Genomic DNA, 72,089 nt, shown 5'->3' with positions numbered 1-72,089 from the left:
CGCTGCACTGCTCTGCCCGCCAGGCGCCGACGGTCGCCGTACAACTTCGCGGCGGTCGCCGTCTTACTCCAGATTTCTAAACTTTTCGTCTTGGCTCCCTTTTTCGGCTCAATTATACACATTTCTCACAAAACACATCAAAATACCAAAATAGACAAAATATACAAATAATGGACGTGTAGAGTGACTTTGACATAAAAAATGGACCAAATAATGGCCTTGAAACAGTGCAAAATTCGAGCGTATCTGTGCCGTTGATGCGGTGAGTACCTTGTTCGCCGCTGTGCTCTTGCCGACATCATGGCCCTGCTCGATAGCAAGAGTACTGCCGTGCCGAAGAGCACGCCTACGTGCCGAAAATAATCCGAAAAAAGAAATTTTTTTTTTCAGATTTCCAAAAATATAGCCTTTTTTAACGTTTGTTGACTTTTTTTTAAAAATTTTTATCCCTACATCATCTATAAATACCCACATTCATCATCCATTCGATGACATTAAAAATACATGGGTCTTGCCGATGTAATTCTTAGAATAAAAATTCTAAGAACATCCAATGGAATCATCTTAACCCAATCTCATTATGTTGAAAATATATTGAAGAAATTCAATGCCTATGATTGCGCGCCAGTTATGACTCCAATTGAACTCGATCTTCAATTGAGCAAAAACAAAGGCGAATCCGTTGCACAAGAAGAATATGCACGAGTCATTGGGTGCATTATGTACCTGACTAATTGCACTCGTCCAGACATTGCTTGTGCCGTGAACAAGTTGAGTCGTTACACGAGTAATCCAAGCAAACAACATTGGAGAGCTCTTGTAAGGGTTTTGGGATATCTAAAACATACTCAAAATCATGGGCTATACTTTTCGAGATACCCCCCGGTACTTGAAGGGTACTGTGATGCGAATTGGATATCCGACAATAAAGACTCACATTCAACAAGTGGATACGTCTTTACTATTGGGGTGGTGCTGTCTCGTGGAAATCCACAAAACAGACATGTATGGCCCGTTCAACCATGGAATCAGAATTCATAGCTTTAGATAAAGTTGCAGAAGAAGTCGAATGGCTAAAGAACTTCCTTTAAGATATTCCAGGTTGGTCTAAGCCAGTGCCACCAGTGTTGATTCACTGTGATAGCCAAGCTGCTATCGGAAGGGCAAACAATGGCTTCTATAACGGTAAGTCTCGACACATTCGTCGACGACATAATACCGTGAGACATTTGATCATAGCAGGTATGATTACAATTGACTATGTGAAGTCAATAGATAACCTAGCGAATCCGCTAACCAAAGGGTTAAACCGTGATCAAATGAATAAGTTGCTAGAGGGAATGAGTTTGAAATCCACAAACTATAGAATTGTCATAGTGGTAACCCAACCATGATGATTGGAGATCCCAAGAACTTGGTTCAATGGGAAAACTAAGCTATGAGAGTGATGGGGTTAGGAGCCCCTTGCACAGCGGAAGACTTGTACAAAACAAATAAATCAGACACGGATCTATATTGGCCGATTATGCGATTAATCAATTCACATGTTAAACAGATAATTGTATGCTAGAACGCAAATAATTCATGCTCTAAGAAAGTAAATCCTAAAACATGAATTCTACGGTTTAGGGTTACCGATTTGATTCTCCAAAGAATCGTCGATTGCTCGCGCCTTCTCCACGTGATGATCTTCGATACTAGACCACGGATCTTGTCTCTGGTTCCCGAACTGTATCTCGATATCAGGGTGGGCTGATCTTATCAAAATACTAAGACTCGAATAAAGAAGACAGAAGAAATCCTTCTCCAATTAGGAGAGAAATTCGAACTCCTCTAGGTAGTGGGAGACGAAAAATATGAGTAAAATAATGAATCAATTATTTCTATCACCTTCTTTCTCCTATTTATATTAAGTTCCTTTTGGGCCCAGACAGGGATCTATGGAAGGTTTTGGATATGGGCTCCCCCAATTAGCTTTTTACTAATTAAATTGAACCCACAATTTAATACAACCTTATATTGGAATATTACGAGCAGCCACTACAGAAGTAATATTGAACTCTCCCCATCCAAATCCGGAATTACAAGTAATCCGGGTTTCCACTTTGTTTATTATTTATTTCCCGCGCTTAAGATATAAATGTCCATTAATTAATTAATGTCTGCTATGGACTTAATTAATTAATATCTTATTAATTCCAAGAGTGGACTTAGCAAGAAACATTTATTTATTATTTATAGAGTAATAAAACTCCAACTGGCCAGTTTTCTGAAAAATAAAACCTTGTTCGAGCTCATCTTGAGGACATTATCAAATGAGACTCACCTCGCGCACGTTTCAACATAATAGCAATCCTAGCACTGCTAGATATTAATCACCACTACCCAATATATCAGGATTATTGGGTTACGAAAAACCCGCACCATTTGATAAGTCAAAGTAGTGCATAATCAATACCGTATGCTCAATGCTAACTTATGTAGATTAAGAAATAGAATTTTATCAAGACCTAGTGATGCACTTTTTATTAGCACTAAATAAACCTGCAAGTATACAGAGTATATATAGTATAGCTAAAGGTTAGTACGGGATATTGAACACGGGGAAGACGAACACAAAGTGTCTATCCTCTACTAACACTCAAATACTATCTGGAAAAACGATTGGGTTTTGAAAAATTTTGAAAAACTAAAAACAATAGAAAGCACAGATCAACTAAAAGCAGATAAATCAAGCGGAAGACAATAGAGATAAGGGAATCCCAGGGATGTGTGTTCACAGTTATGGTTATACAAAATTCCAACTACAATACCCTAGCACAGTTTTTACTTTGAAAGGATGAGTCACCTAGCTTATGCTCATGCGATACAAATGTTGATTACAAGATTAGGGTTGTCAATCCTAACACGTAACTCCAAAAAGATCCTAAGACCCTTGAAAAGTCCTCACTCTCAATTAACAGTGCCGTTTTAAGGGAAGCTAACTGTAGTGTCTACTAAGTGAATCTAACTCGCTAGAACTCTGTCACAGTTATGAAGCAAGTTATATTAAATCATACACGATTGTGTCACTCAATCATGCAGCATCAAAGCTACTTAGGGAAGAAACAAAGTAAAAACAAAACGGATATTAAATAGAAAAAGGAATTTGTATAACCAAAGTCGTTACTAACACATCCCTAGAATCCTATGAGTTTAGTTACACATAATGAAATAAGCTAAACACATAGATTGAAGGGAAAACAATTTGAACATAAAAATAAAGCAAATAAAACCCGTAGGTTGAATCCTTGTCGTTCTTGATGTTCTTGAAATCCTTCTCCAACTCCTTGCACAAGTGAAGTACTCTAGCTTTTGATCTCTGTGAATTATTTTGCAAGTAGAAGCTCCCTAATTTGATGAAGCTTGAGGTTTTATTTATAGGGGAAAGCCAATCCTTGTTGTAGAAGGAAAAGATCTTCAAAATATGGTAAATCTTGGAGCAAATCTAGAGCATCTCGGATTCGCCACCTTTCTCCGGCGGGCTGCCGCACCTTGGCCGGCGGTCATCGCGTTGGAGTCAAAGAGTCTGTTCCCTCAGCGGCGGACCGCCGCAAATCTTCCGGCGGTCGCCGGACGAGACTTGTCTTCCAAGCACATTTTTCCGAGGCGGACCGCTGCATTGATCTGCCCATCGGGCGCCGGCGGTCGCCGCACACATCCGCGGCGGTCGCCGGTCGCCGTCTGACTCCAGATTCCCAAACTTGGCGTTTTGGCTCCCTTTTTCGGCTCATTTATGCACATTTCTCACAAACCACGTCAAAATACCAAAATAGACAAAATATGCAAATAATGGACGTGTAGAGTGACTTTGACATAAAAAACGGACCAAATAATGGCCTTAAAACAGTGTAAAATCCGAGTGTATCACTTACCTTTCACATCATTCCCTAACCGGCATGGTCGGGGCTATAGCACTCCTCGTAATATCCTCCTTGCTGCTCATCCTAGTAACCATATGGATTCTCCATGCCTGCAGGAAAATCTATTAAAAGAAAATAAAAATAAAAATAAAAATAAAAATAAAAAGAAAGCGATTAAAATCCAAAGTAGTAAAATTGTCCGTTTGAAGATATCACTCCAAAGTGAATTGTCCTCACCGGCAACGGCGCCAAAAACTTGATGCACTTTTTATTAGCACTAAATAAACCTGCAAGTATACAGAGTACATAGAGTATAGCTAAAGGTCAGTACCGGGATATCGAACACGGGAAAGGCAAACACAAAGTGTCTATCCTCTACTAGAACTCAATTACTATCTGGAAAAACAGAAGGTTTTTGAAAACTTTTGGAAACAGATAACAATAAAAAGCAATTAACAATTAAATGCGAATAAAACACGGAGACAATCGATAGAGATAAGGGAATCCCAGGGATGTGCGTTCACAGTTATGGTTATACAAAGTCCAAACTACAATACCCTAGCACAATTATTACTTTGATAGGACGAGTCACCTAGCTTATGCTCATGCGATGCAGACGTTGATTACAAAATTAGGGTTGTAATCCTAACACGTAACTCCATAAAGCTCCTAAGACCCTTGAAAAGTCCTCACTCTAAATTAACAGTGCCGTTTTACAGGAAGCTAACTGTAGCGTCTACTAAGTGAATCTAACTCCCTAGAACTCTCTCACAGTTATGAAGCAAGCTATATTAAATAATACAAGATTGTGTCACTCAATCATGCAGCATCAAAACTACTTTGGGAAGAAACAAAGTAAAAACGAAACGGATATTAAATAGAAAAAGGAATTGTATAACCAAAGTCGTTACTAACACATCCCTAGAATCCTATGAGTTTAGTTACACATAATGAAATAAGCTAAACACATAGATTGAAGGGAAAATAATTTGAACATAAAAATAAAGCAAATAAAACCCGTAGGTTGAATCCTTGTCGTTCTTGATGTTCTTGAAATCCTTCTCCAATTCCTTGCACAAGTGAAGTACTCTAGCTTTTGATCTCTGTGAATTATTTTGCAAGTAGAAGCTCCCTAATTTGATGAAGCTTGAGGTCTTATTTATAGGGGAAAGCCAATCCTTGTTGTAGAAGGAAAAGATCTTCAAAATATGGTAAATCTTGGAGCAATTCTAGGGCATCTCGGATTCGCCGCCTTTCTCCGGCGGGCCGCCGCACCTTGGCCGGCGATCGCTGCGTTGAAGTCCAGAGAGTCTGTTTCTTCGGCGGCGGACCGCCGCATGACTTCCGGCGGTCGCCGGGCGAGACTTCTCTTCCAAGTGTAATGTTCCGAGGTGGACCGCTGCACTGCTCTGCCCGCCAGGCGCCGACGGTCGCCGTACAACTTCGCGGCGGTCGCCGTCTTACTCCAGATTTCTAAACTTTTCGTCTTGGCTCTCTTTTTCGGTTCCTTGTCTTAAAAAGACTTCGATTCCTTCTTACATAACTATCACATTCATCAGATGAATGCTTTGATTCGTTATTGGAGATTAAACTCCCACTACTGATCATAACCCTTTGCTCGTCTCCTTATGGTGTAAACCATTGAGACTTGCTAGTCTTTCTATGTTGCACTTCTATAAGTATTCTGAATTTATTGAAAAATCAAATGATTCTAACTCATAGTGCATCAAATAGACTTTCTCAACTCTCAAGCTATTTAACGAAATATTAAAATCTTGATAGTCTAGATCAGTTCGAACAATTTCTAAGTATTTTCTTGGCTTTAAGGCTAAGAGCCATAAATACTTTATCATTCAATGATTAAGAAGTTGATGTGTTGTTGAATACTCAACCTTGTCGCACTTATATTATTTTAATACTATGATGCCTTAAGCATCAACCATAAAACAATAGTTGAGCATTAATAGCTCCCATTGCAACAAAAACCTAACTGGATCAAGATCACTTACTTAGAAGTTGCATTGTCATGTAAGTCATTGTCCTTCTATAAAATAGGTCAATCCAACTCACAAAGCATCTTTTCTCGCTTTAAACAAACTTCGTTGACAATGCAGGCTCTCCCATTTCCATATCTAGTCTTTTGTTCAAATGAACTAGGACTTAAGAAAAATGCAGCCTTTATGAATTCATCATCTATCATGTTACTTTCCTCTAGTAGTAACACAACGACTATTATTCCGAAGATTTTCTACTTTTCAGTTAAACCTTCTTATAGTCATATCTTGTTACTTTAGGCGATGACTTGTGTCAGAAACTATTTGAGTGATCAAAAGATCCTCAAAACATTCTGTCACTCTAGGATATTCCAATCGAATCATCTTGACAGATTCTATTGATATCCATCTTTCATCTTCATTAACCAAGACTTGTCGAGCTACTTAAAGGGAAATAGCTTGACCTTATTCCTCAAAGAGCTTGTCAAGTACATGCATAATGCATTCTCGAACATTCTTCGTGGAATTATGTCGAGGAAATGGAGGACATGAATCATTGAGTATAAACTCCAAGCTTTCAGCGATGAGAATTTTATCCGTTTTCGTTTCCGGTCTACATAATTTAGGCATTCGAGTTTTCTTTCTTTAAGGATCGCAGACAAATATTAAATGACATAATGAAGATTTGGCAAATAAACTTATTATCACATACTCATGCTCAATACATAATCACAAATGACCACAAAACAATTATGTATCTTACAACAACAAAATTAATATATTGTATCCTCCTCTAGAGGTTAATACGCATTAAAATTTTGACAATTTTACTGGTCACAATACCGACGCATCAATTGCTTCCTCCTTTGGAGGTTGATACGCCTAATGCTGCCTAAGCACGACCATCAGATTTAGCATTACAGAATTTTATTTCTACAACACACTCCCATAACAATGTTCATGTGCTGACAACAAAACCAAGCTATCTCATAAATTCTGATTGAACCCTGAAACTCGCAGTTCCTTAGGATTATTGTCCCCACTCTGCAGGTGGCAATAATATTGGGAACCACTTTCTAGTTCATTCTATTTATTATGTGAGAAGTCCGCCCTTATGAACTTGCTGTTTTCGTAGGATTATTGTCCCTACTCTGTAGGTGGCGATAATATTAGAAAATCAGCTTCACAAAATTTGGCAGTCCAACCGATGGAGACCATATACAACGCACTTGTTGTAATCACCACTTAGATATTTTGTATGGTTTTTGCATAATTTATCACATAAGCAGATAAAGCAGATAATCCACTTAAAATAAATAAACACTAAATAAACAGATAAATTCATTTAATGCATGGCATTTAAGCACACATGATAATTAACGACAATTATTTAATCTAGTCAAGGGAGAATCAATTAAATAATTAAGTTTTATCTTGGATCATAATTATCCAATTACTGATAGGATTTATCAAGATAGAGTTAACTATCTAAATCCATTTAGGAATATTCAAGATTTTATTTCGATAAAATCAAATCCTACAATTCAAGATAACGTTGATCTAGGATTATCATTATTTAAATCGTACTAGGATATTACTAGATAGAAACACTTCCATTATAATCCATAAGATAAAAATAAAATCCAATCAATCAAGATTTATACAAATCTTAATTCTGTTTAGAATAGACATCCAGAATATAGCAAACATTACTTAGGATTTCTTCGATAAATAAATTTATCTAAATCCAATTAAATAAGGATTTTTTTACATATCATCTTTATCCTAATCTATCAGGGTATAAATCCAAAAGATAAGGATAAATTGGATTAATACTTATTTTAATCCATCTAAGATTTGTCTTAATAGAATTAAATCTATTCAAATCTATAGGATAAAATAAATTAATATAAATGTTTATCCTAATTCATCTAGGATTTATCTTGGAATAAATCCATAGAATAAGATAATATTATATTATGATTATTCAAATCTATCCAAGATTCATCTAGGAACAAATCCATATAAACTATAAGATAAGAATAAAATATTATATTATCACTATCCAAATCCATCTAGAATTTATCTATGAATAAATTCATATAAACTCATAGGATAAGAATAAAATAATATTATTATTATCTAAATCCAACTAGGATATGTCTAGGGATAAATCCACATTAATCCATAGGATATAAATAAAATTAGATTGTCATTATCCAAATTTAACTAGGATTCATCTGGGAATTAAATCCCTACAAATCCATAAAATAAGGATAAAATCCGCGATTAATCCATGATTTAATACAAAATCAAATCTTTTATAATATATAAAATCCACAACAGATATATTCAAATCTTATTTCCAAATTAATCTTGAATTATTTCCGAAATTGAATCCAAGGATTTGGAAATCCTAATCAAAATTTGGAAAGTGAAGTCGTGAGACGAGACAAAACGACATCACGCATAGGGAAACCCTAATCTTGCGTCGTCGTACTTCCACTGAACCGCAACCGCTGCTGGGCTCCAACTCGTCTTGCGAGCTCACCGAGCCTGACGTCACCGACGCTGCTGCGTCGACGTCGCTCCTCCGGAGCTGCTGTCGCTGCTGCTCCGTCTCCGGCGCTGCTGCGTCGTCCTTGCCACGGCTGCTGGCTCTACCTCGGTGTAGTCGCTGCATCAGCGACGTTCTCACCGCAACAAGCCCAGCCGAATTCTCGACCATGAACAACCATCAAAGACAGCCGCCGCCATCGCGAATTCCCGACACTCCGACGTCGCGATAAAGAATACATGGAGACCGATTTGATTATAACATTTAATCATTACATCATGAATTCTTACGGCAATTAAATAAGCAAATTCTCATGTAATCATTACAACTTATAAAGATAAAATTATGGGAATTAGTTTGCAAAGCCACACGCAAAGAATTCAAATAAAAGGTAATATATCTATCACCACATTCACGCAAATGAGAATTGATTACATAACAGAGAATTGATTATAGATTCCCAAAATTTGATCAAATTGGGCAGATCGTGCATCTTCCTATCGACGTCGAGACTTGCACATTCGGCGACGTGCATCTCCGGCGCAAGCGCCGGCTGCACGTCCTTACCGACCGTGCTCTCGTCGTTGATGATTCACGACTCATGCATTCAAGCAATTCACATAACATGAAATTAATCCACATAATCAGAGCCAAAAAATTGGCTCTGATACCAATTGATGGGGTTAGGAGCCCCTTGCACAGCGGAAGACTTGTACAAAACAAATGAATCAGACACAGATCTATTTGGCCGATTATGCGATTAATCAATTCACATGTTAAACAGATAATTGCATGCTAGAACGCAAATAATTCATGCTCTAAGAAAGTAAATCCTAAAACATGAATTCTACGGCTTTCAGTAGATAGCATAAAGACACGTCTTGCTGTTAGATCCGTTCAGTGCTATACCACACCAATGTCATCTTATTTCAGTAAGGCTTAGAAATATGCGGACTGGCATTGCAACCTTTAACGATAGGTAGCCAAAGCCTATCTAGGTTGTGAAATTCTTCTTTTTCTTATGCAAAGCATTTCATAGATCTGACCGTGTTACCTTAAAGTGGACGACGCCCACAACCGGTCTATTAAGCAAAAGAATTAGACTTTGTTTGCTTCTTATACATTTAAATGTTTATAAAACATCTTATAAATGCACAAGCAAACACAATGTAATAATAATAGTGATTCTATTCGTGCGGAATTGCTCGAATAATACTGAATCGGGTTAAAAGTGGATTGTAGAGTTTTACGTATACAAGCAAGATTCTATTCGCGTGAAACTGCTCGAAACATGCTTTTCAGTATACCAAACCTAACAGAGAGTTCGTGTGAAACACTTATCTACAATCTATTCCCTAGAGAGCAATAGAGTGTTGAAAACTTGCCTTGTGGTGAGGATAAGTCTATGACTTTTAATGACTCCTAAGGATCTCAAGGAGATTGAGTTTTCAAAGAGACCGAGTAGGGCAAGATACTCAAATATGAATCACCTATGTAAGTGTGAAGGGTGAGCTTGTGTTTGCATGCATATGCATTTGACAATTTCCACTCATGTGGGGGATTGTTGGAATCATGGATTAAATGTGCCCGATCAATGGACTTTAACCAAATAATAAATGTGACGAGACAATTAATTCTTCGAAATTAAATGCTATAGCGTCGGTCTATGTTCTGCGTAGATGATCTTGGTCTTTGGGTGGTCTTTGGCGCCAAGGTATTACTTTTTGGACCAACGACCTGATCAAGCTGGAGAACTGCCCTGATTAGGCTGGCAGAGTCCAGGTGAGCTGCTCAAGCTGGCGAAGTCTAGCGATGTCATCAAGCTGGAGCTGGCATAGACCAGTTCACTAATCAAGCTGATTGCAAACTTGATCAAGTTGATACTCACTTCAGGATGTACATGTCCAGATATATATGGGATTTAAAAATCTGTAACGTTTTGTAACCCCTGACGGTTACACACTCTCCATGATGACAACCATCAAGGATGGTTGACCCCTACAGGTGGATTGTGCCTATAAATAGGCTAGTCATTCTAGTATTGATGACACACACAATACAAGAGAATAAAAACTAGAACTCACAAGCATCGTAAGCTCTCTCCTTTCTCTGCATTGTTTTTCTGTCGAAAGCTCTGCCATCTCATCCATCCAGTTCGCTGGAGCCATGTTGATTGCGGTGTTGCTTCATCAGAGACGTTAGCCGTTTTATCTCTTAGAACAGCACGACAATCCGAGAGCACTACCAGGGCGTATCTCGTCTTGCGGAAAGAGGCTTCCTCGACTCGGCTATTTCCTTCTTTACGGTTTATCTGTTTCGTTTACTACAGTTGTAAATTTTGTTTCAGTTTGTCCATTTTAAATTCTTATGTGGATTGTATTACGTCCGACTAGTATTATCTCATGTAATCACAGAATACTTGCAAGTATACAGGGTAGATCTAATATAGCTAAAGGTCAGTACCCGGATATCGAACACGGGGAATATAATTGCAACTGACTATTATGTACTAAGCGTCAAATACTATCTAGAGAAACAAGAGAAATTTGGATTTTTGAAAATAAAAACAATTTAAAGCAAGTAAACAACTAAATGCAATTAAATCACAAAGATAAAATATGAGAGATAAGAGAATTCGAGGGATGTGCGTTCACAATTATGATTATACAAATTCCAACTACAATACCCTAGCACAGTTTATACTTTGAAAGGACGAGTCACCTAGCTTATGCTCATGCGATGCAAACGTTGATTACTAACATTAGGGTTGCCAATCCTAATATGTAACTCTATAAAGCTCCTAAGACCCTTAAAAAGTCCTCACTCTCAATTAACAGTGCCGTTTAAAAGGAAGCTAATTGTAGTATCTACTAAGTGGACCTAACTCGCTAGAACTCTTTCACAGTTATGAAGCAAGTTATATTAGATCAGCACAGAATGTGTCACTCAAACGTGAAGCGTCAAGAATAACTTAGGGAAGAAACAAAGTAAAAACAAAACAGATATTAAATAGAAAAAAGGAATTGTATCAACGAATAAAGGTTACTAACACATCCAAAGAATCCTATGAATTTAGTTAGACATAATTGAATAAGCTAAAAACATAGATTGAAGTGTAGACAAAATAAACATAAGTGCTAAAGCAAATAAAACCCAAAGGTTGAATCCTTGTAGCTCTTTGATGATCTCTTGCTTCTTGCTCCAACCCCTTGCACAATGAAGAACTCTCAAATTTATGCTATGGAATTAATTAACATGAAGAAGATGAAAGATTAGGGTTGGAGAAGGAGCTATGAAAGCTCCCCTTTTTGGGGGCTATGGAAGGGTGAATTCTATGAATTAGGTTATGGGGTATATATAGGCTTGAGAAGGATTTAAATTTGGTAAAAAATGTCCTCCAAGCAATAGGAAAGATGGAATTTTCGTTTCTCATAGTAGAAGGAAAATATTTGGCTTCACAAGGTAATGTCTTCTTTCATTCTTTGAATTTCCGCCTAGACTGCATTTGACAGCTTTGCGCGACTTTGATATAACGGCCATAACTCTCTCCACAGAACTCATATTGAGGTGAACTTGGTACCAACATGAAGCTCTTTCAAAGACGAAGAGAATGACATGTAGAACGCCCTAATCGGACTTCAGGATCTGAGTTTGAACACAGCTGTCGTGCACCGCATTTCTGTGGCGGGCCACCGCACCTTGGCAGGCGGTCGCCGCGCGTCAATCAGAAGCTTCCATTTATGAATATTCTATGAGACAAAATTTAGCTCCCACTTTTAAAAGTAGAAAATTGTAAGTCTCAATATTCTTTAGGCTATTAAAATAAATTAAACAGTGCTTCGAGTTAAATTCATCCTAGTTTAATAAAGCGAGCTATGAAGCTCTTATTAAATACTTAGAATTTAATCATTCCTTAAGAAAAGCTCCCACTATTTTAATTATCACTTTCACAACAAAATAAATAAAACATCAACTATTTAAATAGTTAACTCTTGCCTTGGAACATTAAAATAAATTTAATGTGCACACTATATTTACTATACAAGAATTTCTAGTATTTATAGTAAATACTTATCTTGTCACTAGTTGAATTAATTTACTTATTTTGTAATCAATTATTGTGATTATCTTTCTTACACCTTTATTTGAAAAAACGCGATCATAAGATCATTTTATTTTGTATTGAATCCATGTCGAACATAAATGTTCTATTGACTCATTGACAAAATAATGGTTCAAAAGACTTAAGGATTAAAGAAACTTAAGAACCAACATTAACTAGAAGTAAACTTCTTAATAATTGAATTAACAAATTTAACCACAAGTAAACATTTTGATATTGAACCATGTCTCATTTGATCTCATAAATATTTGGATAATCAAAACTTCATTTATCTAATAATGCAAGCATTATAAAATGATATTGATAATCCAAAATCACAATTGATAATCTAGGAATATAATTCCATATCAAAAATCTCATATGATATCAAAACCAAACAATATTCAAATATCAAAAACTCTCAAAATTCAACAACGTAAATATAAAAGCAAAATAAGCTTCTCTTGACTTGAATATGATCATCTCAAAAGTCCACCCCTTCTTTTCATATTTGTTTGAGCAGTCACAAGCTTGTTATGAAGCTCCAAAAATGAAAACTTTTTGTCGCTAACCAAAATTTCATCTCTGACTTCATTAAAGCTATCTGGAAGCCCATCAAGGATCATTATGTGCTGGGTTTCTGGGTCAACTTTCCTTCCCCCTCCCCCGACAAGTGAAGTTCATTGAAGTAGCCAAGCATGACTAGGGCATATACCCCCACGTCTTGGCCCTCTTCAAATACATCATGCCTTAAATGCTTCATAGCGATACCAGCTCTTGCCTTAGAAGACTTTTCTTCAAACCACGTGGGCTTGTTGATCAACGGCCTATTGGGTTTGTCAAACCTCTCAAGGGAATTACCAACACTGGCCATTAGAAAGCCCTTGAGATTACAATCCGTTGTATGCCATTGATCACGAAACTTCTTGTCCTCTCCTTGCAGATGATATGTGGGCGAACGATCCTTGCTTAGAATCAACCTCAAGTCATTGATCAAGCGATCAACATCAAGCTTGCTTTTCCATTCCTTAAACGATTCAGAGTCACGCTTCCTCGAACTAAGTATGGCATAATAAATATCCCAAGTATCAATCATCTTTCATTCAAGCTGAGAATAAACACCAATAATATAAACATGTAAAATTTTAAAGAATTGCAAATAACCACAAAACAATTCTGTGACGCCCCGGAATTTCGTTCCCTTCTTTCGAGATAAATCAGATTTATTAGCTTAATTAATTCCGTTTAGAAGATGTGTAATCGTACATTTCCTCGCTGTAATTCAACTTTGGAGTAATTTAAGTATTCTCGTTGGAGGAAATAAAGTGCAAGAAAATTTAGTTCAAGAATAAAAGTGGAGAAAATACTTTTATTAGAGAAATGTGAAAATGCTTGGAGTAATAGAAATGCATGGGATGTAATTGAGAATAAAGTATTTAAGTACATACATCTTTATTTGGTACAAGAATGAATAGTGACAACTACTGCTATCCTAATGGTCTCAAGACCTAAGACTTTGGCTCCAAGCTAGGAGTAAGAATGAGAATGCAGACATAGTGGGGATAAGATTCTCTCTTCTTCTTCCCCCCATCCTTCTCGATTTCTTCAGCCCATAAGACTCCAAAGTTCCAGCCTTGTACCTGCAAATTAGCACAAAAATGGGGTTAGAAGATGACTCACAAATAAAAAGAAAGGGAGACACAAGCTTAATTAGGAAAGGGAAGTAGTAGGCAAGGTAGTGGCTGCAGTATAGAGCCTGAGGTCAGCCATTTTTGGCACATTCTCAACTAGCATCAAAGAAGAACCAAGACAAGAGAGCTTAGTAGATTGATCCTCTACACAAGCCCAATATAGATATGAGCAAGATTCTTGTTTTCCCATCGATCAAGGCTGAGGAAACAGCCAAGAGAGACAACCATACATACACCAAAATAGTAAGGATAGCATGAACATCAAGCTCAAAAGTAGTGGAGCTGGCAGCCCCAAAATAGGAGCCTTTGTCTCCAAGTCTCAAGCACAAACATCCAAGAGCATAACCTTTGCATCATGTAGAGCAACAACCATGATAGGACAAGAACTTAGAAATTTCCATAGGATCCTCACATCAAGTATGGAACAGTAGCATAGATATTTAAAGGCTCATTTCAGAGAACAGAATCACCATAGTAGAGTATGAACACAGAATTTGGGAGCAACACAATAACACACCAGGCCAAGTAATCTCAGATATCCAGTAAACTAACACCCCTTCCCAAGATCATAACTTTACTCCACAAAATAACAAGGAAATCCTCAACATAATTACTACCATAGCTCAAAGAAATGGAATCAGAGGGGAAGGGGGAAGGAGACTTAGCTTTGGAGTGAGGAGTGATGGTAGAGCTGCCGGGCGATGAGCAAGCGTCGACGGAGTCTGCAAGCTTCCGCGGAGCAGCTGCAAGCCGCGGCTGAGAGAGGGAGAAGGAGGCGATGCCTCCTCTCTACTGCCGGGTTCGCCGAGGACGCCGGCGCTGGACGGAGAGCGCTCGTCGGAGAACGCTGAGGCGAGTTCGCCCGGCGACGCAAGTGAGGCGCGATCCTGCCGAGAGGAAAGGAGACGAGGTGCGAACTCGAGAGAGAAGGCGGAGCCGGTGTAGCTCCGGCGATGCGGAGAGGCGGTGATTCGCCGGAGAGACGATGATTTTTCCGGAGAAGGGAGTAGGAGGTGCAGCCTCTCATTCATTGAATTAGGGATTTTTGATTTGGAATGGGAAAGTGAGGTGATGGAATTCACGATGGACACCTTATTTTGTTGGGTTTTTGAATTAATTAAGTAAATGGGTCACTGCTTGGGCCTAAGGCAAATGAAGTTGCTGGACTAAATTTAGTTCTAAGGCTAAGTCCATTTAATTAAATTTTAAGTTGGGCCAAGAGGTTAATTGTTTTGGGCTGAGGATTATTTATGTTGGATCGGAATTAATTTAAGGACTTGAGATTGGAGCTCAATTAATTAGTTCCCGAATAATTTACTAAGTTCTCGAAGATAGAAAATAATGGAGTTGGAAAAGCGAGGGCCGATCGGCGTCGCCTCGCGACGCCATGGGCGGCCTTAAGAAAAATCCGAAGAAAAGAATTTTAGAAGAAACTTTCCAAGAATTTCTATTCTTGTAAATAAGGGCCGAGTATTTGTTTAGAGAAAATAGAATTTCTCCAAAGTTAATAAAGAGAATAAATAAACTCTGCAGAGTAGTGAAGCCGAGGTAGGATGAAGAAAAATCCTATAAGACGAGACTGAGATATAGGTGCTATCTAATAGGATGCATGCATTCTTTCTAAAGAAAAAATAGTTCAAGTATTAATTAGCGTGCTACGCTATTCATTTTCAAGGGATAAATTGCTCAAGGGCGAGTGGGCCAAAGCGAGTATTTGAGTTGAGACATAAGCATATCAGGTGGGCTTTCTTTTAATATCCAGCACTATAGTGTGGATATGAAGCAAATACTTTGAAGTTATGAAAAATCATCTTTCTCAAAATGAAGCAGTGATTATTTTCAAGTTGTTGTCATTCCATAAAATGTTTGTTTTGAGGCCTATCTGTTGGGTTTGTCGCCCGCGGGTTTTGGCGATGCCAGCCCGAGTTTAACAAATTCGGTCCTATTTCGGAATAATGTGCACGCGAGCCGTGAGCCATCATCTGTTGGCCGGCGATGCGTCCGCTGAAGGTGGCCACCTTCACGATACACAATTCTCAGATAAGGCGAGGATCCAAAAGAACTTAGATTGATCAATCGAACTTTTAGCTCACAAAAAGAATTTAGTATGCTCGGGCCTTTTAAGAAAAACCCCCGTGCGATACTGTGGATGGATGACAACTATATATTGTATGTTTTGTTTTCGGCATGTGTCCACTGAGTACTCCTGTACTCAGCCCTGCATGTATTTATAAATGTGCAGGTTGAACGTCAAGAGAATGGAGAAATGATCGGAGTCGATGCTACTAAATAATCCAGTGGATCTTTTCGCGATTCGTGTCTTCATACACGAAATCGTCTAGTATGGACTTATTCCGCTGTTCTTTGTGAAGTGAGACATCTTAGAATCTCACCTTCGAACTCTGATTTATTGATGTAATGTTTATTCTAGTTCTAAGACCATGTAATGGTACATTTGACTTCTATTCTATGATATGATCGACTTGGCCTTCGGGCATATTCACAAGTTCTTTCCCCTTTTCTTTCCCCGTTTCTTTAATCCCTCTCATTAGTCGCGATTTACCCGCTTTCGCTATCCTTAGCAAAGTGCGGTCATGACAAATTCATCCATTTTACATCCACAAAAATCAAGCACAAACGTTCTTCAATGAGGAAGCCGTGTCATATTCATACAAGAAATCCATAAGTTTTACTGGCCACAATGTCAACAGATAGTCCAGAGATCATAAGAATGGCATGGCTAACTAACACTGCTAAAGCGTATAACCATAAAATTAAGCACTAAGGATTCTTTACTTGTTCGTGAACTCCTCTAAAGAAAGGTCGGACCGGACAAGCACCTCCTCCTATAGCTCCGTCTAAGCATTATTAAAATATAATCCTTATAATTTCGCAGCAATGTTGCTCCGGTAAAGACTAGTCTCGATATCACTAAAAACTAATTTTACGATTTTAATAACCTTTATCTAGAGAAGTCTAAACTTACGAACTGGTAATGTTCCTCCCGTAAAGACAGGCCGGTCAGTACTTCGTACTAAGACCAATTTTATGGAGGCCATATACAAACATGTTGTAATTATCGCTTCATATTTTCGTGTTGGTGGTTTTAATAGTTTAATTATCACTTAAGCAGATAAGGCAGATATCCACATTCAAAGTACAATTAAACATGTACTAGTTATGCATGTAAAACAATTTATACATAGGTGATGTATGAGTTAAACTAGATTTTAACAAATAAAATCATAACTCCAATTAAATATCCATCAATCATCATTAAAAATATGTAACACACATATGAAAGGTTCACATAAACATATTGACGAAACTTGATCATTTAATTAAGCATCTAAAATAAATAGATAGAATTAAAACAACGTATCTCGATTATTAGAACTACCTTTTAATATACTTAGGATTTACTTAGATAGAATTAGTCCATCTTTATCCTAAAATTAATGTCTAAGTGTATATCGTAAAATATTAGCTAAGTCTTAATTTAAATGCCCACTTGGATATATAAATCCACATTTATCCAATTAAGACTAAATCCATTTGAAATACACCAATTAAATCCAAGAATTAAAATTCTCATAGCTTTCAAATAAAATCACATGACAAGAAGAATCTTATTACATCCTTACTTCATAATGATGTTTCTAGATGAAATAAAATTCACATTCATCAAAATTAAAGATAAAATTCAACTTAAATAAATAATTAAGGTTTTTAATTGCAAAATTAATGCTTTATGAATTTTTCATACCTTTAAATCACATTTGATGTTATCGAGATGAAACAAATTCACCTTCATAAAAATAAAGATAAAATTCAAATTTTAATCTAGGAATTGAATTCCAATTAAAATCCGATTAACTATTTCAAACTTTAATAATTTAGGATTTTTGTAGCATGTTAATGCCAAATGAATTTTTCACTTCACTAATTAATCCGATGTTATCTAGATGAAATAAAATTCACCTTACATCAAATTAAAGACAAAATTCAAACTAGGAATAAGATTTCAATTAAAATCCATCCAATTATTATACATGTAATTTTTCAAAATTTTAAGGTTTAACACAATTGAAAAACTCATGTCTTTTCCTTAGGTATATTTATAAGATATAATTCCATAACACACCAAATAAAATAAAGACTTTTTCAATTAAACCTTAAAATAAAACATGAAATCACATTAAGAGAATATTCTTTAGAAATTCCATCCGGTTGTGGAAAAGCCAAAAATTAGATCAAACAAAATATTGAATTTCCTTATGTTAATTATCATGATATTATCTAGATGGAAAGAATCCATAAAAAATCAACTAATTAACAAATTAAATCAATTATTGAGCTAATTGTTCCAATTGGCCATATTTAAAGAAGGTATCAAATTCTCTTTAAATTAGAATGTTGATTAAACAAATTAATCATTCCAATCTACCACAAGTTATAGAATTATTCTAGGTTTAGAATTTCAAACCACAATTGTAAATAACATGTGTGTTAAGAAACGAAAACGAAGAAGGAGACGACGCGACCAAAACCCTAATTAGGGTTTGGGCCGCCACCGGGCCTCGCAGCAGCCGCTGCTGCCGCGTCTAGCCTTCGCCGCCTCCCGCGACTGCCGGAGCTGCTCCCACTGCAGCGTCGCCGCCTGCTGACCGCTGCCGCCTCTGCCGCTCCTACTGGAGCAGCCGGCTCAGTCCTGCAACGAAGAATTCCGGCGTTTGCAGACGCTGCTGCCATTGCAGAGTCACTGACGCTTTGCAAGTGTCGCTGCTGCACAGAGAAGAAGCTGCTTTGATTGCAGCGCTGCTGTCCGACGAGGACAGCTCCTCCGCCGTCGCCCGAAGGCGACAAGCAGTTGGGTGTTGCTGCTGTCACACGACTCTGCAGCTGCTGCCCATCGTTCAACACAGCTGCTGTCCGGCGCTGCTGTCCGAAGACGAAGCAGTTGCTGCCAGAGCTGCTGTCCGTTGCCTTCTCCGATCAGCCGTAACTGCCCTGAGACGACGTCTCTGCCGCTGACTTCCTGAAGATGCTGCTGCCGTGACTGGATCAACAAGGATCCACGGCTGCCGTCTTCATAAGCGTCGTCGCCGTCTGCTTCTCCAACCAGCTGAGACCGCCGCCACCTCCTCTCACCGGATCTGGATCTAGGATCCCCAACGAAGACAGCTCGGAACGCAAACACACTTAGGTTTTAACCCTTGTGTTTATTTAGTCGTTTTCAACTTAATTAACTTGATTTATCGCGGTCGCTTCGCTTGACCACGATCTTAAATCTTAATTAATCGTTTCTCAATTTATAACAATCTTTTATGTTCAAACCAATATGTACATTTAAACATATAGCTTTTAGCGATTTAAATTGTTCTAGCATATTGAGAACATAAAACTATAGATCTATGAATACTTGCTTATATCTAGAATATTCTTGTGAAAAACTCGAATAAAATTCAAGATTCATAATATTCTTTCATCGATCCAAGTATTCAATCATGGACCACTTTATTTCTTGATTCAAACACATATATTCACTTAAACACATACATATAGGTAATCATTCAAACATATCTAGTACATATTACTTAGAATATATAGATCTAATGATGTTCATTATAGATCTAGAATATTTTTGTGAAAAACTTGAATAAAATTCAAGATTCATAATATTCCTTCATCGATCTAGAACATCATATCATAGATTTGAAAATAAAATCAAGAAAAACATAGATCCAACACATATTATAAACATATAACATGTATTGCATTATTTTCGAAAATCCGAAGTTTTAACACTACAATTTTCAAAAAAATTCAATTAATCTCAAAGGAAGATTCTCCGTTTTTCAAAAATGGAATCAAAAAATGAAAAAATCAGAGCCTAAAAATTGGCTCTGGTACCAATTGTTGGAACTACCGCAGCGGAAGACACGGAAAACAAACAGGTCATTAACAGATCTATTTAGATGATTATGCATTCGATTCCAATTTCATGCAATAAACTAGATCTATAGATAAAACACATCAAAAACACATATAGACATGCAATTTGATGTAGATACGATCGTTACATCTTGATCCATCATAGGATCGACGTTGCTAGCTGCACCAACCGGAAATCCATGGTTTATCGACCACGAATCTTCCGTACTATTCCCTTGTCCTTGATCACTCATCCGTGTGAGCGGATCTTGAATAATCAATAATAGTCTTGAAGAGATCTAGGGAAAACCAATCACAAACTCGATATTGTCTTGATCTAATCCTATGAATTATGATAACACAAGAACAAAACATAACCCTAATTCTCCCACGTGCCAAGGCACGAAAACCGAGGCAAAGGGGGAGAAAGAGAGTCGGCGACGGCTACTAGGGTTTAGGGGGGAAGAGTGTTTTGTTGTATGGTATGCTAGGGTTTCCCACCTCATTCACTATTTATAATGTACTTAATGGGCTAGTAAGGGGATCCATGGAATGATTTAGGTGTTGGGTTTAGGGTTTAGGGAAAAAAATACGGAGAAAGACGATAGAGATAAGGGAATCCCAGGGATGTGTGTTCACAGTTATGGTTATACAAAATTCCAACTACAACACCCTAGCACCGTTTTTACTTTGAAAGGACGAGTCACCTAGCTTATGCTCATGCGATACAAACGTTGATTACAAAGTTAGGGTTGTCAATCCTAACATGTAACTCCAAAAAGCTCCTAAGACCCTTCAAAAGTCCCCACTCTCAATTAACAGTGCCGTTTTAAGGGAAACTAACTGTAGCGTCTACTAAGTGAATCTAACTCGCTAGAACTCTGTCACAGTTATGAAGCAAGTTATATTAAATCATACACGATTGTGTCACTCAATCATGCAGCATCAAAACTACTTAGGGAAGAAACAAAGTAAAAATAAAATGGATATTAAATAGAAAAAGGAATTTGTATAACCAAAGTCGTTACTAACACATCCCTAGAATCTTATGAGTTTAGTTACACATAAATGAATAAGCTAAAAACATAGATTGAAGGGAAGACAATTTGAACATAAAACTAAACCAAATAAAACCCGTAGGTTGAATCCTTATCATTCTGTTCTTGAAATCCTTCTCCAACTCCTTACACCAATGAAGTACTCTAGGTCTTGATCTATATGAAGTATTTTGCAAGTAGAAGTTCTCTCTTTTTGATGAAGCTTGAGGTCTTATTTATAGGGGAAAGCCATTCCTTGTTGTAGAAGGAAATGATCTCCAAAATATGGTAAATCTGGGCGCAAATCTAGGGCTACTCGAATTCGCTGCCTTTCTCTGGCGGGCCGCCGCAACTTGGCCGGCGGTCGACGCGTTGGAGTCCAGAGAGTCTGTTCCCTCGGCGGCGGACCGCCGCACGTCTTCCGGTGGTCGCCGGACGAGACTTCTCTTCCAAGAACATTTTTCCGAGGTGGACCGCTGCATTGATCTGCCCACCGGGCGCCGGCGGTCGCCGCACACATCCGCGGCGGTCGCCGGTCGCCGTCTGACTCCAGATTTCCAAACTTGGCATTTTGGCTCCCTTTTTCGGCTCAATTATGCACATTTCTCACAAAACACGTCAAAATACCAAAATAGACAAAATATGCAAATAATGGACGTCTAGAGTGACTTTGACATTAAAAACGGACCAAATGATAGCCTTAAAACAGTGCAAAATCCGAGCGTGTCAACTCCCCCAAACATACATTTTTGTTTGTTCTCGAACAAAACAATAAAGACACAAGCATAGACACACGGAATGCACAAGGACTAGATGTCATAACTGCCTCAAAAGATGGAAGAACAGTTTAAACATGTACTAACGCAATCAAATCAAGCAAGGCTTATTAGTGCACTTTCATTACCAACTCGTGGAACACCTTGAATTCAAGCCCTCGCATGTGACAAACTTCCAAAGATGGGAAGTGTTCTCTCACTCTCAAAGTGTATAAGGATAATGTGTATATAAGCACTCAAATCATGCATCATGCAAAGTTTACCATAGGTTTGCTCAAAGTCTAATCCCTCCTCTACTAAATGTGATTAAGCTTCAAAAGTCCGAAAGGTCTTTATCTTTGGTTGTAATGTAGGCTCTTTCGTAGGTGAGGAATATTTGGCTAAAAAGTGACTTAAAAATAAAAATATCCCAAGTAGGGTAAAGATAACTCCACTTTTTTAAACCCAAGACACTTTAACACTTTATTTATTTCTCCTTCAACTCACTTTCCAATCCTTTGATTTTCTTTTCTTTTCACAACCTTTCACACATTTTTTCTTTTTCTTTTTTTCTTTTTCTTTTTCTTTCTTACACATCCTTTTTTTTTTTTCTAAGATCAAGCACATATTTGGAATTTTTCTATTTCACAACTTGTACTTTTCTTTACATTAAGCACACCACTTTTATACTTTCTCCTTATCTCTCCAATTCCTTTACAAAATAAGATAGCAAAAACTAACTAACCCAAGGAATTGTCCCCATTATTTTGGCTTCCAAAGAATAGGCTTAAAGGCTCAAAATTGGCTCCAAAGGGAAAAATTTTAAAATTTTGAGAAGGTCAATATTTTTGACAAAAGTAGGCTAAGAAAAGATGACCAATCATCCTCCTAAATCAACTTAAACACTATGTAAACTTAGGCAAGACTAGGAGCAAGTTCTAGAAACATATACATGGATGCAGATAAATCACACAAGAATGAAATATAGGCTCAAATCCTTACAAGGTATAAAGCATGATTCAAGGCGAACAAGCAATTCACTAATTATGCACCTTTTCACCAAACCATCAAATCAAAACGTTAAGCCACACTTCAACATAGATGGAATGTAATATCATTGGCAACTCGATCTAAAGTGTGTCCCTAAGCATGCGTGTTTCTAAGTTCTTCATGTTAAGTTCATGACATGGATTCAAGAAAATATTTTTAGAACACAAAATTCACCTACGGGGTTTTGAAAAACAAAAACAAAAAACTTAAAACAAAAAGAAAAAACCTAAATTCACGGTCCACCACTTCAACCCCCCAAACTTATTTACAACAAAGTGTAAATTAAGTTTGCAGAGTCGGTAGGGACGTGAGTGAACTATTGAAAAAAAACGTACCTTGAAAATTCTTGCGTCGAGGCTTGACCGGGCAAAAGTTGAGAAACTTTGGAAAAATCGCGCTGGAAAAATACGCCCAGGCGGCGGCCTACCGCAGCATGTCCGGCAGTCGCCGCGCGACAACAGAATGTTCCAGCGAGCGGACCGCCGCAGCACATGCGGCGGTCGCCGCGGAAAGGTTAGAGCCTGCGAAAAAAAATTTCAATGCACAAAATTAAACTAAAACCAAAAATACTTAACTTAAAGCAAAAATTGTCAAAAACAAGGAAACAAATTATTTTAAAAACATCCAAAAATGATACAAATGCTCATTTAGAGTCATTGAGCTTGACTTCTTCAATCTTGAGGAGGAGGACGGAAACGGGCATTGAGGTCGTCGAATGCGCCAATAAGATAGGCGATATCGCCACTCATGGTTTGGCGCTCTTGTCGAGCCTCGGCGGCCATCCTTTGGAGCTCTTCAATTTGTTGACGGCGATGCACGTCTTCTAGCCTTTGTTGCTCCCAAAATTGTTGTTCCACCGTGCACCAATCGCCTTGAATCGTCCATCCTTGGTGGTTGTAGGCGTTCTCCCTTTGTTGCTCCGCCCATCGAGTGTTCCCCTTCTTCGGTGTAGTGATCGATAGCATCGAAGGCGGAGTCCTCATCGGCCTCAAAGATGGGGATGCGAGCCGGGATGTTCCTCTTCCTAAATTCCCCATTGATGGGGTTAGCCTCAATGGCTCTCCAGTGCGTCGGGGTGTTGAGCTTCCAATTGGCTTGGTTCGCCCAAACGTCAACTTTAGTCACCTGTGGGATGGGAATGGGGAAGTGATCCCCTGCCACTTGTAGGAAAAATCCTTGCCCCCAATAATCGGTCTTCAAGAGCCCCACTGAAAATAGCACCTCATAAGTGATGAAGCGCCCACTGCCATCTTCCGTCAAACCGACGAAAGAAACCTCCAAATGCTCGGCGATTGTCGTTATCAAACCCCCACAACATATAACGCCGGCATCCTTCTTCGTGATCCGGTCCACATAGATAGTAAAAAGGGTTCCATAGTCGAATCCCTTCTTGTTGAGGAGGCACCAAATCACATTCAACTCCGTTTGGGAGACACTTCCCCCGTCGACCCTAGCAAACATAAGTTGAGTCATGGCTCGGTGGAGGTACCGCAAAACCGGGTTGCGGATTGAGGAAGACTTGACGTAGCCCGCGGCATGCTCGTGCTCATTCGTCATCGCACCCCAAACCTCATCAAAGTCGTAATCATTATCGGTCTCGGGGTTGGGTCAAAGCAATGGAAGATTCCGCAAAGCTCCTCCATGGTGAGCGAGTGCCATCGGTTGCCTAGGCGGAAATCGATGCTAAGCGGGATGTTTTGCCGGCGATCCTTTGTGACCTTCAACGAGCTTAGCAACTCGAGAGTATACTTCCTAAACGACGGGCACTTCCTCTCAAACATGTACCGGAGGCCGTTCTCGTCACCTACATCACATAATGCCCAAAAGTCCTTCGCGATCCCCAAAGTTTGAAGAGGGAAATCGTGGGGGTACCGCGAAGGCGCCGTCTCTCGCGCCGACAACGCCGTAGTTCTTTACGTTCTCGGGCTTTCCCTTTGATCCCATATTTCTACAAACGAGAAGTACAACAATTAGAAAGTATACCAATAATGGAAAAATTAAAGGTTCCCCCAAACTTGCACTCTTATAATCAATACCAATGGATCAACATGTAAGACATGTAAGTGCAAGCTTAGGTGTATAAAACTACCTAGATTGTAGCGTGGAAACATATAGAACATAAACACCCAAACTAGGAAACACAAATCCATCCCCCAACGTGAATTCATCCCCCTTGCAGAGACGTATCAACAATAGATCAATACATATCAACAATCTCTATAGGATATTAAAGTATTGCAATTCATGGGAGTAATAATAGCCTCACGATGCTATGAACATGATTGCAACATAAAAACAAGTAGAAACAAGAAGGAATCACTATTCACAAAGCTTCAAAACTATCACCAAAACACAATATCACCATGGAAATCCACAAATAAGCATACACAATCGTCCCCCATCATAAAATTAGAGTTTTCATCGAACAATTCATCCAAAACACACTTAAATCCATGGAAGAAGTAGAACAAAACTCAGAAATTTAGTTAGGATGCATACCTTATGTTGATTGAGAATTGGAGATGAAGCACTCTAAACTTGAAGAGAATTGAGAGAATTATGGTGTGGGTGTGTGAAATTGGTGATTTATAAAGGTGGGGGTTGTGTGCAAGGAAGGAATTTGAGAAGTAATGGGAAAAAGAATGAAAAACTTACCTTTTAAACTGCATTCCCGTCTTTGGACAACGCGCGGCGGGCCGCCGCACGGTCGTTTAAAACAGTGGTTCGTGGCGGTCCGCCGCGGCCCCTTCAGCGGTTCATCCGGCCTGCCCTAAGCCTGCCCTAAGCCCGACCTATCCTGCACATGTGAAAACACGTGTGGCGACCGCCGTATTAAGTGCGGCGACTGCCACGCGTAATTAATTTTTTTTTTTTTAACAAAACAAAAAAAAAACGAAAATAAAGAAAATAACTAAATCAACGAAAAATTGGGTTGCCTCCCAACAAGCGCTTTTGTTTTTAGTCGTTAGCTCGACTTGAAGTGGCCCACTAATTGGGCGGATCAGCGACCCGAGTGTTGTAAAATGGCATAGGGAGCAACTTGGTCCCTAGCTTCTTCCACCACTTGTATTTCCCCTTATTTGTTTTGATAGCATAAACTTCCTCTTTTGCTTCTTTTTCTGCGGGATAGAGGTGGAGGGATTAGTATCGTCCTTTTTGGGAGAACATCTTACCTGACAATGTAAATAGTGGAGGTAGTAGGATCCTCCACTTCTAAGGGGTCTTGAGGTTTGGTCAAATCCGTGATCAGGACTGCCCTACACTGTTGTTCCATCTTTGCCCGCTTTGCTTCCTCAAACTTGAGCATCTCGCTTTCGATCTTATAGGTGGATTGGCTATGGTTATCGCTAATTATGATCTCGCCACGACCTACATCAATCAAAGCTTTGCAAGTAGCAAGAAAATCTCTCCCTAAGATTAGAGGGACGTTCTTGTCTACTTTCATGTCAAGCACAATAAAATCAGCGGGGAAAATGAAATCATCTATTTTCACTAAGACATCCTCATTCATACCAAAAGTTTATATGGTCGAGTTACCGGCCAACCTGAGTGTTACGTCTGAAGTTTTGAGTGGCCCAATGTTGAGCTTTTCGTAGTACTTCAGCGGCATGAGATTGATGGAAGATCCTAGATCGCATAGGGCCTTGTCAACCTTTCCCTTTCCAATCCGGCATCGGATAATAAATTGGCCCGGATCTCTCTGCTTCACTGCCTTCTCCTTTTGGATGATCTCGCTGCAATGATGTGGTAGCTTAAGGTCGGCTTTTGTTGGCTTTCTCTTCCTCATCACCGCCTCCCTTAGTAGCTTTGCGTACCTAGGTATTTCTTGCAACGATTCAACTAAAGGAATGTTAGTATGAACTTTACAAAATATGTTCAAAAAATGTTTGAACTGCTCTTCGAGCTTAAACTTCCTCTTTGGCTGGAAAGGTAGCACAATCCCATTGTGCCGCACGAGTCCCAGCTGAGCGGGTGCTTCTGCCTTCTCTGTGGCGGCCCGCCGCGTAGTGTGCGGCGGTCCGCCGGCGGCTGGGCAGATTCCATTCTGTGCTACAGTGGCGGTCCGCCGCGTGGTGTGCGGCTGTCCGCCGGCGACTGGGCAGTCCCCAGTTTTCTACTTTGCCACCCACTTTTTGTTGACGTCGTCCACTCGTGCGGCTGCCTTTGCCCTGTCCTCATCTAACTTCTTTTGCATTTGCTCCATTTGCGTGTTGATGTTGGCTATGGCAGTTGAGATCGTGTTCATTCCCTGCTCGAGGTTATTTATTCTAGCTTCGACCACTCCGATCTTGGTGTCATTAACCTTCTGTCTTGCGCGATTACCTCCAAGATCCTTGTGGTCCCTTGTTCATACTTTTCCTCCTTCTTGAGTGTCTCAACTACTCCTCCCTTGCTAACATTAAATCCTGCGGGGGGTTGCAAGTAATTATTGTTAGAATAAGAGAGATTAGGATGAGGTCGGTTTCCATTAAATTATTGAAATTACCGCCCCCTGGTTAGGGCGATAATTATTGTTGTAATTTCTATTGGGACCGCCTCCTTGCATGTAGTTGATTTCCTCCACTGTCGGGGTACGAGTTTCGGGTTTAGAGACTGCTATAATGGAGGTTGGTGGAATCGGGTCCTCCTTCCTTGATGAATCCATTTGGTCCACCCTAACTCGAAGCTCGGCCAATTCTTTGCAAAAGAGCTTTTCTCGGCTTCTTCAACTGCAGCTATCCTTTTTAGGTTATGCCTTTCTTTCGACCACCCCCTACTGTTGGTGGCGAATCCTCTATCACCGCCATGGCTTCCTTACCTGACTTCCATAAGAACCCTCCAATTTGCACCTGAATCAAGAATAGCACAAATTTTCTCGTTAAACCCATTATAGAGAATTCCTACCTGATGGTCCACGGTGAAACCATGGTTAGGGCACTTTCGGAGAAGGGCTTTGAAACGAGCAAATGCCTCATAGAGGGGTTCGTCATGGCCTTGTATGAATTGGAAGATCTCGCTTTTGAGCTTCAAAATTGTGCCCCGCGGATAGTACTTGTCGAGGAAGGCAGCTACAATGTCCTTCCATGTGGAGACCTTTTCTCTGAGCATACATTCAAACCACTCTTTAGCAGAATCAGTTAATGAAAAGGGAAAGAGTCTTACCCTTATGGCATCGTCATCGACACCATTCAACTTGAGAGTGTTTGAGATCTCCACAAATTTGGAGAGATGGCGATTGGCATCCTCTGTAGCCCTACCTGCAAAAGGAGTTTGCTCGACCCTTTGAATAAGGGGCATGCGTAACTCGAAATTGTTAGCGTCTATACGAGGTCCTTCGGGAAAGGTTATCATATTCCCATGATTGAACATGTTCATCACGGGTTGTATTTCCTGATTCTTCTTCTCTAAAGCCTCGCGGGCTGCCCTTTCCACATCTCTCTCATCCATCAGTAGCTTCACCATTTCCTGCAATTTCTCGATGTCTGTTTGGTCACCCATTGTTCCTGATCCTGATCCTTTTTCTCTTCTTATTTTCTTACGAGTTCTTTCAAGTTCCAAATCGAGCGGTTCTAGGCTGTCCTTCCCAGAGCGCGTTCGCATACAAAACCTGCAAGAACCAAAAACAAAAACGAATTAGAAACTAAAATTAAAAACAGAAAGCAATTAAAATCCAAAGTAGCAACAGCGCCAAAAACTTGATGCACTTTTTATTAGCACTAAATAAACCTGCAAGTATACAGAGTATATATAGTATAGCTAAAGGTTAGTACCGGATATCGAACACGGGGAAGACGAACACAAAGTGTCTATCCTCTACTAAGACTCAAATACTATCTGGAAAAAACAAGTGGGTTTTGAAAACTTTTGGAAAACTAAAAACAATAGAAAGCATAGACCAACAAAAAGCGAATAAAATACGAAGAAAGACGATAAAGATAAAGGAATCCCAGGGATGTGTGTTCACAGTTATGGCTATACAAAATTCCAACTACAACACCCTAGCACAGTTTTTACTTTGAAAGGACGAGTCACCTAGCTTATGCTCATGCGATACAAACGTTGATTACAAAGTTAGGGTTGTCAATCCTAACATGTAACTCCAAAAAGCTCCTAAGACCCTTCAAAAGTTCCCACTCTCAATTAACAGTGTCGTTTTAAGGGAAGCTAACTGTAGCGTCTACTAAGTGAATCTAACTCGCTAGAACTCTGTCACAGTTATGAAGCAAGTTATATTAAATCATACACGATTGTGTCACTCAATCATGCAGCATCAAAACTACTTAGGGAAGAAACAAAGTAAAAACAAAACGGATATTAAATAGAAAAAGAAATTTGTATAACCAAAGTCGTTACTAACATATCCCTAAAATCCTATGAGTTTAGTTACACATAAATGAATAAGCTAAAAACATAGATTGAAGGGAAGACAATTTGAACATAAAACTAAACCAAATAAAACCCGTAGGTTGAATCCTTGTCGTTCTTGATGTTCTTGAAATCCTTCTCCAACTCCTTGCACTAATGAAGTACTCTAGGTCTTGATCTCTATGAAGTATTTTTCAAGTAGAAGTTCTCTCTTTTTGATGAAGCTTGAGGTCTTATTTATAGGGGAAAGCCAATCCTTGTTGTAGAAGGAAAAGATCTCCAAAATATGGTAAATCTGGGCGCAAATCTAGGGCTTCTCGGATTCGCCGCCTTTCTCCGGCCGGCCGCCGCACCTTAGCCGGCGGTCGCCGCGTTGGAGTCCAGAGAGCCCGTTCCCTTGGCGGCGGGCCGCCGCACGTCTTCCGGCGGTCGCCGGACGAGACTTCTCTTCCAAGCACATTTTTTCGAGGCGGACCGCTGCATTGATCTACCCGCCGGGCGCCGGCGGTCACCGCACACATCTGCGGCGGTTGCCGGTCGCCGGTCGCCGTCTAACTCCCGATTTCCAAAGTTGGCGTCTTGGTTCCCTTTTTCGGCTCAATTATGCACATTTCTCACAAAACACGTCAAAATACCAATATAGACAAAATATGCAAATAATGGACGTGTAGAGTGACTTTGACATTAAAAACAGACCAAATGATGGCCTTAAAACAGTGCAGAATCCGAGTGTGTCAACAAGTGATAAGGCTCATTCCATGCATTGGTTTTCGGTTAAAATTCTATACTTTTGGGGCACTAATCTATGTTTCTGAGTTTAGGTGCGTAATAAATCTTCCAGATCTAGAAGTTGTTGTTACCTGACTTGGCAGATGCAAAAGAGATGAAATTGAAGTGAAATTCAGATGTCATCGTCCAGACCTGGGAGAATCAGAAAGCTGGCGACAGGAGTAGAATGAGGCAAAAAGCAGATTATTAAAGCATCTTATTCAAGGGCACAAGCGTCAATTCACCAAAAGGATGCCCTAGGGATCGGAGCCTCACCTATATAAAGAGCTCAACCTTAAGGAAGAAAAAATCCTTCAACACACACTCTCTTAGCTCACTTTTGGAGGCTCCTTGTTCCATTTCTGTTTTTCACACTTCAAACACTCATTTCACCTGCTGTGCACTTGGAGATGGGGTGATTTCTGGCCACCGTGGTGGTTCTCAACGTTTTGCTGCTGTGTAACACCGCCTTGTGAAGGCAAAGAAACAATATTTACTTTGCTTTGTTTAGTTTGCTTTCCGTTTTAAGTACTCGTTGGTTTTTAGTTTCGTAACTTTGGTTTTTGACTTTGATCTACTGGATTCAAACCTATTTCTACTTATTATGGAAGTTCATGTTGGTTTTTGTTGGATCTTGCTGAGTTGATGTTGTTTTGTTGCTTTTCGCTTTCGTTATTATTGATTGTTGGATGTTTGGAGCTGAGATCTGTTGGTTTGTTGTTGGAGGTTGTGGATTTACGTATGGAGGTGTGAGAACTGTTGAATCGTGGTGGATTTGAGTTGGATTTTGGTAGATCTGGTGTTTGTTGTTTACATTCTGCATGATTAAGGCTATCTACTGTTTGTTTCTTCATCTGCTAGGTCCAGTAGCGTAGATCTGTTAGTTTCGGCTTTAATTTCTTGTTTAAAGTTTAGATCTGAAGTTTGCTCTGTTTTCATGGTGTTTAATGCTCTGTTTATCTGATATTCTCGTTTGCTTCCCGAAGAAGATGAAGTTTTTTGGTAGTTAGAATCAGATCTGCTTTTGTCAGTACTTTCTGCACGTCCTTTTTACTTTTCTGCAGTTTTTCCAGACCCTGGTCGTTTAAGGAAATTGGTCCCCACTGTTTGTCTCTCTTTTGTTTGTCTAATTTAGGAAAGTCTGTCTAGTCCGTTAACTCCAGTTGTTTTAAAACTTTCAAATATTTCGTTTCTCAAAGTCATGCATGTTCGTACGTTCTCGTTTCTCAGACCCAGTAGGTAGAGTAACGTAGCTTAAAATTTTCCAGACCCAGTAGTTTTAGTACTCGACCCACAAATTGCGTGGCAGCAGCCAACCTCTTCCCAAAACATCTCAAATGCAGTTTCATAACACATCCGTCCTCGTGGGATGAATCCTTTACTTCCCTATGCTATTTATAGTATAGTGGGTTGAGTTTTTGAAAAAGTAGAGTGCTCCCAACGACCCTGATAGATTCATGGTCTTCTAGCCTTTGTGAACTAGTTGCATCCTCTGGACCTGTTAGATTGAGAGATACCACACAGCGCAATGCACTACATCGACTTTACCTTTATTTAACAAGCAATTCACTAATTATGCACCTTTTCACCAAACCATCAAATCAAAACGTCAAGCCATACTCAAACATGAATGGAATTAAATATCATTGGCAACTCAGTCTAATGTGTCCCTAAGCATGCGTGTTTCTAAGTTTTTCATGCTAAGTTCATGACATGGATTCACCATCAGGTTTATTTTAAAAGAAAATATTAACAAAAATAAAAACATACTAAAACCTAAGACAAAAACCTTAACTCACGGTCCACCACTTCATCCCCCCAAACTTATTCACAAAAAAGTGTAAAATAATTTTGTAGAGTCAGTCGTGACGTGAGTAAACTACTGAAAATAAAACATACCTTGAAAAATTTCGCATAAAGGTTGGACCGGGCGAAAAATCGAGAAACTCGAAAAATCGCGCTAGATTGTGCAACTGGGCGGCGGTCGGCGCGGCCTGGCCAGAAAGTTTCCAAACGAGGTTTTGACTCCCTTTTTAGGCTTAAATATGCACATTTCTCACAAAACATGTCAAAATATCAAAATAGATAAAATATGCAAATAATGGACTTGTAATGCAATTGATTAAAAACGTACCAAATAATGGCCTTAAAACAGTCATAATGCGAGCATATCAGTCCCACAAGTATGACATTTTTTGTGGGACGGAGGGAGTATTTGTTTGTTACCTTTGTTTAGTAGAATAATTCACAGTTTCTCGTTTGGAGGGTGAAATTTGTACGTCAATTTTGTCGTGACTCAATAGCGTACATGATTCTCATCAAAATCAACTGTCTCAGTTGATTGTGATGCTTCAAATGAGGGAATTGGTGTTGTCTATGCCAAGAAGGTAAACCAATTGCTTTCTTAAGTAAAATGTTGAATAACTCTCGGCGGAATCATTCGACTTATGAACTATGATGCAATAATAATCTAATTTCCACTTTGAAATAATAATATTCTAATTTCCACTTGTTTGGATACGTCCACACAATGTTGGCATATACTTCATCCGTTCAATATTAATTGAGTCATTTTTATATTTTGAAAAGTTTAAAGATAATTGAGTCTCTTATATTTTTTTGCAAAAAGTAACATCATCTTTTACTCTATTCACCGTCCACTTAACACATTATTCTTAATTTCTGTGTCGAAAAGAAGCGCATCTATAAACAAGGAACGGAGGGAGTATAAAATGACTGTAATTGTCTCCCCTTTCCACTAGCATACTTTACACATTCTCGTTAGAGGATGAAATAACAAAATAATACTTGTATGTTAGGGAATTTAATCAAATGAAAATTTTAAATATTGTACAAACTCCAAACTATGATCTGGATCATTACAAAATGTCAACAGATTACTCCCTCCGTCCCACAAAAGATGTCACACTTTCCTTTTTAGTTTGTCCCACAAAAAGATGTCACATTTCTCTTTTTGGAAAAAGTTCTCTCTCACATGAATATAAAAATTATATTTTCTCTCTCCATTTAACACACAAAACAAAACCTCCTAAAATCCCGTGCCGTCCCACAAGTGTGACATCTTTTGTGGGACGGAGGGAGTACAAAATAGCAGCAACAGAAAATATCAACACAGTGTCAATGGTTTACACCGTATTGACACTGTGTTGATAATGTGTTGACACTGTATTGACATTGTGTTTCCATCAAAATTTTGAAATTTTATACTGTGTTGACATTGTGTTGAAAAGTTTGGAGTTTGTACAATACACGGGTTTGCATTTTATCACTACCCTGTATGTTAGAGGATTAAAATACGTAGTTTGTGATTATTTATTAAATATAATTGAATTGAGAATGAGAGACATGGATAAAAAATTCAATAAATAAAATTTCTTTTGTCCAATAGAAATAGACTTAATTTTCTTTTTCACAATGAGGATGAAAAATCTGTAACGGTGAACTCCCAGTGAGGATGAAAAATCTGAATTTTTAATCGATTTATGTGTATTTTTTTTTCATTAAATGGTCCTCACATTATAAATAGTTTGTCGAAATATACTCACTGAACACATGCCGAAATATTTTACGGTAAATAGTTTGTCAAGCCTGTCAATGAGTACAAAAATATACTTAGTGAACACATAGGGAAAACACATGCAGGATTGAGTACAAAAATATACTCAGTGAACACATGCCAAAATATTTCACAGTAAATAGTTTGTCGAGCTTGCCAGTGAGTGAAATCGGAGATTTTCCATTTCATAAAAGTTGGTTGCAACCATTTTACATCACATATCATATTTGGAACATATATTTGTGAACCGGGAATATGGCCACATTCCACGGCGGTCACTGAACCGGCCAACACGTATTAGCTCACAATTCGAGGTGTACACTAGCTAAGCAGAGTCTGCGGCCCTTACTTCAGCTTGAATTCGATTTTCTCACACAGAACAAGCCTGTCACTCAATATAGGACATAAAGCCTCATCAGATAGAGAGATCATAAAACAAATCATGACAAGATAAATATTTTATTTCCATGAAGCATAAAATAATTTGTCATTTTTCCTATACACAGTGAGGTAGGAAAGACCCACAGTAATAATGTAGGTCAAGAAAGCCCATCTCAAACGTGTAGGTGATTTGGTGATATAATTTGGGAGTTCTAATTTAGGTGTATGATTATAGGAAATAAAGAAGGAAATTTGGAAAGATTTTGGTTGTGAAAGGAAGTGGCGTGTAGAAAAGAATGAAATTTGTTCTTTATTTCTGATTTATTTGACTTTGGGTTAAATAAAGAAATACTCCCTCCGTCCCGCTTTAGAAGTTCCGGTTGATCAATTTTGAGTGTCCCGCTTTAGGAGTCCCGGTTGGGATAAATTAATAAAAAATGCTTACAAAGTGTTAAAAGTGGGTCCCAACATCCACTACAACATTTATTTATTGGACACTAAATTAAAAGTGGGTCCCAACATCCACTACAATATTTATTTATTACATAATCAATCACTTTTTTCTTAAAACATGTGTCCGACTCAACCGGGACTCCTAAAGCGGGACGGAGGGAGTAGTAAGAAGGAAATTAAGTAAATTGGGCTCAACAAAGGAATTAAAAGAAAAAAGGTCCAACAAGCATCATTGCATTTAATTTAAAGTAATACAAGCCCAATTAATGTATTTTAAATAATTTGAAAATGGGCTTTATTATTTTATTGGATCCAAAATACTATCCACGTTCAAATTAATTACTCCCTTCGTCCCACATAATTTGACCCAGTATTTCATTTATGTCCGTCCCACATAATTTAACACACTTTACTTTTACCATTTTTTGTAGTGGACCCCATATTCCACTAATTCATTCCTACTCATATTTTATTATAAAACTAACTTTAAAAGTAGGACCCACATCTCACCAACTTTTTCAACTCACTTTCCATTAGATTTCTTAAAATCCGGGTCGGGTCAAAGTGTCCCAAATTATGTAGGACGAAGGGAGTATTTCTTTTGAAAGTTGAAAGACTAGGAAAATATGTTCCTATTTCCTCGTATTTAAACTCATCATTTCCCTTCGTATCAAACAAAATAATTAATCACTCAGTGTTTGCATACAAGTTTTAAAACTGTTCTAATTGAAAAAAGAAGAAAAAAAAAACACATACATTTGCAGCATGGAGAGTTCCAAATTCAGATTGGATATTGTTCCCAGCCTCAGAATTATCCAAATTCTTGCCCCATGATGCTGTTGAAGCCACTGTGATTAGAGGATATCAATGGATGAAGGCCGAATATTAACATGGTTTGATCTCTCTTTGATTCGCAGAAGTAAATTTTTGTGTCAAGTTGTTTCCTACAAATGAAGGAAAACTGACTTGATGGAGAAGATGACACGGATTTATGACGATGAAAGTACAGATGACAATTGACCAGAGAAGATGAAGACGGAATTAGGGGCGAATCCAGAATTTTATTGGAGAAGGGGCAAAAATATACTCCCTCCGTCCTTGATTAAGAGTCACACTTTGACCGGACCCGAGTTTTAAGAAATGTAAAGAAAAGTTGGTTGAAAAAGTTAGTGAAATGTGAGACCTATTTTTTTATATTGGTTTTATAATAAAATGTGAGTGAATTGAGTTAGTGGTTTATGAGATTTATGGTAAAAATGAAGTGTGACTCTTAATTGGGGACGGACCGAAATGAAAAGGTGTGACTCTTAATCGAGGACAGAGAAAATAATACATAAGAAAAATTTATGTATCTGAGAACGGACATTTAGTGTGGTTGAAATATATAATTAAAAATCCACGTATAAATATATAAGGAAATCCCATGTCCCCATAAGCCGGCTACGCCTCTAGACGGAATAGATGGAGGTGGACAGAATAGATTGGAGGAGGAGATAAGATGGAAAGAAAGATTCTTTAAGCGAAATAAATTCTTAAGTAACGAGCTTCTAAATTGTTTGGCCTAATTATTTAATTGTAGAGTTTAGACTATTATATTGTGTTAAATTACTCTGTCACGGTCCCTCTCTAACACGGTCACACCAATTAGTGGACTATATTACCCATTTTTATTGATTACTTATTAACCCAAACATACTACACATTTTTTTTATTGATTAGTCAATTCATACATGTTTATAAAATTAATAGATTAGTAAAATAAACTACTCCCCCCGTCTTATAAAATACAGTATGTCTCATTTTCCTTTGTAGTTTGTTGTATTAAAGATGTCACATTTTCATTTTTAAAAAATATTGTCTCTCATATTACTATAAAAGTTACTCCTATATTTTTTCATTCCACTCAACACACAAAACAAAACCTCTTAAAATCTCGTGACATTCCACAAATGTAACATATTTTATAGGACAAAGGAGTACTAACTACTATGTAAAACGATACATAATTTGGATATTCTAAAATTATATAATTCTTTATTTAATAAATAATAGATTTCATACATAGTTATATTATTTTATAATCTTATTATATTATTTAATTTGATTTAAGTTATTGAGAAGTGTTATTGGGTTAGTGTATAGTTTAGATAAAATATATAGGTATACTTGAAAGGTATAAAAAATAACTGAGTGAGAATATTCTTTTATGTTTAAGTTTAGGATAGATAGTTTAGGTAAAATTATTATTTAGTGTGATATTTACACAAAAATGAGTTTGTGTTTAGTGTAATGCTTGAAGATGCTCTAAAACTATGAACTTTGGCTAAATTTTAGCATTTCCCATTAACTTTAAAATTGGTCTAAAATATCACAAACTTTACAATTTGTTTGTTATTTCCAATCCAACTCAAATGAGATATATTCGGTGAAAAACTTATTGCACGTGAACAACTGTGAAATATTTATGATTTTAGGCCAATTTTCAAGTACATGGCAAGTAGAATAAAAAATCATGTAGAAAGCCACATTGATTTAGTAGAGCCAAGTACGATAAAAAATGCATGTAAGCTAGTCGGATATGGTGATTGATCTGCCGTGAAAAATAATAAAAAAATGTAAAATTTGTGATATATAACAATAATTTTAAAATTAGTACAACACCAAAATTTGGCCAAAATTTATATTTTAGAAGCCAATATCACTTTTTTTTAATGGAACTACTTCGTTAGGTTAGGTGCAAAATTATTTGACGGCATGTCAAATATATAAAATATTGTTGGTATAGCCGCAAACTTTCGTCGCTCTATCTTTATGATATTTTTATTAAATGATCTTCGTGTGATATGTCTGCAATTTTAATCGCTCTATTTTTGTGTTTTTTTTCTCATTAAATGGTCCTCCTATGATAATTTGCAAATTTTACTCGCTCCATCTTTTTTTGTTTTTGTTTTTGTTTTTATTTAATGGTCCTCTTACGATATATCTGGTGAGAGAAAGTTGATTTACCTCTTTATAGTTTTTTGGTAAAAAAAATTTTTAGATTAACACAAAATGTGAAAATGATAGTATTAATTTTTTCAAATATTAAGAAATAATGGTAGTGATTTATGCTCCTAACTTTTCCTAAAGTAGTATATTTCAAATTTTAGTATATTTTTAAAAATATCCTATACGAATGTGTCAGACTTTGTAGAAAAATGAAAGTTAGGTACACCAAAAATATTAATCCTACTTACCTTTTTAACCTTTTTATTAAATTGATATCAATTCATGCGTTGATGTGAAATTTTTAAATGAAAGACATTTAAACTATTTGCTGAAAATAGGGGTATTTAATAAAAAATATACACTACGCTTAGGGTTCGTTCAGTTCATATGACTATGGCCTATAAATTATGTTTGGATGGTAAATTTATATTTTTGTCATGGAATATTCAATATAAGCCTTCCCTCCAACAAAAATTATCGTTTCTCTTTTATATATTTCTACCATTTTATTTTTGTAATTGATTCACCTCTACATGAAAGAGTCAATAATTGTCTTTGACGAAGTGGATCCAAATTCAAAATTAATTTTGTAAATAATACTCCATCCGTCCCAGATAATTTGTTTCATTTTTCTATTTTGGTACGTCCCACATAATTTGTCTCATTTCACTTTTTATTATTTTTGGTAGTGGACCCCATATTCCACTAACTCATTCATATTCACATTTTATTATAAAACTAACATATAAAAGTAGGACTTACGTTGCACTAACTTTTTCAACTAACTTTTCATTACATTTCTTAAAACTCATGCACGGTCACAGTGAGACGAATTATCTGGGACGGTGGGAGTAATTTATGTTTAAATATTAGTACTCTCTCCGTCCCAAGAAAGTTGAGTTGTACGTACTTATTTCTTTTTTAGTCCGTCTCAACAAAGTTGAGTTATTTCCTCTTTTGTCGAAAGACAAAATATCTAATCACTCTAACTTTATTTCATCATTTTCTTTTCCTCTTATCTCTCCTACTGAATTTATTCATCTCTTCTATACATTCTACATAATTTTTTTAAAGTTTTGCCTCAATTTTCTTAGGACGGATGGAGTACTTTTAAACTTGTTATGCCTCAAAAATATACATTCCTAATTTTATTAATTTATAATTTCTCATATCTCATAAATTCATGAAAAGTATAACAAGATCTAAAAAACATTATTAAATGTATTTTAATATAAATTTTAAACTAACATAAATATATATTGTTGGGAGACAATTATTAAAGATGCATTAGTAAATAGAGTGAGCTGTAAAAAGGTACTCCCTCAGCCGCATAATAATAGTCGCATTTAGTGTGGACACGAGTTTTAAGAAATGTAAAGAATAATGGATTGAAAAAGTGAGCGAAATACGATGTCGATCGACTTTTTTTTATATTGGTTTCATGATTCGTACGTTACCTAAGTGAGAATGATTAGAACAACGAAGATGGAGGAAGGGAAAAAATGACAACAATATTCTTCTATTGCCGACCCTAAGAGTTTGTTTTTCTGAATCGGTGATGGACCACAACTAGGTAACGTGGCTTTAATTGATAATTATATTATTTTGGTGTTGAAATAATTAAAAATCAATATGTAGTACTTATATAATGTCATGTTGACATGAATGGATGCTATTAAATTAAAAATTCTAAACAATAGTAATATGCAAGGAATCTACTTATTTTTAGGGTATGGTATCAATTTATTAAGGAGAAAATTTCCCAAACACGTAGCCCACATAATTAGCTTATTTAAGTTGAGTTTGGAGATTGATACGAATCGGAAAAGAAAGTAAAGTTAGGATGGAGTCGACGATGATGATGTTGTGGGTGGTGGCGTTTGTGTCTCTAGTTTATTTGGTGATGATGAAGAAGAGGACTAGTGAGAGAAGGCTCCCACCGGGGCCGTTAGGAATTCCGATAGTCGGGCAAAGCCTGGAGCTTCTGAAGGCGATGCGAGATGATAAAGCTGAGGTGTGGCTGCGAGAAAGGGTCCGAAAATACGGGCCGATTTCGAAGATGAACATATTCGGAAGAAAGACGGTGTTTCTAACGGGCCAAGCTTACAACAAATTCATGTTCAGCTGCGACGAGGAGACCATCTCCAACAAGCAGCCCAAGTCGATGCGACAAGTGTTTGGGCCCACGAACTTGTTCGAGATGTCCGGGGAAGATCACCGGCGGTTGAGAAGAGCTTACCTTGCCTTCTTGAAGCCAGAAGCCCTCAAACAGTATGTGGGGACGATGGACCATGAGATCCGATTGCATCTCACACAGCATTGGCATGACGACCATGTTATCTCGGTATGTCATCTACATTACTATTACTAGAGTACTAGTTTATTTGAGAAATATGGAATTGAATTTTATTTTATTTTTTATTGGGCATGCTGATGCAGGTGGAGCCGCTGATGAAGACTCTCACATTCAATATGATTTGCACGCTTCTGTTTGGAATAGAGAGAGGGGAGAGAAGGCAAAAATTTGTGCATCTGTTCGAACAAGTGATGGAAGGACTGTTGCTGGTGCCGATCAATATCCCCTTCACCCGCTACAACAGAAGCATACGCGCCCGGAAGGAATCGGGAGCCATGATAAGGACACTGATGCGCGAGAAGAGGGAGAAACTCGCCAGAGGAGAACCTGCGCACGATCTCATCTCCAGCTTGATCTCCATGTGCGATGACGACGGCTCACCGCTCTTGAGCGACCAGGAAATCGAGGACAACAGCGCTGTCGCGTTGATTGCCGGCTACGACACCACCTCCACGCTTCTCACATACATAGTAAAACTCATAGCTCAACACCCCAATGTTCATCAACTTCTCCTCAAAGGTATACTTTTAATATTTTTTGGAAATGAACAAGAAAATGAATTGCAAGTTGTTGTTGTTGCAGAGAACCAAGAGATTATGCGAGGAAAGAAGAGCGAGAGTGATCCTCTGACATGGGATGATCTTGCTAAGATGAAGTACACATGGAAATTTGCAACGGAGGCGTTGAGGTTGTATCCACCGGGATTGTTCGGGTTCAGGCATGTCCTTCGAGATTTTGAGATTGATGGATACGTTGTTCCTAAAGGATGGCAGTTGCTATGGGCAGCATGCACGACGCATTTGGACGAATCCATATTCCCGGATCCGCTTAACTTCAACCCCTCGCGTTACGAAGATCAAGCGATGCCACCGAATACCTTTGTAGCGTTTGGAGGAGGTGCCAGGAAGTGCCCAGGCTACGAATTTGCAAGAATGGAGACGTTAGCGATGATTCATTATTTGGTCACTCGCTTCACTTGGAAACTTCATTTGGAAGAGAATCCAGTAAGCAGAGATCCCATGCCGGTTTTCAAACAAGGCTTGCCCATACACATTAACATCAACAACCCCTCAGAAAAATTGTTGTAATAGTAATCTAATTTCCACTTGTTTGGACACGTCCACGCACACTTTCTCGTTACAAGGTGAAATAATAAATATTAATGAGGGTCAAATAATATATAATACTTGTACTTCATATCTGCAATACAATAGCATATATGCTTCTCAAACTCAACTGTCTTCCTCATATAATCTTATTTGTAATATGAAGTTAGATTGCACAATTGATCTTTACCGATAAAAAGTTTTAGTGACTCGGGCCTTTTAAGTTAAAACTTTGTGTTCACTCAACTGTGGCTGACAAACCCTTTTCTACAATACCTCCACCCACAAAACATAGATTAATTTTACCATTTTGTACCGTTTACCAAAACTATACCAATTCTAAATTTGGAAAATTATAAACAAATAATAATCATACACATCATTCTCAGTGTGGATCTCATAATCCACGAACACTACTTTCACCAACTTCTCTCTCTCTCTCTCTCTCTCTCACACACACACACACACTTTACCAATTGTGTATTAAAGCTCGTGTTATTTACAACTTTATGTATTTTTTGTGGATGGAGGCAGTATATATTTTCGGCATGTGACCACTGAGTATACTAAGTGCTCAGCCCTGCATATATCTTTTCCAAATATACAGGTTGAACATTGATGAAAGTTGATGGTGTTAAGCAGAGATGATGAGTACTATGTTTGATAATGTTTATGTATCATGTCTCCATACATGATAAAATTTCTCTTGAACCCTTCCATAGTGATATGTACTCCTACTAAAATTACATACCTTTATGTTTGGAATCCAATCATCTATGTTCGTGTTCGAATTATGTCCTATTTCCTTAATGTACCTATGTCCCTTGTTCAATCCAAGTTGAATCCAATAATCTATGTTCGTGTTCGAATTATGTCCTACTTTCCTTGATGTACCTATGTCCCGTGTTCCTCAAACTCATGTATATAGTCACGATAAATTGAGCTTACTTTTAATAGTAAGAGTGGTCATGACACTTAAGTTATAACATGTTCACCAATATTTTACAAAAAGAAAATTAGCTACTCATATTCATAACAAAATCTATAGAAATATTAAAGAAAATATTCAAAGACATTGTTTAGAAAATGAAGCAAACTAAGTTAAGGACTCTACTGCAATCAGAATGGTCAGATAGGAAACTTCATTTTCAATCTTGCGATGGATAATTCTTTCTTGCTCAACAAAAATAACAAAAAATATATTTATAATTGCGTAGCTACATCTAATAACAATCATATTAAAACAACGTGTCTGAAAAGTAGGAGAAATATTAAAATTTTAAACATAAAATATCGATGTAGTTTGAATAATTGTAGACTACATATAGGTTTGGCATATATAAAAACCCAGTGCCTCGACTCAATTTTTTTATATATAGAACTCACTCCGCTAGGTTAGGTGGAAAATAATTGATCATGTCTTTCTAATAATAATTTCTAACTGGTCAGGCCAACTAGCTCAGCTTTCTTGGTGGCGCCGCAAATTTTAATTTCTCAATCTTTATGTTTTTCTTATTAAATGGTCCTCCTATGATAATTTTGCAAATTGTAATCACTCTATTTTTTTTATTTTTTTTTATCAAATGGTCCTCCTATAATTAAAAAGGTTAGAGAAAGTTGATTCATCTCTTCATAGTCTATAGTAAAAAAAATTCTATATCACACAAAATAGAGTATTATTTTTGCAAAAAATAAGAAATATTGATAGTGACTTATGCTCCTACCTTTTACCGTATTTTAGAAAATAGTTTAAATTTTAGTGTCTTTTAAAAAATATCCTAAACTTTTAACCTATTCAAGAAAATGTTACAAATTTGAAGAAAAAACAAAAGTTAGACACACAAAGAAAAATCGTACTCCCTCCGTCCCACATAATTTGGGACACCCGACACGGGTTTTAAGAAATTCAATGGAAAGTGAGTTGAAAAAGTTGGTGGGATGTGAGTCCTACTTTTAAAGTATTAGTTTTATAATAAAATGTGAGTAATGAGTTAGTGGAATATGAGGTCCACTACTAAAAATGGTAAAAGTGAAGTGTGTCAAATTATGTGGGACGGTCCAAAATGAAATATTTGGTCAAAGTACGTGGGATGGAGGGAGTACTTACTTTTTAATAGATGTTTACGGAATTTGATGAAAATAAGAACATTTATAATTGAATTCTAGCATACACTTAGAGTTCGTTCGATTCACATGACTAAGGCAGTAAGGCCTATAAATTAAATAACTTTGTCCTATATTTGGACAGTAAAACTAGACCTAATACTTTATTCAAGAATGCATATGTTGTTATGGGATATTCAATATCAGGCTATCAACCTTCCCTCTAACAAAAATTATCTTTCGTCATATCAATATCTGCCATATAACAAAAAAAATTGTATTTTTATATATAAATTTTAAACCAACATATATTAAATATTAGTAATGTTAATTTCTAATTTTTCATGCCAAGGAAATTGAATTCATGAAAAAATATAACAAGATCTAAAAAATATTATTATAATATATTTTTTTAAATAAATACTACTAATAAAATAACGCATATTATACTCTTAATTAAGTTATATTTAAAAAGTGAAACACCAACTTAGAGTTAAGGACTTAAAAGTTAAAACACTATTCATAGTTAACATATGTTGCTTTTCTGAATATTCTTCTTGAAATGAGAGCTCTATATAACTGGATGATTCGATTATAAATAGATGGTGTAGATTACCAGATTACTGTTATGTGGAGTATACAAAATTAGGATATCAAAAACATAGGGCGCAGTTGGTTACATTTAAGATCACAAAATTACTCTCTCGATTTAAATTTCACAAAATATTTATCAAAATAAATGTAATTGTATAGTAATCTAATATCATTCTAATTGCATATGCTTCGATCAAAATAAATGTAATTGTATAGTAATCTAATATCATTCTAATTGCATATGCTTCGATCAAAGAAATTTGATACTCCCTCCGTCCCAAGATAAGTGACCTACTTCTTTTGGGCACGGGATTTAAGGAATGGTATTTAAATAAGTTAAAGTGGAGAGGGTAAAGTGTGATAGAGTGAAAAAGTAGAGGAGAGAAGAGAGAATAAAGTAGGTGGAAAATAAAATAAGAAAATGACTTTTTGCTAAAAATGGAAATAAGTCACTTATAGTGGGACACCCCAAAAAGGAATACAAGTCACTTATCTTGGGACGGAGGGAGTATATTTTTAAAACTTTATAAAATATTACTCCTTCCGTTCTATAGTAATAGAGACATTTCATTTTGCGCACTCATTTTGAAAAAATAATTATAAATAGTTAAAGTGGAGAAAAAGTAAAGTAAGAGGGTGAATATTTTAGATAAGACTATTATCTACATTATTCTCTCTCTTACTTTACTCTCTCCCCATTTTAACTATTTAATATTATTTTTTAAATACGAGTGCAGAAAATGAAATGCATATATTACTGTGGAACGAAGATAGTAGCATATCTATCCTATCAATATTGTATATGTGTAACATATTGGTGGTTTTGTTTCATAATTTGAGGATATGCAATAAGGCCCATAACCAAGGACATATCCTGGTGGGGTCAAAAATTAATTAATTATTACGGTGTTAGGGAATCAATAGACTGGTTAAGTAATTAATTGTGGTGACCTATTATAAATTAGCCCTAATTTAACAGTTTAAATAGTTAAATAATTTTATACTACAGGAAGTTTAAATTGTTTACCTAATTCTAATATAATGTCAAAATTCAATTTTATGATACATGGGTCAATAAATCAATTTTAAAATTAAAATAGAATTTTTAATTAATAAACTTGTTCATCTTGTTTATAGGGCTTATATTTTACCTAAACAACTTAACACGTTTATAAGTTAAACAAGAAATGAGATTATTGTTTGAGGCGAGCTGCGATTTACAAGCTATATGGAGTATGTAATTTGACACAACATTCGAGCATGAAAATAGATTTTATAACGACGATGATATTGCCGGCGCGTACGTATTGGATTTATTTGAGTGAGAATGATAAGAGCAACGGAGATGGAGGAAGCTACGAAATGACAAGAATATTTTTTATTGCTCCAAGAGTTCATTTTTCTTGGTCTGTCACTGACCTACCTACCTTAACATTAATGGACATTTATATCATTTAAATGCCAGTTTTCTTGATCTGTCACTAACCTAACTGCCATAGCATTTATGGACAGTTATATCATTATCTTCTTATATTAATGGTGAATTTAGGGTACGGCAGCCCCTATATCAGATTTTTAAACGTGATAAAAGTTTTCATGTTTCAACAGAAGTCAAACATTGTGTTAAAAGTCTATTTAAGTTGAGTGAATAAAAAAGATAGAAAGAAAGTAAAGTTTGGATGGAGTCGACGATGATATTGTTGTGGGTGCTGTCGTTTGTACCTCTGATTATATTGATGATAAAGAAGAAGAGAATTGGGGAGAGAAGGCTCCCACCGGGGTCGTTAGGAATTCCGATAATCGGGCAAACCCTGGAGCTTTCCAAGGCAATGCGATCTGATAAAGCTGAGGAGTGGCTGCAAGAAAGGGCCCGAAAATACGGCCCGATTTCGAAGATGAGCATATTCGGGAAGCCGACAGTATTGGTAACGGGCCAAGCTTACAACAAGTTCGTATTCAGCAGCGACGGAAAGACGCTCTCCAGCAAGCAGCCGACGTCGGTGAGCCGGCTGATGGGCGAGAGCAATTTGTTTCAGACGATCGGCGAAGATCACAGCAGATTGAGAGGAGCAATCCTGTCTTTCTTGAAGCCAGAAGCCCTCAAACAGTATGTTGGGTTGATGGACAATGAGATCAGGTTGCACCTAGCTCAATATTGGCATCCCGATCATGTTATCTCGGTATGTATGTATGTATGCGTGTCTTTCCCTATTTTGACAATTTATTAGTGTAAAAATTTATTGATTGGATTGGAAGTGCAGGTGGAACCGCTGATGAAGACACTGACATTCAATATGATTTGCACGCTTCTGTTTGGAATAGAGAGAGGGGAGAGAAGGGAAACCTTTGTGCGTCTCTTCAAACAAGTGATAGAGGGTACGTTTGTTGCACCTATAAATCTCCCCTTTACGCGCTTCAACAGAAGCATACGAGCGAGGTCGGAAGTTGGAGCCATAATAAGGGAAGTGATACATGAGAAGAGAGCGAAACTTCAAAGAGGAGAAAAGGAGCACGATTTCATCACCAGCTTGCTCTCCATGTGCGATGAAGACGGCTTACCGCTCTTGTCTGACCAGGAAATCGAAGACAACTGCACAGTGACGATGGTGGCGGGATACGACACCACCTCCGGTCTTCTCACATACTTAGTCAAACTTATAGCTGAACACCCCAATGTTTATCAACTTCTCCTCAAAGGTAGTACACTTTTTTAATATTTATTTTAAATGAACAAAAAATGATGAATTGCATCATGTTGTTGCAGAGCAAGAAGAGATTGCACGAGGGAAGAAGGGAGAAAGTGATCCTCTAACTTGGGAAGATATTGGTAAGATGAAGTACACGTGGAGAGTTGCGACAGAGGCGTTGAGGATGTATCCACCAATATTATTCGTGTTTAAGACAACGATTCAAGATATTGAGATAGGAGGATATGTTATTCCTAAAGGATGGCAGGTGCTTTGGACAACATGCATAACGCATTTGGATGGATCCATATACCCGGATCCGTACAAGTTCAACCCCTCGCGTTTCGAAGATCAAGCAGCGATGCCACCAAATACCTTCATACCGTTTGGAGGAGGTGCGAGGCTTTGCCCAGGCAACGAATTTGCAAGAATAGAGACATTGGCGTTGATTCATTACTTGGTCACTCGCTTTACTTGGAAGCTCTGTTTGGAAGATAATACGGTCAGCAGAGAACCCATGCCGGTTTTCAAACAAGGCCTACCCATACGCCTTAGCAGCAGAGAACCTTATAAAGCATGATGCAATAATAATCTAATTCCATTTGTTTGTTACTTTTATTTACTAGCATAATCACACTTTCACGTTAGAGTGTGATATGGAGTAATAATTGTGTTCACTTCTAATTTTGTGAATGAACAGAATTGGAACGCAGTGCCATTTACGAAAGGGATGGCCCACCGAACTGTAGTGTGTACTACGCGTTCAATTTGCCAGATTTAAACCCGAGCCACAAATTGATAATTCCAATCATGATTAGGAGTAATTGTGAATTTGTGATGACAAAAATTCCCTCCAATATTTTCAAAAAAATCCACTTCACATACCCCTTGCCTTTTACTACATCCGTCCCCCAAATTTTGACACGGTTTGACCCGGCACGAATTTTAAGAAATGTAATAAAAAGTGTATTGAAAAAGTTGTTGGGATGTGGGTCCTACTTTTAAAGTAATAGTTTTATAATAAATTGTGAGTAAGAATGAGTTAGTGGAATATGAGGTTCACTACCAAAAATGGTAAAAAGTAAAGTGTGTCGAACTTTCAGGGACAGACCGAAATGATAAACCGTGTCAAAATTTGGAGGACGGAGGTAGTATGATTTATCTGTGCAATTTGGGAAAATTGAGAAAAAAAAAGGGTAAATTTGTCATCTCATGTCAAATTTTTGGTGCAGTTTTCCACACAGATACAAATACCATCATATTTTGAAGAATTGAATAATGCGTACTTACTATACTACTCCTTCCGTCCTACAAAAGATGTCACACTTTCCTTTTTAGTTTGTTCCACAAAAGATGTCACATTTCTTTTTCCGAACAAGTTTTTTCTCACATGAATATAAAAATTATATTTTCACTTTCCATTTAGCACACAAAATAAAACCTCCTAAAATCACGTGTCGTCCCACAAGTATGACATCTTTTGTGGGACGGAGGGAATACTATTGAATGAACATATTTTGAAGAATTGAATTATGCATATTATTGAATGAACAGTACGGGCCTCATGATCAACTATTTTCCTCGCTTGGGCGGATCTATCTTAAGAAAATGAGGGGCAATAGGCCACCTCATATTTTCCAGCACATGTAGTACATATTATAACTATTATAAAATTTATCTTTTAATTTCTCGCTAAATTTCCGTGCTCCAATTCTTGAGATTTCTTTCATATGTAAATTTGCTCCTGTCACTGCAAATTCGCGTGCCTCTGCCCTTGTAATTACTCGTATAATCATATTCGTAAGTCACTCAGTTGAATATATGATGGTAACCACTGGAAATGCTAATTATACTAATTAAGTTAGAGATGAGGAAATTAATGGACAATTATATCATTTTCAAATAATATTATTTAATATCATACGGACATAAATGGACCCTATTAAATTAAAAATATCTAAAAAATAACGAGTCTTCTTTTAAGGTATACCAATCCTAATTCCTATAGGAGTACTAATTGTTTTAATCATTCCTCTAGAAGCTACATATAGCAAGCTTGGTCAACCCATCCGAGTTTTAGATTTAGCATAATCAAATTGAGTTTCCACATTCATATCAATCAAAAAGACAGAAAGAAAGTAGAGTGTCAATGGAGTCGACGATAATTAATGTTGTGGGTGCTAGCGTTTGTGCCTCTAGTTATATTGATGATGAAGCAGAGAAGGGTGTTAGCGAAATGATTCAAGTTAAGGAATCAGCTGCTGACCATGGTGTGCATATCTTCATTCTCTCTTTAGTCATGGCGCTGGAAAAAATCATATGCCATCTATGTGAGAAGCCGGGGCACAGATTTGGGCAAGGAGCTGGGTATTTAGGTGATGGTTTTGGCATGAATATCTCTCATATAGGTGAAACCTACTATCTCATCTTCCTCTAATAGAAAAATTCTCCTCAGAAATCTTCTTCATGTCCCTAACATTACCAAGAATCTGCTCAGTAGTGATAACAAGGTCTTCTTTAAAAGTTCACCCTTCCTTTTGTTTTATTAAGGAAGTCATGCTCCAGGAAATCCTTGATAATGACCTTTATCGTTTCCTAGTCAAGAAATCTTCAATCAAGAGAGACCGATCTTGTCTCCACTTCAGCTTCAAATCAAGACAAGTGTGATGTACTCACTTCTTTCCTAAGCGCTGCTGTTGTTCCTAGTTTTCCAAGCAATGTCTCTTCCAATTTTGGTGTAGCCTTGTGGCATAAATGGCTAGGACATCCAACTCTTGACATTGTTAAGTCAGCTTTGAACAGTTGTAACATTCCATTTACTACAATGAATTCAGATTCCCTTTGCAACTCATGTTGTGTTTCTAAAGCACATACACTTCCCTACTCCCTTTCTCAGTATGTATGCATTGCATTCATAGTGAACTTTTGGGTTCTTCTCCCTCCACATCAAGAAACGGTTATGTCTACTATGTGTACAGATCAATACAACAGATTTACTTGGGTTTATTTATTAAGTTACAAGAGTGATGTGTGTGCTGTGTTTAAGCAATTCAAGCCACTGGTTGAAAATCTGTATTCTTAAAAAATCAAATAATGAAGTGCTATTTGGGGGGAGAGTTTCAAGCTTTAGCCTCTTTCATCAAAGAATGTGGAATCATGCATAATAGGGTACCTCGCCCACATATTCCTTAATTAAATGGCCTTGCTGAGATAAAGCATAGCTGCAGCAAGCCACATAATTCTACCCTTAGAGCTTTTGGTATTTTGTGTTACCCATTCATGAAAGCTTAAAACAATATAAATTGCAGTATAGATCAGTCCCAGCCACGATTCTAGGCTATTTTTCACATCCCATAAAGGATTGACATTGTGTTTGATGAATCATTTTTACTTTCAAATCTGCCTCATGCTCACATACAGCTCCTCTGCCTACACCTCTTAGATTTCCTGAAAGTCCCATATCATCTAATCCTATCCCTCAAACAAATCACACATCTGACTCTATCTCTCAAGTTGGAGCAGAGGCACCAATCTCACCTCAATCCCGTCCCCTGATTTTCATCACACCTCCAATTCCTCTCCGAATAATGCCTCCTCCACTCTCCTCGCTGATCCCACACATCCCATGATCACAAGAGCTAAAGCTGGAATTTTTATTATTGTCGTCTTCTACTTTACCAAAATCTCGTCCTTCTTGAATTCCTAGCATTTCTGAAAAATCACACATCGACACTGACCCCCACTCTTTCGCCTGGAAAGAACCCTATAGCTTGCACTTGTTAAGAAACACACAGACGGCACAAGGCGAGGTTAGGTTCCCAAGTACTCAGGTTTTGATTTTAATGAAACTTTTAGCCCGGTGGTCAAAACGTGCTACTACTATTAATTATTCGCTTACATTAAAGTGAGAGTAGTATTTCTTCATTTTTACAATAAATCAATATTATGTGGAAAATGCTATTAAATTAATAAAAAATCAAAGAGATTTTAATCCCTATACATCAATTTGTCAAATGCTATTAAGTATTTAGAGATATTTTAAAGGATGGCAGTCCCTATACATCATTATTATTTATTTTAACGCGATGACGTTTCCCAGCAGAAGTTATATAGGAGTACTATTAACTTGTGTAAAGTCCACATCTCTCTTCAGAGATTATCCCTTCCCCAGAGATTTAATTAAGTAGTACTCCCTCCGTCCCGGAGTATTAGACTTACTTCTTTTGGGCACATGATTTAAGGAATTGATATTTAAATAGTTAAAGTGGAGAGAGTAAAGTATGAGAGAGGGAAAAAGTAGGGGAGAGAAGAGAGAAAAAAGTAGGTGGACAATAAAATAAGATAGATACTTTTGCTAAAAAAGGAAACGAGTCTAATATGTTGGGACATCCCAAAAAGGAAAGTTGGTCTAATACCTTGGGACGGAGGGAGTAGCTTATATAAGTTGAGTTTACCTATTCAGATCAATCAAACAGATAGAAGAAACAAAGTAAAGTTTCGATGGGGTCGACGATTTTGCTGTGGGTCCTAGCGTTTGTGTCTCTGGTTTTTTTGGTGACGAAGAAGAAGAGGATCGGGCAGAGAAGGGTCCCACCGGGGACGATGGGAGTTCCGATAATCGGGCAAACCCTGGAGCTCCTGAAGGCGATGCGAGCTGATAAAAGCGAGGAGTGGTTCCAAGAAAGGGCCCGAAAATACGGCCCGGTTTCGAAAATGAACATATTCGGAAAGCGGACGGTATTTGTAACGGGCCAAGCATACAACAAATTCATATTCAGCAGCGACGAGCAGACGCTCTCCAACAAGCAGCCACCGTCGGTGCGGCGGCTGCTCGGCGAGAGGAATTTGTTCGAGATGAGCAGCGAAGATCACCGGCGGTTGAGGGGAGCAATCCTCTCCTTCTTGAAGCCAGAAGCCCTCAAGCAGTATGTCGGAACGATGGACCATGAGATCAGATTGCACCTCACCCACCATTGGCATCACGATCACGTTATCTCGGTATGTCTTTCTCCTTTTTTTTAAATTATCACAATTTAATAAAAAAGATTTACTTTATTTATTGTTCTTGTATATTCAGTTATTGTTAATAATTGTGCCGGCTAAAAAGTAACATAGCATATAACTATAGTTATTCAATCTAGATGCCAGTTGATCATGTCAGCCACTTGGTCGTTTTACGGGCTCATCTCTAATTACTTTATGTATTTAAAAATACATGTTCAAGATTTGAAGATCAGGTTTATGTATATAAAATTAAGGTTGAAAATTCAAAATGGAAACTAAAGATAATATGTTAACCTGCCACAATGGACTGCAAAGTAAAGATAGAATGACTTCACATTCAATAGTCTAATTTTTGTGGCCATATACATATTTACATATTTTATTATACTCAATAGTCTGAATTTTTTGCATATGATTTCCTCCTTTTATAGATAATTAATACACCTCACAATTCACTAACATTAATTTTATTATTTTATTATTTTATATTTATTTTTATTTGTTTTATTTATTTTTCTCTTCTCTTTTCTTACGGAGATAATTTTGTATTAAAATGTGTGTTATTTTCAAAAAATTTATTTTTAAAAAATGGAGGGACTAGTTAGTTTAATATGAATCTTATTTTTATATAATAATATTATAATAAAATAAAAAAGTAATATAGTGAAATATAAGATTTATTTTACAAAAAATAACAAAAGTCTCAAAATGAAAAAGTAAACGCATAACGAGGAACAGAGGTAGTAAGTGGTACTTTTTGTAGTAGGAGTACTAGTTATCAATTAACTTTATTACTCAATAATAATTCATTAATTCTTTTTAGAATTTAATGGATACATATGATTAATAAGATTGATTGATTCGAAAGGCAAATATACTCACAATTTTAACATTCAATTTTTTTTTTTCATATAGTACATATCAAGTATATTATACTACTTCATTCGTTCCATTCTAAGTGGCACGTTTTGTTTTTTATAATTTCCTATTCTAATTGACGCATTTTTTTAAATAGAAATATCAATCTCTCTACTTTTTCCGCTTTCTTACTTTATTTTCTTTCACTTTACTCAAAAGAACACTACATAAAATCTCGTGCTGAATTAGAAATACTCTACTTAGAGCATCTCCAATGGCTTTAGCCCAGCCACAGGCTAGCCACTCTCTCTCACTGCCACGTCATCAACACTAAAATTTCACCTGCCACATCATTATTTTAAGCGAATAGGCTAGCCGCAATAAAAATAATTCAAAAACAACTAAATTTACGGAATTAAATTTACGATAAATTACAGAACTAAATTTACAATAAAAATAATTCAAAAGGAGTATAAAATTTTATAAAAATAAAAAATATTATACTCCTACCGTCTCACAAGAATATGCACTCTTTCATTTTTAATCCGTCCCACAAGAATATGCATTTTCAAATTTTAGAAATTCTTTTCTCAATAATAAGGTGGGGCATATTCTGCACTAACAATACTTTATTTACTTTTTCTCTCTACCTCTCTTTTACTTTACCAATTTCATTAAAACTCATGTCGAACTCAAAGTGTATATTCTTTGAGGACGGAGGAAATAAATAATTACTCTCTCCATCTATTATTAATAGTCTCAAATTGCACTTTTTGACCGTCCTTTTATAGTTGTCCAATTTATTGTTTACCACTACTTCTTATAATGAATCCTATATGTCCACTAATTTTAACATTTTATTATAAAACTGATACGTTTGATTCACCTTTTACTCACTTTTTTCATCCACGAGCCAATTCAATTCGAACCAATTAATATCGAGCGCGGGGAGTAATTTAATAGTAATGGACACTGACATTTCTGGCAGTATTGAGTAATTTTTGTGGGTTTGGGCAGGTGATGCCATTGATGAAGACACTGACGTTTAATATGATTTGCACGCTTCTGTTCGGAATAGAGAGAGGAGAGAGAAGACAAACTTTGGTGCGTCTCTTCGAACAAGTGATGGACGCAATGGTGGCTGTGCCGTTAAATCTCCCCTTCACCCGCTTCAACAAAAGCATACGGGCGAGGGCGGAAGCAGGGGCCATCGTAAGGGCATTGATACGCGAGAAGAGACAGAAACTGGAGAGAGGAGAAGCTGAGCACGATCTGATCACCAGCTTATTGAGCATGTGCGATGACATCGGGTCACCACTTTTGTCCGACCAGGAAATCGAGGACAATTGCGCGGTAGCCATGATCGCCGGCCACGACACAACCTCCACACTTCTTACATACCTCATCAAACTCATAGCTGAACACCCAAACGTCTACCAAGTTCTCCTCAATGGTACACTAGTCGTATGTTTATTGGAGTTATCTGACCTAAAATGTGTGTTCTTATTATATTTTGCCTTATTTATCGTTTGTTACAGAGCACGAAGAGATTGTGCGAGGGAAAAAGGGAGCGAGTGATCCTCTGACGTGGGAGGATCTTGGTAAGATGAAGTACACATGGAGACTTGCAACAGAGGCGTTGAGGATGTATCCGCCGGTAATATTCGGGTTTAGGCAAGTTCTTAAAGATATTGAGATGGGAGGCTACATTATTCCCAAAGGATGGCAAGTGTTTTGGGCTGGATGCATGACGCAGATGGATGGATCAATATACCCGGATCCGTACAAGTTCGACCCGTCGCGTTTCGAAGATCAAACAGCGATGCCACCGCATACTTTCGTAGCATTTGGAGGAGGTTCGAGGATGTGCCCAGGCTACGAATTTGCAAGAATGGAGACGTTAGCAATGATTCATTATTTGGTCACTCGCTTCACTTGGAAGCTCTGTTTGGAAGAGAATACGGTAAGCAGAGATCCCATGCCGGTTTTCAAACAAGGCTTGCCCATACACATTCACATTAACAACCCTTCATTACACGATGCCATCAAATTCTAATTTCCACTTGTTTGGAGGAGGTCTACACAGTGAGGCCAAATATTAAGTATTCCTAATATGCTATTATCACGGTTATTCTATAGCATATACTATTCAACTATTTCTCGTTAGAGGGTGGAACAGTAGTAATAAATAATACTTGTACGTGACTCAACATTACTCCCTCCATTATAAGGTAGATATCACAATTTCTTGATGACATGAGATTTTAGGAGATATTTTGTGTATTAATTATATTAATATAAAAGAAAACATTTCTAAAAAAAAAAATGTAATACTACCTCCGTCCCCCAAAATTTGCTACACTTTGACCCGACACGGGTTTTAAGAAATGTAATGGAAAATGAGTTGAAAAAGTTGGTGGGATGTGGGTCCTACTTTTAAAGTATTAGTTTTATAATAAAATGTGAGTAGGAATGAGTTAGTGGAATATGGGGTCCACTACCAAAAATGGTAAAAGTGAAGTGTATCAAATTTTCAGGGACGGACCAAAATAGTAAACTGTATCAAATTTTCAGGGACGGAGGTAGTATTTGGTTTGAATAAACTATAAAGAGTGTGGCATCTATTTTAGGACATGATTCTCAAAATCGATTGGATCCCGCATTTATGTAAATGTCACTCAATAGAATAGGATAGTGATAAAATGCAAACTTATATATTGTAAAAACTCAAATCTCCTCAACACAGCTTCAACATTGTTTCAATACAATGTCAATACAGTGTAAAATTTCAAGATTTTATTGTTACCACAGTATCAACACAATATCAACACAACATCAATCATTGACTACCGTTGAAATTCTGTTAATATTTTCCTGTTGATGCTTTTTTGTGATCTGTTAATATTTTTTATGGTTCAGATTATAATTTTGAGTTTGTATAATATTTAGAATTTTCATTTGATCACATTTCCAATAGAATATATGGCATGGGTGTCCATCCAAGAGGAGATTAGGAGACTAAACTAAAGTACGTGCTGAGTAAAACAGAGGAAATCTAAATTTTTTTCCGCAAAATGTACTTTAATTTGCTGAATTTCTGTAAGAAAGAATTGTGTAATCAAAACTCCCTAAGACAACCAGCATATTGAGCAAGAACTTATGGTTTGTGGATTAAGCAAGAATTCACGTAATTAAGCTAACTGGAGTGTTAACGGTGGTATCAAACGTTTGATTGATCATACTAATATTTTTTGTTTGTTAATAATATCTTAGTAAGCTTGAATGCTTTGAAATGAATGTCCTACTAATCTTATTTGTTTGTTAATTGAATAAGAGTAAGTTTAAATAAGGGCAAGTCCAAGCAAGGGTAAGACTGTAATTATCGAAGTGGGCTATCGATTCCATTATTTCATATTGATAGCCGCGTATTATTTATTCGCCGCACAAATAAAATGAGAGAGCACGCTTCCCTATACAAAAATAGTCTCTCCTCCTTCCACTATAAATACACCGATCCACGGTTTCCCCCGTCTTTCCGCGAAGAATTTTACGCCTTCAATCAGATTCGGTTCCAACAATTCTCTGATTCATCGCGGAAATTACCTCAATTGCAATCTCAATCAATCATGAAGAAATCGTGCGCCATCGCCGCCTACGTTGCCGCTTCCGCCTCCGCGATCTCGTCGGCGTCGTCTCCCAAAGTTTACTTTCCTCGCGAGGTGAAAATTCGCATCTATAATCCGATTTCGCTCATTATCTTTGGGATTTCGAACTAGTTTCACCTTTACACGGTTGAAATTTACCTTTTCTTCAAAACACGCGAAAATTCGATTGCTCAAGTGTTTTTGGTTATGTTTGGGTTGGGAAATTTATGGAGAAAACCATCGATTTGACCAATTACTGAGGAAAAAACTGCTCTGAAAAAGGTTAAATGTTTCTGCGGTTATTCATATTTTCAGTCATTGCAGTTTCATGTTCTGATTTTATTTTTTCTTTTATTGTTATGATTAGAATGAGCGGCCGAATAAAAACAGCGAGAAATCGGCACCACAGGGATCGTCTTCTTCAGAAAAATTCGCGCCGAGGTTTGATGGATTGAGATTCATAGAGACGCTGGTGACAGCTCATAGATAAGATCAACTGCCTGTTTCTATTTTTTTTTCTTTTATTTTCCCCCAATTTTTGGTCCCAGCAATTATTTGAAAAAACGTAATTAAAATGTTTGGAGTTTGATTATTGAGGGACCAGATGATTTTTAGGCTTGGCTAGGCTGATTTAATTGTTGTATTTGTACACTTGCTAGAGAAGCACACTGTATTGATATAAGAATGTATTTTTAGTTTGACAATGAGAGCATTTAGTTATTTGCTTCTCTAATTAATTTTCTCTCTTTTCATTAAAAAGTGACCAAATTTTTAATATGTATACTGCGTGGATCATTTGGAATAAGTGAATATCCTCCAAGAAAGTTGGATTCTTTGTTATAGAAGCTAACATAATTTTGATTGTGAAATTAAGCTTATAAACCTCCTAAAATAAGTTATTTTATTTTATCATATTGGAGTAAATACTAACGTAGACTTCACTATTCACTAACATTATTTACACTATTTTTTTCTCTTTTTTTTCTTAACTTAATAACTTTGTACTATTAAATTTTGTGCTCTACCAAAAGTTCATATTTTAGAGAGTAATTTGTTATTTCAACATATTTGTTTGTTCAGTTTCATCTAAAGCTCCAAACAAAAAGTTCTTCAAATCCATCATTATGTTGTTTTACTATGATTTGTTATTTTCCGACCTATATCCTTTTTAGTTTCATCCCTCTCTAACTTATGATGTGTTCAATTGCCCGAACATTTTGACAAATTCTATACTCTTATTTGGCGTTCGGTTGCCAAGATTAAATCTCGTGATTAAAGATGTATTATGTTTGGTTCATAAGATTAAATCCTACAACATAGTCTCATGATAATTAGTCATAGCCTCCCCCCTCCAACTAAAATAATTCCACAACTTAATCCTAAATGGATAGTCTCATGATACTTCGTCATGGCAACCGAACGCAAACCTATTACATGTATTCTTTTTCTTCTTTATATTCAAGACTCGCTCCGACTTAATAAGTTCAATTGCTCAAGCATTTTGACAAATTATATATATACTCTTAAATGATGACATATTTTCAACTCTTACAAATACTTCTCCATAAGTAGCTGGATCTTAAATGCTATCTAAATTAAATTTTGACAAATACCATATAATTAAATAATTCTCTTGATTTTTCCCTGTTTTGTAATTGTCTAAAAAAAAAATTAGATTCTTGTTGTCTGCACTTCAGTGATCCTTCAGATACTAGTAGTATATATACAGTTATACACTAGGATTGCACATGCATCTGCCGTCTCATGGTGTATTATTATATTTTAGTATTTTAAATATGATTTTGAAGATATATCATGTGTGGCCGTAAGGGGTTAGCATCACAATAATTATGGCTAAGTTAGTATTTTTGGAAGCGTCACCTTTTAGGTAATGCTGAATCTTCGAGTTATGGATGTACTAACATTCAACCATCAATTGTTTGCTTAATTGGGAATGTTATTTGATACTTATCTCTTTAGTTTTGTGGAATGAGCGGCCAAGAATATTCAATATGTCAATCGTTAGGAGGGTCAATTCTGTATTTTTATCAAGTTCCTAAAAACAAAAAAAAAAATGTCTAATTTTAAATACTCTATTTTTGAGTGAGTATAAATTATTGATATAGGCTTTTGTATAATAATTTGAATAAACTGTTAAAGAATTAAGAAATTTAATCAAATATTAATCTGTTCACAATTTCAAAAATCAGTTAAGAAAAATTTTCAAGTTTGGATTTCTTTTCAATTATCTCATGGTATATATTTTTTAACAAAAATTGCAATGATATGTGGACTCTCATGGTGAATTATTCATTTTTAAACATTCCATCCACATCACGTTCGGGACCATCAAGTATAAAAAATTATAGGATTGATAAATTTGCATAGTTTCGCTTGAGTATTGATTTGTCAAAGTAAATAGTAGTTCAATATAAAATTGGAAAACAAACCATAGCTTGTTTGTTTTGATTAATTAATTAGTTTTAAGCTAATTTGATCATCTAATTAAAACGAAGTGTATTCCCCTAATATTTGAAGTATTTGAATCTGATGCTTCTCCGGATTTAATCAAGTGTTCATCGTTTAAGTACTCAAACGGCCGCTCTTACAAGTAAAACATTGTCTAAAAATGGTCAATTCTGCATTCACAAACTAAGCATTAATGATCACATTGATTTGTCCATGGTATTTGATTCAGCAAAACATTTTTCCTGTCATGTGTGAGCAAAATTCTCAATATGGGTGAAACTATGAAAACTCTCCCATAGTAAGGAAGAGTTTTTTCGCTTGCAAATGACGTAAGAGCATCCGCAATGGTCGGCTAGCGACCGGCTAGCCGATTCGTCGCGCTGGCCGATCGGCTAGCCGAACCATTGGAGTCGGCCAGCGCGAAATCGGCGAGCTGATCGGCGTGGGCTGGCCGATCGCTCGGCGCTGGCCGATGCGCTAGCCGATGCGCTGGCCGATGCGCTGGCCGCCATTGTGGCGGCCCGATCGGCCAGCGATCGGCCAGCGCCGAATTTTATTTTATTTTTTAAATTTTTTTTAATTCTTTTTTTTAAAAAAAAATTTAAATCTTTTTTTTAATTTTTGAAAAACTATATAAACGCGATTTTCTCTATCTCTAAATTTCTATACAAGAGCAACATCTAGCGATAGACAACAACAACTAGCCCAATACGAAATTAAGACCTAAAACAGAAACATGTCATACCGTCGGGGGGTCGCCCCCCTTGACCCCCTGACTCGCTGACCGGGCAGCGAGACCCCCGTTCGACTAGAGGCAAACTATAACAGATTCAAGGCGGCTCGTGTGTGGAAGCCCGAATATTTTTTATTATATTATTTTTATGATTTTTAGTTAATGTACTTTTTTTTATTTAAATAAAATTAATGAATTTTCCCGTATATGTCTCGTAAATTTAATTCTGTATTTTAATCGTAATTTTAATTCCGTAAATGTAGTATATTTTGAATTATTTTTATTGCGGCTGGCCTATGGCTAGCCTATGGCTGGCCTAAATCTGATGTGGCAGGTAGATTTTTTAGTGTTGCTGACGTGGCAGGGGAGAGAATGGCTGGCCTATGGCTGGCCTATTGCTGGCCTAAGCACCATTGCGGATGCTCTAAAGATGCGAGACTATGGCCCGTCTTAGGAAAAAACGCGACACAGTTACGCATCTCCACATGAGACACAAAAAAGTTACTACTGCGGGAGAATTCTCGTAGTTTAACCCTTATTGAGAATTTTAGGCGTCATATGTTGCAATGTATCAATCATATTATAAGAAGTATGATAAGGAATACACATAAAAAGGAAATACACAAATAAATTTAGAAAATAAAAGAAAATGCAAATTGAATAAGTGATCAACAAAGGCAAAAATTCTAACCTTCATGACCTTTTAAGATTTAATCTTAAGTTTATTGTTTTTATAGTGATGATATTAGCTTTTTTTTACGCTATAGACTTACAAAAATTGATTTTATATAGGGGCTCAAGTCCCCTTGGTGGAATAGTAGAATGAATGGTTCTATCATAATATTAATATAAAATTCCAACAATAAAAAATTAAACTATATTTGAATATATATACTCAGCCAATTCACAAGCGAAACAAAAAAATCAGAGTAATTAACTTGCGTAAACAAAATAATCAAATAATAATCCAAGATAATCAAGTTATATTCCAACAAAAAATGATGTATTATAAGAATCAATGATTTCTAATAACAATATTCATATCAAATTATTCAATTCGAATAAACTACGATTAAAAACACAAATCTATATTTGAAACATATATATATACGCAGAGTGAAACAGAGAGAGAACGATCAAAGATTAATCAAGCAATCGGAATCAACATCGCTAAAGTCCATCTCCCATTAGTCCATTCCTGATGAGTCCTGAGCAGATTCTTATGATAAAAAATTTCGTCTCCGGTGGTCTCGAAGTACACCGAATAAGTGTCTCCCCTTCGGCCGGTGATCCTCCCCCACCACCACCCCTCCTTGTCGAACGCGTCCACCACGTCGTTCATCCGATACCTCTCCGCCAGATCCGGTGGCGGCCGAGGCCGGACCTCCGCCGCGCTCGCCACCTCGCGCAGCGGCCCCGACAAATCCTCCTTCAGCAGACTGCGGTACTGCACCAGGTAACCGTGTTTCGCCAGATCTGCCACCACCGTCGCCTCGAAGTAGGAACCGACGAATCCTTCCTGCGCGCTCGCCACCTCCACCAGATCGCCGCGCCGGAATCGCAGTGGATTGAAATTCACACGAATTGATGACATCGTTGTTGTTGTGGATTGAATTTGAATTTTGAGCTGAATTTGATTTTGATTTTGGAGAGGGAGAGGGAGAAGGGAGAAGGGAGAGAGTTGTATTTATAGGGTTCGGATCTTTTAATTTATGGTAAGGTTTAATTATATATGGAAACTTATACCTTATTCGGTTTTCGTATTAGTAATTAATAAGGATTGGTGCTATTAAATATTAATTATTCGTAACATATTTATACTAGATTTATTAACATATTTTATTGGATGGTATGGATAATGGATTGATGTTAAACACTTGCTTGAAATCAGTTGTTCTAATATAAGAGAGCACCATGCATAGTTAAAGTTATTATGACAAATAATTGTTATGCGTCGTTACTTATTGTTTTTAAGTGAGTAACTCTACTCACTTAATAAACACACTTTATGTTATTGCATAGTTAAAATTGTTGGGCTGAAAGGCAGAGAAATTGTAGGGTACCACCAAAACCTATTTATTTATTTATTTATTTTCTTTTTAATGATATTAACTGAAGTACACAAATATATAACTCCGTATATAGAGACAGAGGAGTGATTATAGTTTAACTAATTTTAAGTGTATAACTAGAGAATAAATCTCAACCATACAATATGTTAATCCAAAGGCTAAAAATAAAGGCACCAAACCTTTCATATTTAATTAACAAAAATAGAATAAGGGCATTATTGGAAACCAAATTTTATGGTGGAATCATTAAATCTCACCCAGAATTGCTCACGCAAAATTAAACTCGGCGACACCCTCCTCCGCTCCGCCACCGCTCGCAGCACCGGCAGACCTCCATGCCCGTGCCTTCGCCTCCTCCTGCTCCTCTTCCGCCTCCTGCAACTTCATATCCCTCTCATCCATCACCGCCAGCCACTAAGAGGTCTCCGACGCCGTCGATGTGGAGCGGTGTCGTAACAACAGTAGAACTCCTTTCTTCCCCGAGAAATTCCATCGCGTCAACAAGACGTAGCAAGACTCATGCTGATTTGTTGCAATCTTCATCGTTTACGCTTACGCTCAGCAATCTCCATTGTTAATTGCAAAATCTTCATTGCAAGAGCTAATTTCTCCATCTCACTTGTGGATTTCGCAATCTACTATATATGTATATCATCTCAAAAGATGATTTCTCCATCGTCAATTGTCGATTTCAGGATCTACTAATTCAATATTTCATCAAAAGAGTTGAATTCACCATCTCATAAATTGAATTATGAGATGATCGAAGATGGTGCACTTTAAGATAAAATTAGTTCACTTTACTTCACTAAAATATCAAACATCATATTTAATTCACTATAAACAACATTTCACTATAAATATTATATGCATCACTATATGCTCAATATACTTCACAAAAATGAAAAAATATTAGACTATAAGACATGCAAAATTTACTCACTATATGCACAACATACATCACTATATACTCATTATACATTATAAAGAATGCATAATATACTTCACTATAAGCACAATATACATACATCACTTTATATGTGTTCGTTTTACTGCTTAAAAGCCCAACATTATAATTGGTATGCTTTATAGTGAAGTAAATATTGATTATAGTGTATTGTTTTCCATATTAGTGAAGTATATTGAGAGTACAGTAACGTATATTGTGCATATAGTGAAGTATATTGTTTTCCATATTAGTGAAGTATAGTGAGAGTACAGTGACATATATTAAGAGTAAATATTGATTATAGTGTATTGTTTTCCATATTAGTGAAGTATATTGAGAGTACAGTGACGTATATTGTGCATATAGTGAAGCATATTGTTTTCTATATTAGTGAAGTATATTGAGAGTACAGTGACGTATATTGTGCATATAGTGAAGTATATTCTGCATGCTTAGAGTGAAGTATACTCTAAGCATGTAACATTTCATTCTAAGCACATTTTATTTCACTGAAATTATAAAATTGTGCACTATAAGCATGCATCACAAAAACTTCACTCTAACCATAAAATACTTCACTCTATGCACGTTTTACTTCACTGAAATGAAAAAATAGTGCACTATAAGCATGGACCCAAACACTTCACTCTAAGAATGGAATACTTCACTCTAAGCACGTGTTTACTTCACTGAAATGAAAAATCAGTGCACTATAAGCATGCATCACAAACACTTCACTCTAATCATGAAATACTTCACTCTAAGCACGTTGTACTTCACTAAAATGAAAAAAACAGAGCACTATAAGCATGCATCACAAACACTTCACTCTAACCATGAAATACTTCACTCTAATACGTTTTACTTCACTGAAATGAAAACAGAGCAATATAAGCATGGATCATAAACAGAGCAATATAAGTGTTTGTTTCACTGCTTACAAGTCAAGTCACTTATTACATGTTTTGGTTCATTTATAGTGAATATATAGTTACCGTGAAGTTGAAATACTATACATTGTAGTAACTCTAATGTAGAGTGATGTAAAACTGCTCTATAGTATAGTGAAGTAAATATTGATTATAGTGAACTGTTTTCCATATCACTGAAGTATGTTGAGCGTGCAATGATGTATATTGTGTATATAATGAAGTATATTATGCATATAGTGAAGTAAATAGGTACAACAGTGAAGTAAATAGTGAACAAGATATTAAAAGTAAAATAAGAACTGGCTATTGAATTTAAATGAAGTTTTCTACAATAGTTCATGAACGCTTGAAGTTTACAATCATTTTTTCCACATCTATCTCCATGATTTTCCCACATTCTTCATAATGCTTTGATGTTGTTTCCAAGTTCTTCAATGACTCATGGTTTGTTTCCGACAACATTAATGCGCTGCAATACTTTGCTCTTAGTCTTTAGAGTATTCCCTTGCTTCTTGTAGATAATCCACATTTCCAATCTTGTTCCCACCTACCATAATAACATTCCATATGTCTCATCAAAAAAATTCCATAATCTTCTACATTTGATTTTGTTCTTCAAGGCATTTTTAGCCATTTTATGTTCACATCCTTTATTGATTTGCATTGCATGTGATAACCCATTTTTGTCAAATAATGACAAAAATACATTTTCTGCAATACATTATCATGAATATCAGAGGTAGTTCATTGTAAAGAGTATACTAGTTCACTGTAAACCTAATAACATGCTTAACAAACACTTCACTCTAACCATGGAATACTTCACTTTAAGCACATATTACTTCACTGAGATGAAAAAACAGATCACTAATAATATGCATCACAAACACTTCACTCTAACCATGAAATACTTCACTCTAAGTACATTTTACTTCACTAAAGTGATAAAACAGATCACTAATAACATGCATCACAAAAACTTCACTCGAACCATGAAATACTTCACTCTAAGCAAATTTTATTTCACATAAATGAAAAAACAGTGCACTATAAGCATGGATTACAAACACTTCACTTTAACCATGAAATACTTCACCTTAAGCACATTTTACTTCACCGAGTTGAAAAAGCAGATCACTAATAATATGCATCACAAACACTTCACTCTAAGCACATTTTACTTCACTGAGATGAAAAAACAGATCACTAATAACATGGATCACAAACACTTCACTCTAACCATGAAATACTTCATTTTAAGCACATTTTACTTCACTGAGTTGAAAAAACAGATCACTAATAACATGAATCACAAACATTTCACTCTAAGCATGAAATACTTCACTCTGAGCATGTTTTGACTTCACTGAGATCACAAACACTTCATTCTAACCATGTAATACTTCACTTTAAGCACATTTTACTTCACTCAGATGAAAAAACAGATCACTAATAACATGGGTGATAAGTCGTATTCTAAGCCTTGGTTACTGGTCAGTATGTCGTGAAATGCATGTATTATCTGCAAAACAGTTGCTTAAGTGTGCAGGATTAAAGGATCCAAGTCAGCAGGAGACGATTTAGGTGACGCAAGTGAAAAGGGCGCCAGAAGGGTGCGATACTGACCAGGATGCATGCCAGAGAAAAGGTTCGAGATGGAGAAGGAGGATAGCTGGGATGATCATTGACAAGGGCAAAAAGGTCAAAACGCGGGAGAAGTCTACCCTAAAAGCAAGGGCAAGCCTCCCTATAAAAGAAGCCACTTGGAGAGAGAGAAAGGGTTCGGATAGACGCCTCCTAAGAGTTCAGTTCGTAGTTAGACAATCACACTTAGTAGAATTCTCTCTAGAAGATCAATCCTTCAGCATTATCTTACCTCTCGTTCCTCGCCACAGCCATGGTCACTTGACGTCCAAGAGTCTGCCGAAAAAGTCATTAGTCTGCTGTTCCAGCCAGTTATCGTAGCAGTGTAGTAGTATCATCGCCCGGAGTGGCACAAACAATCTTAATCGCTTTCTTAGTTTAAAGTTTACTTTTGTTCGTCGCTAGTTATTTGCAAACACTCATCGCTGTTGCTCTTTTGAAGTACCTTGTTATTTTCCAACATTTACGCTATGAAGTTTCTATTTCGCATGTCACTTTGGTTTGAGTTCGCTTCATTCTGCCTAGGAAAGTTAGATTTAGTTATTGCATTTAATTTCTGAGTGCTTTCTTATCGGGAGTTGTTGATTCAAAAGTTGTAGCTATGTTTAGTCAAGTTTTCATGCATGAGTTTCCTTTCTGCGCCGTGATTACCACTTTGCATGTCAGTCAGTAGGAGTAAAGTTACAGTTTTACCGTTTAATTTGAGTTTAAGCATTTTAATCGATGGATCTTGAGTTTGAATTCATGAATCTGAAGTTTAGTTACGGTGTCTGTGTTCATATGATTTTTGTCAATACTTGGTGAGGACGAAAACGTCAAAATCAACTTTAATTTGGACCTCTTTTGCTTTTAAGTTACTTTTTACTTTTGTTCCCTACTTTTCAGAGGTACTATCCATACTTGTCAGAAAGCCCCCAGCTATCAGATACACCTTGTTGTCTAACTTTCCTCTTTTAGTAACTGTCTACTTTCCATATGTCTCTGATGCACCTTGTCCCCTATTTTCACGAACACTCCTACATGTCTGTTATTTTTCCGCCTACTAGTCAGTAGAGTACTACCTTATTTCCTGTCTAGGTAAAATCTCAACCCAAGCGTGGTAGCTAACCAAACACCCAGGAAAGTCACCACAGTTATCTAAACGTGTCCATCCTCGTGGGATTCGACCCTTACCTCCGCTATACTAATCAGTAGAAGTGGGTTGAGGAAATTTGTTTGAAGCCAGGTCCCAGTTATCGTACCAACGACTCAGATGGGTCGGGAATCTCTTCCTGATCAGTTGGATACACTCAAATTTACATACGAAAAACTAGGGAACAAACCTGAAAAAGCACCTTCAAAATGGCGCCGTTGCCGGGGATGGATGGCGTTCATACCTGTTATTGTGTGTGATCTTTTTGGTGTACATACTGTTTATAATTTTTCTTTTCTTTTTGTTTTCAGTTTATGAGAAGTGGCTCGGCTCCTGGCTAGTGGAGACCAAGGATACTTCCCCGAGGAACAATACTCGTTACCACTCGTTCTGGCCTGTCGACGGCACTGTCCGACCTAGGCACGAGTAGCGACGAAGAGAAAGAGGAGCCAGAGTACCAACTCCCGGAGCTTCCACCCCAACCAGTAAGAACACTAGTGAGAATGGCTGACCAAGGTGAGGACGATCTCGAGCTCGCAACGCTTACCGCGCACGCCGACGGAGATCCCCCACAAGCCATAATAGTCACCCCAGGCCAGACCGCCTGTGATGTGAAACCCCACGTGATCGCAATCTTACCGACGTACTGTGGGAAAAGCTACGAGGGACCATACGAATTCTTAAATAAGTTCTGCAAAATCTGTAAGGCACAGAGGCGGCCAGCAGGAGCGAGCGAGGATGATTACAGATTGAAAGCCCTGCCTTTTGTCCTAAAGGGAGAGGCCAACACTTGGTTCATGCGCCTGCCACCCGACTCTATCAATACATGGGCCGATTTCAAGTCAGTTTTCCTAGCCGAGTTTTTCCCTTCTTCAAAGACAAGTGCATTGAAGAGGAAAATATCGCGCATAAGGCAAGAATATGATGAAACTCTGAGCGAGTACTGGGAGAAGTACATGAGCCTTCTGGAATCATGCCCCAACCATCGCATGAAGGAGATAGAGGTGCACCACACCTTCTATGAGGGGATGAACAAGGAAACCAAGGATCTGGCGAATTCATCATCTGGAGGCGATTTCACCCAGTTGAGAGTAAGTGAAACCAAGAAGGTGTTACGTAAGCTGTTGAATGCAAAAAAAGACATACGACAACGCTAAAGATGGGTACAACAGAGAAAGGGTAACGAGTGCTTCGGCTACTAACCAGGAGGAACGGATGGACTTGAAGATGGAGGAATTAAAGAAGGAATTGCTGACTGCAATCAAGCAGAACACTCCACCACCTTCTCCAACTGGAGGCCAAGAAGCCCCAGCACTACCATATGATCAGCCGGACAACTCGCTGGATGTGGAGCAAGCAAATGCCGCAGGATACTACAATTCCAACGGCAATTGGATTCCGGGGAATCAAAAGAGATGCACCGTGGAGGGACCACCAAAATTTCCGATGGGGAGATGGAAATCAGAATCAGAACCAAAATCAGGCTCCAAATCAACCCAACCCCCAACCTAACCAATATCCCAACCGCGGACCAACAAACCCTGACTACCAATCTAACTGGGTAGGAAGGAACCAGCATCCTCAGAACCAAAACTCTCAAAACTAGAACCCGAACCCTACTTATGTGCCACCCCATCAGCGAAACTCTCAAAACCAAAATCAAACCCAAATTAACCCAGGGCCGCAACATAACACCAACCACCAGAGCCAAAGTTAGTACCAGCACAATCACGACCAGTATAACCCTCCTGCCCAGTATAACCAGTACCCACAAAACCAAAACCAACAAAGTTTCTCAGGCTACCAGTCAAATCCACCACCCCAGTATAACAATCACCAAGGACCGAACCAGTTCCATCACCCGAACAGGCCAAGGAGGTCAATGGAGGACATGATGGGAGAGATGCTTGCCTCGCAGCAAAGCATTAAAAATGACTTGCAGTCCAGTAATGAAACAATGCAAGGAATGCAAAGTGCCCAGAAGGAACATAGGGCAAATATGGATATGATGAACATGCAGTTGGCCCAGCTCGCTAACTCAGTGGGCGAAATGAAAGGGAACTCAGGGAAACTCCCATCTACAGTCCATGTACCTGAGAAGGCAAATGTGAGCAAGATTACACTGCGGTCCGGGACAGCCTATAATGGACCTCAGCTCAAGAACCCTGTTGGGGAGCCTAATAGAGAAAGGGTGCTGAGCGACGTCATTCCAGCGGAAGAGCTCAAGAGGCCTCTGCCTCAGATGGAGGATCCGTTTTTTCTAAACAAGAAGCCTACCGTGGAGGGAAAGGAGGAAGAAACACAACCTGGGAATGAGCAACCGGAAGGAGTAATGCCCACATCGGAACCTCAAGCCCAGGAGGAGCCAAAGGGAATTCCACAAGGACTGACTGGAGAGGCTAAGGGAGAAAAACCGTTCCCATATCGGTTTGTGACGAAGAGGAAGAAAGATAACCCGGTGGATTTCATGTCGATCTTTGGGAAGCTGGATGTCACTATACCATTCCTCCAAGCCGTGAGACTGCCCCCTCTGGGGAAGTTTATAAAGGAGTTCATAGCCGGGAAGGCCCAGGAAGATGGAAAGATCATGGTGGAGGGAATAGCATCGGCCATTGTACAGGAGAAGCTACCACCCAAGAGAGCCGACCCAGGTATGTTTACCCTACCCATAACGATTGGAGATGTGAAAGTCGAGCATGCAATGTGTGATTTAGGAGCATCTATCAATGTTATGCCGTTATCCATTTATAATCGGTTAAAAGGGGTAAAATTGTCAAATACTAGGGTGTTAATTCAACTGGCTGATAGGTCATGTATCAATCCTGAGGGTGTGTTAGAAAATGTGTTGGTCAGGATACAGAACTTTACTTATCCCGCAGATTTTTATGTCATTAAAATGAGTGAACCAGAAGCTAGGGAGTCTAGCGGGATATTGTTAGGAAGACCATTTTTAAGAACGGCTAAGACAATTGTGTATATGGCCGAAGGGACAATATGTATTGACTTTAATGGTGAGAAATTTGTCTTTGACATCAATGAAGCCATGAAAAGACCAATAGATTCTGAAAATCTATGTTATGTTGATGTAATTGACCCCCTAGTCCAAGAATTTCTTGAGACCGAATTATTGCAGGAAAAGCTCCAAGCCTTGGATGTGTATGCCCAGGCTGATGTGGAAGCAGCCGCATGGTGTGATCTGATCAGTAGCCGAGGGTTGACTGACGAAGAGATCGAAGAAGCAATTATGGAATTTTGTCAGAAGTCAGAACTAGCAGGATCCGTAGGGGCCGTGGTACCGGCCAGTATGGAGGAAAAATCAGATGCTGAACAAGAACAAGAGGAGGATTCAAAGAGGAACCCTCTACCTACAAACACACTACCCCCGCAAGTGGAGTTGAAAAAGTTACCAGCAACACTTAAGTATGCCTACCTAGGGGAGGAAGACTCATTCCCCGTAATCATCAACAACGGGTTGACTGAAGAACAAGAGGCAAAACTACTGACCGTGCTGAGCAAAAACAAGAAGGCTATTGGATGGAGCCTTACGGACCTGGTAGGTATAAGCCCGGACGTCTGCGTGCACCACATTAGGCTAGAGTATGGAGCCAAGGTGCATAGGGACTCTCAAAGAAAGGTGAACCCAAACATGCGAGAAGAGATACTGAAGGAAATCTTGAAGTTGCTCTCACTGGGCATTATATACTCGGTGCCAGACAGTGAATGGGTTAGCCCAATCCATATGGTCCCCAAGAAGTCAGGGATCCAGGGGATTAAGAATGAGAGGAATGAACTAGTGCCCACCAGACTAGTTACTGGTTGGCGAATGTGTATAGATTACCGAAAGCTGAACGCTGCAACCAGGAAGGACCACTTCCCCCTGCCATTCATCGATCAAATGCTGGAGCGACTGGCTGGGAGGAAGTACTTCTGCTTTTTGGATGGGTACAGTGGATACTTTCAAATTTATGTGAACCCGGAGGACCAGGATAAGACCACGTTCACGTGCCCGTTTGGAACCTATGCGTATAGGCGTATGCCATTTGGCCTATGCAACGCCCCCGGTACTTTCCAACGGTGCATGATGAGCATATTCTCGGACTTGATTGAAGATTGTATAGAGGTCTTTATGGATGATTTCACTGTCTATGGAGACTCTTTTGACTCGTGCTTGCAACATTTGGATATGGTGCTAGGAAGGTGTCAAGCAAAGAGTCTGGTCTTGAACTTTGAGAAATGCCACTTTATGGTTACAGAAGGAATTGTTCTAGGACACGTGGTGTCAGAAAAGGGAATCCAGGTGGATCAAGCTAAAGTGGATGTCATATCCAAACTACCCTTCCCTACTGATCAGAAAGGAATAAGAGGTTTCCTTGGCCATGCTGGATTTTATCGAAGATTTATCAAGGATTTCGCCAAGATTGCCCAACCTCTTACCAGGCTTCTCTAGAACGAGGTGGAGTTCGTCTTCGATGAGCATTGCAAGGCTGCTTTCAACCTACTTAAGGAAAAATTGATTTCTGCACCGATCATTCAGGCTCCTGACTGGGATCACCCATTCGAGGTGATGTGCGATGCTAGTGACTATGCAGTGGGGGCCGTACTGGGTCAGAAGATATATGGGAAAAGGTACGTGATATTCTATGCATCAAAAACCCTGAATCAAGCCCAACGGAATTATGACACCACCGAGAAGGAGATGTTGGTGGTTGTCTATTCATTCGAGAAGTTCAGGCAGTACCTACTGGGATCCAGAGTCATCGTCTATACTGATCATGCGGCGATCAAGTATCTCATTGCGAAGAAGGAGTCAAAACCCCGACTAATCAGATGGGTGTTGCTTTTACAAGAATTCGACTGGGAGGTAGAAGACAAGAAGGGAGTTGAGAACAAGGTAGCGGACCACTTGAGCAGAATAATACAAGAAGGGAACAGTGAAGATGTAAGGGATCGATTCCCGGAAGAGCATTTATGTGAAGTAATTTTCTCCGCAAGGAAGATCAATTGGGAAGAAGTGATGAGACTTACTGGTCAGGACGCAACAACCAAGGGTAAGGAGAAAGTGGGATAGGAACCCTGGTATGCGGACTTGGCAAACTACTTAGTAACAGGAGAACTGCCAATGGTGCCAAATGTAACAAAGGCTCAGAGGATGAAGATCAAGAGCGAAGCAAGGTATTATTTCTGGGACGATCCATACTTGTGGAAGGCAGGAGCAGACTAGGTAATTAGAAGATGTGTTCCTGACTGGGAGCAACGGGATGTACTGACGCACTGCCACTCCTTGGCATGTGGAGGACATTTCGGGCCAAGAAAGACTGCCAGGAAGGTGCTAGATAGCGGATTCTACTGGCCAACCCTGAATAGAGATGCATACGAGTTCTGCAAGGGCCGTGACCGTTGCCAACTGACCGGTGGAATCTCCGCAAGAGATGAAATGCCGCAAGTTCCAGTAATAGTTTGTGAGGTGTTCGACATCTGGGGTATGGACTTCATGGGTCCTTTTCCCTCATCTTATGGGAACTCCTACATCTTAGTGGCAGTTGAATACGTGTCGAAATGGATAGAAGCCTAGGCCACAAGAACTTGTGAATCTAAAGAAGTCACCAAGTTCCTCAAGAGTCATATATTCAGCCGATTTGGGATACCAAGAGCAATCATCTCCGATCAAGGGACTCACTTCTGCAACCGAACGGTCGAAGCATTGATGAAGAAGTACGGAGTTCATCACCGCCTATCCAGTCCTTACCACCCCCAAGTCAACGGGCAGGCGGAGATCTCAAACAGGGAAATAAAGAGCATTTTAGAGAAGACAGTCAACCCCTCCAGAAAAGATTGGAGCATAAGGTTGGAAGATGCTCTGTGGGCATATCGGACAGCATACAAAACTCCTATAGGGATTGTAACGCCCCGCTTTTTCGAACCCTAATTTTTGGTGACGTGGAAATTTTTGCATTAAATGCTTTTAATGCTATGATATGTGACATTAAATGATAGGTGATAAATTGCAATATTCTTTGTGACCTAATTGCGATATGGAGTTGAGTTTGAGTTGAATGGTCAACTTGTTGAATATGTGACGTGGCTATTGAATAGTCAATATTGTGGAAAATATGACGTGGCCGTGGAATGGTCAAAGTCGTTTGAAAATGTGAAGTGGAGATGATTTTCGAAAATGTGGATATTGTGATGTGGGAAGAAATAATATTTGTGGTGAATTATTTTCCTAAGGGATGAGTGAGAATTAAATATGAGCATTTTATTTAAGTATGTGG

At 37.8% G+C, this 72,089-nt stretch overlaps 5 protein-coding genes and 1 non-coding gene across 6 annotated transcripts; 5 read left to right on the top strand and 1 right to left on the bottom strand.

The window, feature by feature from the left end:
* Positions 1-27,922: 27,922 nt before the first annotated feature.
* LOC125197590 (small nucleolar RNA R71) lies at positions 27,923-28,029 on the top strand. Its single transcript, XR_007172126.1, has one exon. It is a non-coding gene; the product is annotated as a small nucleolar RNA R71 (small nucleolar RNA).
* Positions 28,030-39,264: 11,235 nt separating this feature from the next.
* Positions 39,265-41,121, top strand: LOC125194300 (cytochrome P450 716A1-like). Its single transcript, XM_048092443.2, has 3 exons — positions 39,265-39,878; positions 39,974-40,409; positions 40,473-41,121. The coding sequence occupies exons 1-3, from the start codon at positions 39,378-39,380 to the stop codon at positions 40,976-40,978; spliced, it is 1,443 nt and encodes a 480-aa protein (XP_047948400.2). The 5' UTR covers positions 39,265-39,377; the 3' UTR covers positions 40,979-41,121.
* Positions 41,122-45,341: 4,220 nt separating this feature from the next.
* LOC125194301 (cytochrome P450 716B1-like) lies at positions 45,342-47,107 on the top strand. Its single transcript, XM_048092445.2, has 3 exons — positions 45,342-45,873; positions 45,955-46,390; positions 46,458-47,107. Exons 1-3 carry the CDS (start codon positions 45,373-45,375, stop codon positions 46,958-46,960), a joined length of 1,440 nt encoding a protein of 479 aa, XP_047948402.1. The 5' UTR covers positions 45,342-45,372; the 3' UTR covers positions 46,961-47,107.
* Positions 47,108-50,424: 3,317 nt separating this feature from the next.
* Positions 50,425-54,497, top strand: LOC148929308 (cytochrome P450 716B1-like). The gene is made up of 4 exons (XM_089069914.1): positions 50,425-50,563; positions 50,808-51,378; positions 53,260-53,695; positions 53,781-54,497. Exons 2-4 carry the CDS (start codon positions 50,881-50,883, stop codon positions 54,296-54,298), a joined length of 1,452 nt encoding a protein of 483 aa, XP_088926040.1. The 5' UTR covers positions 50,425-50,563; positions 50,808-50,880; the 3' UTR covers positions 54,299-54,497.
* A 1,191-nt stretch (positions 54,498-55,688) lies between these two features.
* Positions 55,689-56,590, top strand: LOC148929307 (uncharacterized). The gene is made up of 2 exons (XM_089056178.1): positions 55,689-55,961; positions 56,254-56,590. Exons 1-2 carry the CDS (start codon positions 55,695-55,697, stop codon positions 56,374-56,376), a joined length of 390 nt encoding a protein of 129 aa, XP_088912304.1. The 5' UTR covers positions 55,689-55,694; the 3' UTR covers positions 56,377-56,590.
* Positions 56,591-60,235: 3,645 nt separating this feature from the next.
* LOC148929306 (protein AGENET DOMAIN (AGD)-CONTAINING P1-like) lies at positions 60,236-60,682 on the bottom strand. The gene has a single exon (XM_089056787.1). It carries the CDS (start codon positions 60,680-60,682, stop codon positions 60,236-60,238), a length of 447 nt encoding a protein of 148 aa, XP_088912913.1.
* Between the last annotated feature and the right edge of the window lie 11,407 nt (positions 60,683-72,089).

The sequence above is a fragment of the Salvia hispanica genome, chromosome 4 (assembly GCF_029641045.1).
Source record: "Salvia hispanica isolate PSC_SH4W2 chromosome 4, Shi_PSC_v1, whole genome shotgun sequence".
In the NCBI taxonomy this organism is placed as follows: domain Eukaryota; kingdom Viridiplantae; phylum Streptophyta; class Magnoliopsida; order Lamiales; family Lamiaceae; genus Salvia; species Salvia hispanica.
Note: the sequence above shows the minus strand (reverse complement) of the source record. Positions and strands in the feature narration are given on the sequence as shown.

Bases quoted from the DNA above. Each gene is read 5' to 3' on its own strand.
- LOC148929306 (XM_089056787.1), bottom strand. From the start codon at position 60,682: ATGTCATCAATTCGTGTGAATTTCAATCCACTGCGATTCCGGCGCGGC.
- LOC125194301 (XM_048092445.2), top strand. From the start codon at position 45,373: ATGGAGTCGACGATGATATTGTTGTGGGTGCTGTCGTTTGTACCTCTG. The intron at 45,874-45,954 runs GTATGTATGTAT...TTGGAAGTGCAG, and splicing joins ATCCCGATCATGTTATCTCG to GTGGAACCGCTGATGAAGAC. The intron at 46,391-46,457 runs GTAGTACACTTT...ATGTTGTTGCAG, and splicing joins TTATCAACTTCTCCTCAAAG to AGCAAGAAGAGATTGCACGA.
- LOC148929307 (XM_089056178.1), top strand. From the start codon at position 55,695: ATGAGAGAGCACGCTTCCCTATACAAAAATAGTCTCTCCTCCTTCCAC. The intron at 55,962-56,253 runs GTGAAAATTCGC...TGTTATGATTAG, and splicing joins AAGTTTACTTTCCTCGCGAG to AATGAGCGGCCGAATAAAAA.
- LOC148929308 (XM_089069914.1), top strand. From the start codon at position 50,881: ATGGGGTCGACGATTTTGCTGTGGGTCCTAGCGTTTGTGTCTCTGGTT. The intron at 51,379-53,259 runs GTATGTCTTTCT...GGGTTTGGGCAG, and splicing joins ATCACGATCACGTTATCTCG to GTGATGCCATTGATGAAGAC. The intron at 53,696-53,780 runs GTACACTAGTCG...CGTTTGTTACAG, and splicing joins CTACCAAGTTCTCCTCAATG to AGCACGAAGAGATTGTGCGA.
- LOC125194300 (XM_048092443.2), top strand. From the start codon at position 39,378: ATGGAGTCGACGATGATGATGTTGTGGGTGGTGGCGTTTGTGTCTCTA. The intron at 39,879-39,973 runs GTATGTCATCTA...ATGCTGATGCAG, and splicing joins ATGACGACCATGTTATCTCG to GTGGAGCCGCTGATGAAGAC. The intron at 40,410-40,472 runs GTATACTTTTAA...TTGTTGTTGCAG, and splicing joins TCATCAACTTCTCCTCAAAG to AGAACCAAGAGATTATGCGA.